We start from the raw sequence: 72,089 nt of genomic DNA, 5'->3' as shown, positions 1-72,089 counted from the left end.
TATAGACTATAGAGATGACTATAGAGATACTGTGTCTGGTGTAATGACTATAGACTATAGAGATGACTATAGAGATACTGTGTCTGGTGTAATGACTATAGACTATAGAGATGACTATAGAGATGACTGTAGAGATACTGTGTAACCGATTTGCGTGACGTTTGGACAAAATCTGTAGGAGTATTTTCAAAACATCTTTTTTGCAAAAAGCGGCCTCCTGGTGGCGCTATAACAGGCCCATGTGAAAAGTGTGGGGCAGAGGTTCTGCTGTGGCGTCCAGGGAGTGTGTTTGCAGTTTGGCTGTGATCAGGCCAACGGTGCCGGAGATTAGCTGTTCACTAGCCTTCCTGCTTTCGTGTCTAGAGGGGCGGGGTTTAAAATCAGCGCGGAGAGAATGCGCCTGATCCCATTGGTTCACCGATCTGTCCGTCAGCCTCCGCCCCGTCAACACAACATTACGAGCGACGCCCACTGCACTCTGGTTGGTTGGGGGAAATGAAACACTTCCTATACCGGGTACACTGACACGCTGGTCCAGGCTTTTATTTTTTAGCAAAACTAAACAATAAAAGCCTGGAGATGGAGGCTAGCTGTTCACAGACGGACGGACGGACGGACAGGGTGAAAACACACTCTCTCTCCACGACAAACCAACGTCTTCTCTGTCTCCCTCTGCAGTCTGAAGGCGGTCCTCTCGGCCCCTCCCCCCGGCGGCTCATTGGACCTGTCCGGTATCCCGCTGAGCGTCAGGGACATGGAGCGCCTGTGCGGTTACCTGTGCCGCTACGCCTCCTCTCTGCTCAGCCTGGAGCTGGGCTTCACCGAGCTGACGGACGACGCCTTCCTGCTGCTGCTGCCCACCCTGTCCGCCCTGCCCTGTCTGGAGACCCTCACTCTGAACGGGAACCGACTGACCAGGACCATCCTTAAAGAGCTGACCGACTCACTAAAGGTACTTTATACTGACCAGGACCTTTAAGGGTACTTTATACTGACCAGGACCTTTAAAGGTACTTTATACTGACCAGGACCTTTAAAGGTACTTTATACTGACCATTAAAGGTACTTTATACTGACCAGGACCTTTAAAGGTACTTTATACTGACCAGGACCTTTAAAGGTACTTTATACTGACCATTAAAGGTACTTTATACTGACCAGGACCTTTAAAGGTACTTTATACTGACCAGGACCATTAAAGGTACTTTATACTGACCAGGACCATTAAAGGTACTTTATACTGACCAGGACCTTTAAAGGTACTTTATACTGACCAGGACCTTTAAAGGTACTTTATACTGACCAGGACCATTAAAGGTACTTTATACTGACCAGGACCATCCTTAAAGAGCTGACCGACTCTTTAACACATTGACCGCCAGAGGTTAATCTCATAATGTACTCACCAGTGCCAACGTTTTATTGTTGTTTTTTGTTTTTTTCACGTCGCCACAGATCTTGTTAAAATCCTTAAGATTGAGCTGTGCACTGTTTGTAAACATCGCGGAGATCTCACTGCTTCTACCAGTGAAGACCACGTGTCAAACGGAGCCGCCATGTTTGAGTTCTGACCGTTTAAGTTAACATGGGAAATGCGAGGATGAAAAACTACATGTTTACAGGGGCTTTTACAGGGGTTATTGTGTACGACTTAGAATGGAGGCAGACGGGAAACAAAAAACGTGATCGCACTTCCGGTCGAGATCGGGTGGTGTTACACTGAAAATGGTCCCCCTAGAAAATTAAAAAAAAAAAAAATATCGAAAAAAAGGAAAAAGCACCACAGCCCGTAGGCTACGGGATTGGCGCTTAACCGTTGGATTTAACGGCCCGTAGAACTACGGGCCCGGCGGTAAATGTGTTAAAGGTACTTTATACTGACCAGGACCTTTAAAGGTACTTTATACTGACCAGGACCATTAAAGGTACTTTATACTGACCAGGACCTTTAAAGGTACTTTATACTGACCAGGACCATTAAAGGTACTTTATACTGACCAGGACCATTAAAGGTACTTTATACTGACCAGGACCATTACAGGTACTTTATACTGACCAGGACCATCCTTAAAGAGCTGACCGACGCTTTAAAGGTACTTTATACTGACCAGGACCTTTAAAGGTACTTTATACTGACCAGGACCTTTAAAGGTACTTTATACTGACCAGGACCTTTAAAGGTACTTTATACTGACCAGGACCATTAAAGGTACTTTATACTGACCAGGACCTTTAAAGGTACTTTATACTGACCAGGACCATTAAAGGTACTTTATACTGACCAGGACCATTAAAGGTACTTTATACTGACCAGGACCATTAAAGGTACTTTATACTGACCAGGACCATTAAAGGTACTTTATACTGACCAGGACCTTTAAAGGTACTTTATACTGACCAGGACCATTAGAGGTACTTTATACTGACCATTAAAGGTACTTTATACTGACCAGGACCATTAGAGGTACTTTATACTGACCATTAAAGGTACTTTATACTGACCAGGACCATTAAAGGTACTTTATACTGACCAGGACCTTTAAAGGTACTTTATACTGACCATTAAAGGTACTTTATACTGACCAGGACTATTAAAGGTACTTTATACTGACCAGGACCTTTAAAGGTACTTTATACTGACCAGGACCATTAAAGGTACTTTATACTGACCAGGACCATTAAAGGTACTTTATACTGACCAGGACCATTAAAGGTACTTTATACTGACCAGGACCATTAACTCTATAAACGCCATTGACTCGAAAACGCGTCAATTGCTACTTAACCCACGCTGATTGCGCTATGCTGCTTAATATTCAATGTTATTTTCGAGTTCCACTTACTTCACCCACATCTGCATCCGGTTTCATGACCTGGGTTCCGTTTCCGGTTTTTGATTATTTTTCCCCGGTCATTTTCGTCCAGAATAGGTAAACAAACGTTTTTTCACACAGTATAACAAACGAACGGACATGTTCTCTTCTATAATCTATGGTCTGGGTGACGATCAGTCATCGCCGTCGTGTATCACATCGTAATTTTGGCCGATCGGACAATATGAGCCCACGTCACATCCATTTTGATGCATTTCACTGTCTAATCTCTCAAGAAGGGTGCCAGTGACCCAAGGAGCTGATCAAGCTGTCATGTGCTGCTCTCTAGTGGCGGATTTGTGCTGCGTCTTTAAAAAACAGTCTGATAAATTATTTTCATGAAAATTTTCTAATTATAAAAATAAAAAAACACGAAAATTGCTGGCAATGGGGGAGTACTTTATGAAAGAGTCAAAGAGTTAAAGGTACTTTATACTGACCAGGACCATTAAAGGTACTTTATACTGACCAGGACCTTTAAAGGTACTTTATACTGACCAGGACCATTAAAGGTACTTTATACTGACCAGGACCATTAAAGGTACTTTATACTGACCAGGACCATTAAAGGTACTTTATACTGACCAGGACCATCCTTAAAGGTTCCATGACATTCATTTTCACTTTTTTTTTTTTTTAATGTTTATTTGGGTTTTTTTATGACCTCAATTACACCCAAAAAAACGGAACTTTGAACATTCAGTGGATTTTCTGTGGTCTGGGGTTTTCTGAATAATTAGGCTGAAAAGTAATCTGTGATTGGCCCTTGGGCAGTGAAGTCACAGGCCATTAATCCCGCCCACTCTCCTCCTCGCCCCTCCCCTTCCCTATCCTTTCCTTTGGGGGGGGGGGGGGGGGGGGGCGGAGCAGAGGCGATGATTGACAGGCAAAATCCCCTCAATAGCGACACCCGCAGGCAAAGATTTATTTTTTCATTGCAGTTGAAAAGGCTTTAGAAATGTGAGAGAAAAACACCTGCCATGGATCACTGGAGTGGAATTTTTTGTAAAAACTTTTTATACACGTTTGAAGGACCATGACAAAGACTTTTAATGTGTGCTAAAACTGAACCTCATGAAACCTTTAACCCTGCATTAAAGGTATGTTACTGATACTGAGCCGTTACTGATTCTGAGCCCAAACATCCTGAAAGCTGACCGAAGCATTATGTGTATATACTGATACTGAGCCCAAACATCCTGAAAGCTGACCGAAGCATTATGTGTATATACTGATACTGAGCCCAAACATCCTGAAAGCTGACCGAAGCATTATATGTATATACTGATTCTGAGCCCAAACATCCTGAAATAACTTATCTGGAACATCCTGAAAGAACTGACCGATGCCCTGAAGGTATGTTACTGAGCCCAAACATCCTGAAAGACCTGAAGGTTGTTGTAGGATCCAGACCTCTTCCCCAGTGTCACATAAACATGGGAACAATGTGGATATCTTCTCCTGACCTCAATTATATGTATACAGCATATAATAATATGATATACTAGATATATGTAATATGTTGTACACTGGCTCCCCGTAGCGGCTCGCATCCAGTTGAAAACCCTGGTGCTAGCCTATAGGGCAGTGAAAGGAACAGCTCCTTCTTACCTCCGGGCTATGGTCGATGCTTACACCCCTGACCAACCACTTCGGTCTGCCGCCTCGGGGCGACTGATCACCTCGTCTCTCAGTGGTCCTTCTGGCCGATCTACACGGTCACGGCTTTTTTTCTGTTCTGGCCCCACAGTGGTGGAATGAACTCCCCACTGATGTCAGGACAGCAGAGACACTGATGTCAGGACAGCAGAGACACTGATGTCAGGACAGCAGAGACACTGATGTCAGGACAGCAGAGTCACTGATGTCAGGACAGCAGAGTCACTGATGTCAGGACAGCAGAGACACTGATGTCAGGACAGCAGAGTCACTGATGTCAGGACAGCAGAGTCACTGATGTCAGGACAGCAGAGACACTGATGTCAGGACAGCAGAGACACTGATGTCAGGACAGCAGAGACACTGATGTCAGGACAGCAGAGACACTGATGTCAGGACAGCAGAGTCACTGATGTCAGGACAGCAGAGACACTGATGTCAGGACAGCAGAGTCACTGATGTCAGGACAGCAGAGTCACTGATGTCAGGACAGCAGAGTCACTGATGTCAGGACAGCAGAGTCACTGATGTCAGGACAGCAGAGTCACTGATGTCAGGACAGCAGAGACACTGATGTCAGGACAGCAGAGACACTGATGTCAGGACAGCAGAGTCACTGCCCATCTTTCACCGCAGACTGAAAACCCACCTCTTACCCTTCCTCTTCGCCTTACTTGTTGTCAATTAGTTGTACGAGCTCTTGTTTTATTGGATCTTGTTTAGTCGATACACGTATTGGTTTCAGCTCTTGCTCATTTGATTTTGTCTCATCTGTTTAAGACAGTAGGTAGCTGATACATTGCACTTTTACCTTAGCGCTAGGTATACTCTTAAGGTCCTTTCACACGGCAAGCGGCCAACGCGCCTATGTAATTCATTTTCAATGAGAGGCGGGCGATTATTTGGGAAGCGCGGAGAAGTTGAGGGGCGGTGAGGCGAGCGGGCACGGTCCCGTGAAACCTTCGCGAGGGACCGTGCCCGAGCGAGAGCTGGATTGTGGTGAGTTTTTGCTTTCCCCGGCCGCACCGCGTAGGAGGAAAAAAACAACAATGATCGCGTCGCGATCACCGCTGATCCGAGCGGTAACGCCCGCGTGAACCGTTTGCCGCGTGTTACGACCTTTAGTTGCTTGTTTTAGAAGAGAATGCACTTCAGACTTCTGGTGATTAGTTTCGTTCCCTACCTATGTTGATGCACTTATTATAAGTCTCTTTGGATAAAAGCTAAATGACTGTAATGTAATGTTTTAGGACCCAGGGCTGTTCCCCAGTGTGACATGGATAGATCTAGAGAACAGTATATATAATAATAACATGAATATAATGTGTTCTAGGACCCAGGGCTGTTCCCCAGCATCTAGAGAACAGTATATATATTAATAACATTAATATAATGTGTTCTAGGACCCAGGGCTCTTCCCCAGCGTCTAGAGAACAGTATATATATTAATAACATTGATATAATGTGTTCTAGGACCCAGGGCTGTTCCCCAGCATCTAGAGAACAGTATATATATTAATAACATTAATATAATGTGTTCTAGGACCCAGGGCTCTTCCCCAGCGTCTAGAGAACAGTATATATATTAATAACATTAATATAATGTGTTCTAGGACCCAGGGCTCTTCCCCAGCATCTAGAGAACAGTATATATATTAATAACATTAATATAATGTGTTCTAGGACCCAGGGCTGTTCCCCAGCGTGACGTGGATAGATCTAGGGAACAACGTGGACATCTTCTCGTTGCCTCAGCCCTTCCTGGTCTCCTTAAGGAAGCGTTGTCCCAAACAGGGCAACCTGCCCACCATCCTGGAGTTTGGAGAGAGCCAGGCCTCTGACCCCCCCGGAGCCCCGCCCCCACGCCCCCGCAGGGGGGAGGGGGAGGGGCGGGGCCAGGACGACACGGAGGAGGAGGAGACGGACGTGGAGGACAGCAACCTGACCGTCAGCATGGGGGAGCTACGCTCTGAGGAGGAGGTGGTGATTTATTCATTCTTTCTTTCTTTCTTTCTTTCTTTCTTTCCTTCCTTCCTTCCTTACTTCCTTCCTTCCTTCCTTCCTTCCTTCCTTCCTTTCTTTCTTATTGATGGATTGATTGACTGGTCTCTATATAGATATAGATATCGTTGTTGTCGGGCAGAAACCTCTTAACTCCATGTTCTAACTTTTTGTGTTTTTGTCATAAATTATCGCTCTACTTGATCTCACGAAAGCATCAAAAGTATCAGATCTACAAGCTCCAGACGTGTTGCTTTGCACCGTGCTTTGAGCTTGTAGATCTGCTACTTTTGAATCCTGAAAATCACGTGATCGGGGAGAAAAGAACATTCACTTCCATGTTAATGGATTTAGAAAAATAGCTTTTTCTCTGCTTTCTGTTGCTTTTTGGCGAAAACAACCTGCATTCAACAATAATCCATAACTATGGAACGGTATTCAATTCATAAACTCATTCTATGAGACTCAGATACGTCTTTTAAAGCAATGGGTGGATGGATCATACTGGAGATAAATGTTCTATGAAGGTTTAGTGAAAACACTCGGAAATCACTGGCAGTGGCTTTAAGCAAACAATGTTTTATTTCTGTCAGTCATAGACTGTATAAAAGAGATGGACAAAGTGACGCCCCAGACTCTACAGGCCGTAAATGAAGCCTATTTTTCAACTATTTCAAATCTGCCATCTTTAATATATACAAAAAAGCAACCAGAAATCAATCGCTAAACGGATGCTATTGGTTGGGTAGCTTGTCAATCAAGAGCGGGGGCGGGGAATGAATGCTATTGGTTGGGTAGCTTGTCAATCAAATCATCCCGCCCCTCCTACAGCATAACCCACTTTATCGTCAATTTTAACATAAATGGGACCTTAATTTACCTAAACTCATATCATGATGATTGAAAGAAGACTTTAGACTAGAGACTGGAAGCATTTAGTATTTATGACAATGTTTATTAAGGTAAGAAAATCAAGTCTAAAGTTCGTCAAAAACCCATCCGATTGCACTGAGAGAAATGCTTTCTGACACCAGCAGCCACCTACAGGCCATTCATATGAACTGTCACTTGAACTGACTTCCTGTAAGGACTCAATTTCAGACCAGGAAGCTGCACCCTGGAGTCAAATGCATGTTACAGTTTATTTTATGTACATTGTTCAGGAGGCTGCACCCTGGAGTCAAATGCATTTGACAGTTTATTTGATGTACATTGTTCAGGATGCTGCACCCTGGAGTCAAATGCATTTGACAGTTTATTTGATGTACATTGTTCAGGAGGCTGCACCCTGGAGTCAAATGCATGTTACAGTTTATTTTATGTACATTGTTCAGGAGGCTGCACCCTGGAGTCAAATGCATGTTACAGTTTATTTCATGTACATTGTTCAGGAGGCTGCACCCTGGAGTCAAATGCATTTTACAGTTTATTTTATGTACATTGTTCAGGAGGCTGCACCCTGGAGTCAAATGCATGTTACAGTTTATTTTATGTACATTGTTCAGGAGGCTGCACCCTGGAGTCAAATGCATGTTACAGTTTATTTCATGTACATTGTTCAGGAGGCTGCACCCTGGAGTCAAATGCATTTTACAGTTTATTTTATGTACATTGTTCAGGAGGCTGCACCCTGGAGTCAAATGCATTTTACAGTTTATTTCATGTACATTGTTCAGGAGGCTGCACCCTTTACAGTTTATTTTATGTCCATCTTGTAGGTGGAGATGGACGGAGAGATGGAGATCGAGGAGATGATGGAGGAACTCCTGGACTTCGACAGGGAGGTGCAGGGAGGCGTGGGGGAGGAGCTAGAGGACAGCATGTGGACCTCCATGGAGGAGGGGGGAGGAGCCAGGAGGAGGAGGAGGCGTGAGAAGGAGGAGCAGGACGAGGAGGTGAGGAGGAGAGGAGGAGGGGGGGGAGGAGGAGGAGGAGGACTCCTCCCACCTGTCCTGCTGCTCCAGCCAATCGCCGCGCTCCCTCACGGGAGCCGTAGAACCAATGAGGGTGGAGGAGGAGGAGGAGGAGGCGGCGGAGGGGGTCAGCGATCCAATGATGACGGAGCAGCTGACCTGACCACCGGATGAGCTGATTGGACGACGGTTTTCCTTCTGAGCTCCTATTGGCTCTCCTCTGACTGGAGCATGGCTCTCCTTCTGAGCTTCTATTGGCTCTCCTCAGAACTCCTCTTTTTAGGGTTCCGTCTAAAAGGAGACAAGAGGTGTCTGTCTGTCTGTCTGTCTGTCTGTCTGTCTGTCTGTCTGTCTGTCTGTCTGTCTGTCTGTCTGTCTGTCTGTCTGTCTGTCTGTCTGCACAGAGCCTGTCTGTCTGTCTGTCTGTCTGTCTGTCTGTCTGTCTGTCTGTCTGTCTGTCTGTCTGTCTGTCTGTCTGTCTGCCTGTCTGTCTGTCTGTCTGTCTGCACAGAGTCTGTCTGTCTGTCAGTCTGTCTGTCTGTCTGTCTGTCTGTCTGTCTGTCTGTCTGTCTGTCTGTCTGTCTGTCTGTCTGTCTGTCTGTCTGTCTGTCTGTCTGTCTGTCTGTCTGTCTGTCTGTCTGCACAGAGCCTGTCTGTCTGCACAGAGCCTGTCTGTCTGTCTGTCTGTCTGTCTGTCTGTCTGTCTGTCTGCACAGAGCCTGTCTGTCTGCACAGAGCTCCGGAACGCTCCACAGCTCTCAGAGAACCAATGAAACGACTTTCATTGAAACCAAACGAACCAATGAAATGTCTTTGTCCATAACGGAGGCGGAACCTAGACTGATCGTAATCCTTCTGAATATGAAGTTATGGAAATAACCACCTCATGAATAATTAATAGACCTCATGAATAAATAATTGACCTCTATGCAGCAGCAGCGGCCATATTGTAAAGAAACTGGTCCTCTTCCTTACTTTCCTTCACAAGGTGTTACCAATGACACCAATGAAGGCTCTGTTCCATTCTGGTTGTTACAATGATACTAATGAAGGCTCTGTTCCATTCTGGTTGTTACAATGATACTAATGAAGGCTCTGTTCCATTCTGGTTGTTACAATGATACTAAAGAAGGCTCTGTTCCATTCTGGTTGTTACAATGATACTAATGAAGGCTCTGTTCCATTCTGGTTGTTACAATGATACTAATGAAGGCTCTGTTCCATTCTGGTTGTTACAATGATACTAATGAAGGCTCTGTTCCATTCAGGTTGTTACAATGATACTAATGAAGGCTCTGTTCCATTCTGGTTGTTACAATGATACTAATGAAGGCTCTGTTCCATTCTGGTTGTTACAATGATACTAATGAAGGCTCTGTTCCATTCTGGTCAAACATAGCCTGGGATCAATACCATGTTTCGGGTTTCTGATCCGCTCACAAGGCGGAACCACGGGTGCCTGTGCATCACCCCAAAATAATTCCCCATGATCAAGGGCATTACCTGCCAAAAACGTTTATAAACGTTTTTGAGAATTTAGCTATTGCAAAAAAAAGTTTTACAAAAAAAAAAATCTAAAATTATTCTTTATTTTTTGGGTTTTTCCGTTTTTCCGTTTTTCTGTTCGTCACAAAGAACCAGGAGATAACATTTTCCAAAACGTTGTTGCTCCATTCACTTCAATGTTAGAAACTAAACGGACAAAAAAATAACATTTTTTCTAAGTACTAGCTTAGAAAAGTCTGGCAGTCTGTGAGGGTAAAAAAAAACAACTCTGGCAGTCTTAGAGTTAATTTTAGGGCCTACCCAATAAAACCCTTGATGCGGCGTATAGTTCAGCTTGTAGAAATAGTTTGTTTGGTACATCCATCCTTTATTCCAACTCGTAGCGGCTGGCGAGACTAAACTAGTTGTAGAGGCTATTTTGTCGGCCCCTTGTCTCCTGATATGCCCTAGAGGCGTGCCCTTGGTGCCCACAAATCTAATACCAATAAATCAATCAAACTAATAGAACTAAACATGCTAACAAAATAACAACTACATTAATGATAATAATAATAAACTAAAACAGTGAAATGGCTTCTACACTAGCAGTTATACTCCATTTAGCATTTAAATGCTAACAATGCTAACAAAGCGGCGCCAAAAAGCCAGAACCCCCACACCCGGAACCACAGGGTTCTTATCCCTTTTTTTCAGTAGGCGTGGCCTAGACCGGATCACACGGTTTACACCGTTTAATAACGAATACCAGGCTTTCCTCTGAGGTGGAACGTCTGGTGACGCGAGGACCTGAGGTCGGGTGTGTAATTTGTACTCTGAGTTACTCTTAGTTAAACTAAATGGAACAGAGCCTTCATTAGTATCATTGTAACAACCAGAATGGAACAGAGCCTTCATTAGTATCATTGTAACAACCAGAATGGAACAGAGCCTTCATTAGTATCATTGTAACAACCAGAATGGAACAGAGCCTTCATTAGTATCATTGTAACAACCAGAATGGAACAGAGCCTTCATTAGTGTCATTGTAACAACCAGAATGGAACAGAGCCTTCATTAGTATCATTGTAACGACCAGAATGGAACAGAGCCTTCATTAGTGTCATTGTAACAACCAGAATGGAACAGAGCCTTCATTAGTATCATTGTAACAACCAGAATGGAACAGAGCCTTCATTAGTATCATTGTAACAACCAGAATGGAACAGAGCCTTCATTAGTGTCATTGTAACAACCAGATTGGAACAGAGCCTTCATTAGTATCATTGTAACGACCAGAATGGAACAGAGTCTTCATTAGTGTCATTGTAACAACCAGAATGGAACAGAGCCTTCATTAGTATCATTGTAACGACCAGAATGGAACAGAGCCTTCATTAGTATCATTGTAACAACCAGAATGGAACAGAGCCTTCATTAGTATCATTGTAACAACCAGAATGGAACAGAGCCTTCATTAGTATCATTGTAACAACCAGAATGGAACAGAGCCTTCATTAGTATTATTGTAACGACCAGAATGGAACAGAGCCTTCATTAGTATCATTGTAACAACCAGAATGGAACAGAGCCTTCATTAATGTCATTGTAACAACCAGAATGGAACAGAGCCTTCATTAGTGTCATTGTAACAACCAGAATGGAACAGAGCCTTCATTAGTATCATTGTAACAACCAGAATGGAACAGAGCCTTCATTAATGTCATTGTAACAACCAGAATGGAACAGAGCCTTCATTAGTATCATTGTAACAACCAGAATGGAACAGAGCCTTCATTAATGTCATTGTAACAACCAGAATGGAACAGAGCCTTCATTAGTATCATTGTAACAACCAGAATGGAACAGAGCCTTCATTAATGTCATTGTAACAACCAGAATGGAACAGAGCCTTCATTAGTATCATTGTAACAACCAGAATGGAACAGAGCCTTCATTAGTATCATTGTAACAACCAGAATGGAACAGAGCCTTCATTAGTGTCATTGTAACAACCAGAATGGAACAGAGCCTTCATTAGTGTCATTGTAACAACCAGAATGGAACAGAGCCTTCATTAGTATCATTGTAACAACCAGAATGGAACAGAGCCTTCATTAGTATCATTGGTAACACCTGTGAAGGAAGTAAGGAAGAGGCCCAATCTCCTTCCAACATGGCCGCTGTGCATAGAGGCCTGTTCCTGAATGTTACATGAAGACACAAGACGACAATCCTGATTGGACGATTTGTCTGAGACGAAAACTTGTATTGTTCCTTTAAGTATGAAATAACCTTTAAATGATTATAGTGCATAGAATAGACTTGTAGATCTAGCAGCAGGCTTTTTACCAGATCTCTATGTAAATGATATAATATATATACGCAGTGTCGTTGGTTAACTCTGGCACGTATTTATTCAGGTCCCTGCTGATAATCCTGTCCTGCTATTGGATGAGTGCCTACATGTGCCTGTAACATGTCACCCTATTGGTGTAGAGTGTGTCACATGACACTTTGGGGTCATTTGAACGTTGCTTAAAGTTGCTTGATTCAATGTATATTTTACTAGAGGTCCGGGCGCCCTACGGGCGCCCGGACCTCTAGCCGCGCACGGGGCTCTAGTGAGGGCTGGCTTATTTTGGGGTTACAAAATCGTGGGATAAAAATGAAATAAATGAAAAGAAAAAAAAAAGGGGGAAAAACATACATGGGGGACCCCCTGGGAGTCTTGGGACCCCCGCGAAACATCGCGTACCCCTTCGGACCCCCGCGAAACATCGCAGACCCCTTCGGACCCCCGCGAAACATCGCAGACCCCTTCGGCTGGCTTTTTGTTTTTTCATGAATCTGGTTGCTTGTTTCTGGCGCACAATCTGGCAACACTGACCTGGTTGCTTGTCTGACTCCCAACCTGGCAATCCTGAGTGAGTGGCTACTCGCTAGTAGAGGCTGCGTTGAGACGGTGGCGTCGGTTTCAATGTTTTGTTTGGGATGTTGCGTGGCACGAAAATGACGGACATATTAGCGTGAGAGTGGTGGGATGGAGTGTGGTGGGATACAGACATTAGCAAAGCGAAAGTGAGAGCAACGGCGGGGGTTGAAGCGAAGTGGTCGCGCGTGTTGTTGTTTTGGAGCTGGAGAGATTTCAATGGCGGCCGGCTCGTTTACGCTCGGCTGTGGCCGTCACCGCTCGTCTCACGGTAAACGGTGCTAAAGTGTTTCCCCGTCCGCTGTGGTCGCTGATGTGGTGAGTTGAATTAATTATGCTCCGAGGAGGCAAATGTCTAGTGAGCAATGAAAAGTAGCCTACGCCACCCGTACATTCATGGCGCACGTTGTGGCTAGTGTTGTGGTGACATGTGATATGTTGTTGTTGTTTTTTATCCCGAAACAATGAAATCAGTGTGGCGTCAGTGTGGGCGCCGGAAGCTCAGGGATTTCCCAAATGTATAGATAGATTCCTTCTAAGGCCTCCTTTTCTAAGAAAAAAACACGCCCCCTAATTCATTAGAAGGACAATATCAGTCACTAGAAGCAGAGACGTGTGTTTTAACGAGTCTAACGTTCATTAGAAGGACAATATCAGTCACTAGAAGCAGAGACGTGTGTTTTAATGAGTCTAACATTCATTAGAAGGACAATATCAGTCACTAGAAGCAGAGACGTGTGTTTTAATGAGTCTAACATTCATTAGAAGGACAATATCAGTCACTAGAAGCAGAGACGTGTGTTTTAATGAGTCTAACGTTCATTAGAAGGACAATATCAGTCACTAGAAGCAGAGACGTGTGTTTTAATGAGTCTAACATTCATTAGAAGGACAATATCAGTCACTAGAAGCAGAGATGTGTGTTTTAATGAGTCTAACATTCATTAGAAGGACGATATCAGTCACTAGAAGCAGAGACGTGTGTTTTAACGAGTCTAACATTCATTAGAAGGACAATATCAGTCACCAGAAGCAGAGACGTGTGTTTTAATGAGTCTAACGTTCATTAGAAGGACAATATCAGTCACCAGAAGCAGAGACGTGTGTTTTAATGAGTCTAACGTTCATTAGAAGGACAATATCAGTCACTAGAAGCAGAGACGTGTGTTTTCAACGAGTCTAACATGGTTAAAATGGAGTTTGAAGTTGAATGGGCTTACAGCATACCGTATATGAGGTGGGCGTGTCTGATCAAATGAATATCAAATATCTAAATATTGAATCATGCAACTTAACCAAAGCCAGAGTAGACGTTCAAATGACGTTAAAATTGTGTGAAGTAACCCTTTAACGTGATTAAAACCAGGAAAATGCAAAGCTTATGCCATGTCACGATAATACGGTGATTGCCAGTCTAATATCACGATGGATATGGATGTAATATTTATTTATTGATATAGATTTATTGCCCTGCACTAAGACAGATGCCTCCCACACACACACTGATGTTATAGAATAGTGCCTCAACTGCTGATAGAAACCATATTTATTATAGGCTACTTTTTATCTTGTTTTCCTCTTTGGTAAATTAACGCCTAACGGAGATAGAGAACTGAAGTGTGACATTACTGCTGCTAGAGGGCGCTATTCCCCTGATCACAGAGTCATTTTTTCAATTGAAGAGCCAAATGGAGAAATCTTAGATCACGTCATAGAACTGAGTTCCAAAAATAAACACCGTCAGGACTTTGGTTCTCTATGTCAGAGGCTCTCAACCTTTTCAGGCAGAGACCCCCCCAAATAATCATATTTGAACTGGGGACCCCCCCCAAATAATCATATTTGAACTGGGGACCCCCCCAAATAATCATATTTGAACTGGGGACCCCCCCAAATAATCATATTTGAACTGGGGACCCTCCAAAATAATCATAACGTCAGTATCTTTACTAACGGTAGTATCTACACATTTATATCAAAATGTCTGTAGCATAGAATCCATACAGAATGGTAGGAAGTCTTTTTTTCTCCCACTATGTCCTGTTCCAAGTGTGTTTGTCTTGTTACGTAACGCTGCGCCGCTATTAATAATGATTATAATAATGTTTTGGTCGGTAGATCTGGTTGAGTTGGTCATTTTTAAAGTAGTTCTCCGAGTCAACAAAGTGTGGGAACCCCCGATATCTGATCTACAAGCTTCACAAGTCAAAGTGGTTGAAGGAGTAGTTCAATAATGACTTATTTTCGGTCAATTACACCCCATGAAGCCTTGAGTTCATGGAGATTCTTATGTTTTTGTCGCATTTCTGTAAGCCTGTCCCCGACTAAGTATTTGTATCCAATCTGATTGGCCACTAATTGTCAATAGTCGTCTGGCAGTCGACTAATGCAACACCCAAAATAAATAAATAATACGTTTTTTTTTTTTTTTTTTCATGATTAGACTGAGATTGTCAGTGGAATCAGGCTCTGATTCCACTGACAATCTCTCAGTCAAATCATGCAAAAAATATGTATGTGTCTGATTTAACATATACTATTGGTTTCTCCCAATAAATCATGATGTATATCCTATTTTTGGCAAACTATTAGTTAATTAATATAACAAACTATTATTTAATTAATATAACAAACTAGGCCAATCTCTCAGTCGAATAATACAAAATATAAAAAAAAATATATATATATATATATATATAATTAGACTAAGAGATTGGCAGTCGACTCAGACACCCCTCGACTAATTAGTCAACTATTCAACTACTAGAGGTCAGGGAGACAATAATTTGATACAGCGGTCAAAGAGACTCAAAGAGACTCAAAGACACTCAAAGAGACTCAAAGAGACTCAAAGACACTCAAAGAGACTCAAAGAGACTCAAAGACACTCAAAGAGACTCAAAGAGACTCAAAGACACTCAAAGACACTCAAAGAGACTCAAAGACACTCAAAGACACTCAAAGAGACTCAAAGAGACTCAAAGACACTCAAAGAGACTCAAAGAGACTCAAAGACACTCAAAGAGACTCAAAGAGACTCAAAGACACTCAAAGACACTCAAAGACACTCAAAGAGACTCAAAGAGACTCAAAGACACTCAAAGAGACTCAAAGACACTCAAAGAGACTCAAAGACACTCAAAGACACTCAAAGACACTCAAAGACACTCAAAGAGTCTCCTACTGAGTGATGACCTGGTCATCAGTCAGTATTGACTGATGACCTGGTCATCAAATTATTGTCTCAGGAATGAGACAAAAACTAAAACATCTCCATGAATTCAAGGCTTCATGGGGTGTGATTGATAGAAAATAAGTCATTTTATGGGTGAACTATTCCTTTAAATGTGTCTGTTAAACCAATGAAAAGCTTGTGACTAAATAATAATTACATTGGAAACTTTTTTTCTTCTTTTTTTTAATTTCCTGAAAAAAGTATGAGTTTTAGACAAAGAGGTGAAATGAATATTATATATATATATATATATATATATATATATATATATATATATATATACCTGTAAAACACTGATACTCTATGTTGGTTTGTTTATTGTTGAGTGAGAGAACTATGTTGCACATTATTACGCTAATCATCCGGGGACCCCCCAGAATCATCTGTGGACCCCCCTGGGACCCCCCAGAATCATCTGTGGACCCCCCTGAATCATCTGTGGACCCCCCTGGGACCCCCCAGAATCATCTGTGGACCCCCCTGAATCATCTGTGGACCCCCCTGAATCATCTGTGGACCCCCCTGGGACCCCCCAGAATCATCTGTGGACCCCCCTGGGACTCTGCTGCGTCATGGACTGAACGTCGCGCACGTCAGTGTGCACTACAGCATGCACGTCAGCGTGCACGTAGGGCTGTCACGGTTATGAAAAGAATGGCTGAAATAACAGCGATGAAGGATTTTATTGTGTCTGTCGCTGAACCTTATGGTTAATATTATGAATAAAAAGTACATTTCTGTTTGTCTTTCAGGCTTCATAAGGGCAGATATTATGACTAATAACTTACATCCTTTCATAACTTTATCAAACATGAATAGCGGAAGATCTACAAGCTCAATATATTTGAAAATTCTTCAACATGGAAATGATTATGACCATTATGCAAAAAATATTATCTCAAATAATTGTGAGTAGGTGATTATTTAGTACAGAATAGTTTTAGTATATATATATACATATGTATATATATATATATATATATATATATATATATATAGATATAGATATAGATATAGATATAGAGCTGCTTGCGCCCATACCCTAGGTGGGGTTGGCGAAAGGGCCTACTCTGTGTGGAGTTTGCATGTTCTCCCCGTGTCTCCTAGGGTAGTTAATACCCTCACAAAAACATGTAGTAATCCTGGTCACTATACCGCCTCCCCCATGACAGCCGGGGCGCCTGATGGAGGGGAAGGGAACTGGTTGGAATAACGTGTTCCTTCCACGCGCTACGTCCAACCAGGGAAACTCCCCCCTGTCAGGTGACAAGAAGGTCAGTTGGCTCTCATGCCTGAAGGAAGCATGAGCTCGGCCCTGGCCTCCCTACTGTGGGGTGACAGGTGTAATACTGGTGTAGGGCTGGTGTAGTGCCCAGGATCACTTAGGAAATTGGCACCGGGTGAAAAAAAATGGGTTACAAAAATCGCGGGATAAAAATAAAAATAAAATAAAAAGATATAGAGCTGCTTGTGGTGACGATAGAGGGTTGTATATATAGATATATAGATATAGATATAGTATATATGTCACACACAGGGAAATTGGAGAACCAGGGAAATTGAAAACGGAGCGCTCGTTTTTAGGCACGGGGCTTCGGGGCGAGGCGGGGCATTTCGAGACAGGGTTTATTACGAGAGGCTCGCGAGGAGGAGGAGAAGGAGGACGCGGCGCCGCGAGGCGGGGCTTTGATGCGAGGTGGCGTGATGAGGAGGAGGAGGAGGAGGAGGAGGAGGAGGAGACGGCGCCGCGGGGCGGGGCTTTGATGCGACGTGGACCTGGCTTTTGTTGTTCCCCCCCCACATAGCAACCAGGAAGCTACGCTAGGGGAACGCTGAACACGCGTTCACACGCACACGTGATAATAGTTATTGTCCATGACGGAGGCGCGCCGACTCAGCAGAGCTTGAGGCCGAGGAGGCGCGCCCGAGCGCCTTCAGGCGCGAGTGCCCGCACCGACCGGCCGATGCTCTGCTAGTCGAATCAGCGCCGTCCGAGTTGTAAACCGATAGGGAGAGAATAGATCTTTTCATGGATCACTATCCGTGTGTGTGTGTGTCAGGGATAAACTAAAACAAATGTTAAAAGCCAGAACACAATAAAAGTATCTTAACAGTCATGCTTTCAATAAACCAAATTGAAAGCATGAGCGCATGAGCGCATGAGCGCATGAGCGCATGCGCATGCGCGTGTATGTGTGGTCGGGCCATATATGTTAGTGCACTGTGGTTGGGAAGCCTCGTGGCTTGCATTCGTGGCTCCCTCTAGTGTTGGTTCTACAGAATTGCCTGGGTGGGTGGTAAAAACGAGCGCGCCTTTTCTAATTTCCCTGGTTCTCCAATTTCCCTGTAATATATATATATATATATATATATATATATATATATATATATATATATGTATATATATATATATATATATATATATATATGTATATGTATATATATGTATATATATGTATATATATATATATATATATATATATATATATATATATATACACACATATATATATATATAAAGTATTCCCCCCTTCACTTTTCCACATTTTGTTATGTTACAGCCTTATTCAAAAATTTATTAAATTCATTTTTTTACTCGACATTCTCCACACTATACCCCATAATGACAAAATAAAAAAGATTGTAAAGATTGTTTTGCTAATGTATAAAGAAATGTAAAAAGACCAAATCACATAAGTGCATAAATATTCACACCCTTTGCTATGACACTCAAAGTAGAGCTGAGGTGCATCCTGTCTCCACTGATCATCCTTCAGATGTTTCTATAAGTTGATTGGAGTCTGTCTATGGTAAATTAAATTGATGTGACATCATGTAGAAAGGCACACACACACGTCTCTATCAGGCCCCACAGTTAACGGTGCATGTCGGAGCACAAACCAAGCCATGAAGTCAAAGGAGTGTCTGTGGACCTTTGAGACAGGATTGTATGGAGGCACAGATCTGGGGAAGGTTAGCAAAAACCTTTTCCACAGCATTGAAGGTCCCAACAAACACAGTGTCTCCAGCATTGAAGGTCCCAACAAACACAGTGGGTCTCCAGCATCCGTAAATGCCAGAAGTTTGGAACCACCAGGACTCTTCCGAGAGCTGGTCACCTTGGGTTCTTTGTCAGGGAGGTGACCAAGAACCCTTGGTTACTGAAACATATTTATATGCCACCATGCTTCTCTGTAGGGATGGTGTTGGCCAGGTGATGAGCGCTGCCTGGTTCTGTCCAGACACACTCTGGGAACCCAAAGCCAAATAAAAAGGAAAAACAGCGCCCTCTGCTGTTTTTTACTCTTTCACTTGGCTCTGGGGGGAGCTGAACGGAGCACCCGTGCTCAAGGAAACCAGGGTGTTGGTCTGCCCTCAGCGCTCCACTTCCGGTGGTGCGACTATGTTTTCATTCCCACTAACAATATTTCTACACGGAACACTAACACCACTTCTCCCAGAGAACATGGATGGTTTTGGTTATAAGCAGCACTTGTTTCTATGATGAAAGAACAAGTTAAAATGTTACTAACTTTCCGTGGTTTTGTCTGCTCCAAGGATGCTATTGTTAAATGATTTTTGGTTTGTTTTCAGTGGGAAGGGAGCGCAGAGACAGTAAATCCCGCCCACTACATTTGATTGGGTAAAACGCGGCCTGCTTCCTGATCTGAAGGCACGCCCACTTGTAAGCTAACGCGCACACGTTCTGAGCGGGGCTCTGGACAGATTCAGTAGCGTAGCTCTGAATCTGTTCTTCAGAGATTAGTCCAGACGTTACACTTGACTTTCAGGCCAAAGACTTCAATCTTTGTTTCAACAGACCAGCAGATTTTTCAAAAGTGCCTTTTGTTAAACTCCAAATGGTCTTTCATGTGCCTTTTACTGAGGATTGGCTTCAGTCTGGTCACTCTACCATGAAGGCCTGATAAGGTGCTGCAGAGAGATGGTTGTCCTTCTGGAAGGTTCTCTCATCTCCACAGAGGAACACTGGAGCTCTGCCAGAGTGACCATTGGGTTTTTCTTTCTTTCTTTCTTTCTTTCTTTCTTTCTTTCTTTCTTTCTTTCTTTCTTTCTATCCACGGCTGCTTTCCTTCAGAGTGACACAGCAGTAATAAGTGAACTATGATGAAATGTAATGTCTTTATAATTCACTTTATGATGAAATGTAATGTCTTTATAATTCACTTTCCTCGCTGACAACAGGCCTGGTCTTTTCCTCACGCTGGACTCTCCTCTGAACCAGTTGAGCTGTTATTAAAAACTCAGTAAAATGCATGGATTTTCTCCTCTCTCATCCTTAAGCAAACTGTTAACAAATGGACCCTTACAGGTCTGTAACTCTGAGAGTGTACAAATAGAACCAAATGGACCCTTACAGGTCTGTAACTCTGAGAGTGTACAAATAGAACCAAATGGACCCTTACAGGTCTGTAACTCTGAGAGTGTACAAATAGAACCAAATGGACCCTTACAGGTCTGTAACTCTGAGAGTGTACACATGGAACCAAATGGACCCTTACAGGTCTTTAACTCTGAGAGTGTACAAATAGAACCAAATGGACCGTTACAGGTCTGTAACTCTGAGAGTGTACACATGGAACCAAATGGACCCGTTAGGATCCATTTGGTTCCATTTGTACACTCTCAGAGTTACAGATAACTGTAATGGTCCATGTAGAACGGGGGGAGTAACTTTAATGATGTAGAGGACCTCTATATATTTACACACTCACTACAGAGACACATTACATATACTGTCTGTTTAATGATGTAGAGGACCACTATATATTAACACACTCACTACAGAGGAACACATTACATATACTGTCTGTTTAATGATGTAGAGGACCTCTATATTAACACACTCACTACAGAGACACATATACTGTCTGTTTAATGATGTAGAGGACCACTATATTAACACACTCACTACAGAGACACATTATATATACTGTCTGTTTAATGATGTAGAGGACCTCTATATTAACACACTCACTACAGAGACACATTACATATACTGTCTGTTTAATGATGTAGAGGACCACTATATTAACACACTCACTACAGAGACACATTATATATACTGTCTGTTTAATGATGTAGAGGACCACTATATATTTACACACTCACTACAGAGACACATTACATATACTGTCTGTTTAATGATGTAGAGGACCTCTATATATTTACACACTCACTACAGAGACACATTACATATACTGTCTGTTTAATGATGTAGAGGACCACTATATATTAACACACTCACTACAGAGACACATATACTGTCTGTTTAATGATGTAGAGGACCACTATATTAACACACTCACTACAGAGACACATTATATATACTGTCTGTTTAATGATGTAGAGGACCTCTATATTTACACACTCACTACAGAGACACATTACATATACTGTCTGTTTAATGATGTAGAGGACCTCTATATTAACACACTCACTACAGAGACATATTACATATACTGTCTGTTTAATGATGTAGAGGACCACTATATATTTACACACTCACTACAGAGACACATTATATATACTGTCTGTTTAATGATGTAGAGGACCACTATATATTTACACACTCACTACAGAGACACATTACATATACTGTCTGTTTAATGATGTAGAGGACCTCTATATATTTACACACTCACTACAGAGACACATTACATATACTGTCTGTTTAATGATGTAGAGGACCACTATATATTAACACACTCACTACAGAGACACATATACTGTCTGTTTAATGATGTAGAGGACCACTATATTAACACACTCACTACAGAGACACATTATATATACTGTCTGTTTAATGATGTAGAGGACCTCTATATTTACACACTCACTACAGAGACACATTACATATACTGTCTGTTTAATGATGTAGAGGACCTCTATATATTTACACACTCACTACAGAGACACATTACATATACTGTCTGTTTAATGATGTAGAGGACCACTATATATTAACACACTCACTACAGAGACACATATACTGTCTGTTTAATGATGTAGAGGACCACTATATATTTACACACTCACTACAGAGACACATTACATATACTGTCTGTTTAATGATGTAGAGGACCTCTATATTTACACACTCACTACAGAGACACATTATATATACTGTCTGTTTAATGATGTAGAGGACCTCTATATATTTACACACTCACTACAGAGACGCATTACATATACTGTCTGTTTAATGATGTAGAGGACCACTATATATTTACACACTCACTACAGAGGAACACATTACATATACTGTCTGTTTAATGATGTAGAGGACCTCTATATTTACACACTCACTACAGAGACACATTATATATACTGTCTGTTTAATGATGTAGAGGACCTCTATATATTTACACACTCACTACAGAGACACATTACATATACTGTCTGTTTAATGATGTAGAGGACCACTATATATTTACACACTCACTACAGAGGAACACATTACATATACTGTCTGTTTAATGATGTAGAGGACCTCTATATATTAACACACTCACTACAGAGACACATTACATATACTGTCTGTTTAATGATGTAGAGGACCTCTATATATTTACACACTCACTACAGAGACACATTATATATACTGTCTGTTTAATGATGTAGAGGACCTCTATATTAACACACTCACTACAGAGACACATTACATATACTGTCTGTTTAATGATGTAGAGGGACACTATATTTACACACTCACTACAGAGACACATTACATATACTGTCTGTTTAATGATGTAGAGGACCTCTATATATTAACACACTCACTACAGAGACACATTACATATACTGTCTGTTTAATGATGTGAGGACCTCTATATATTAACACACTCACTACAGAGACACATTATATATACTGTCTGTTTAATGATGTAGAGGACCTCTATATATTTACACACTCACTAAAGAGACACATTATATATACTGTCTGTTTAATGATGTAGAGGACCACTATATATTAACACACTCACTACAGAGACACATTACATATACTGTCTGTTTAATGATGTAGAGGACCACTATATTAACACACTCACTACAGAGACACATTACATATACTGTCTGTTTAATGATGTAGAGGACCACTATATATTAACACACTCACTACAGAGACACATTACATATACTGTCTGTTTAATGATGTAGAGGACCACTATATATTTACACACTCACTACAGAGACACATTACATATACTGTCTGTTTAATGATGTAGAGGACCACTATATATTTACACACTCACTACAGAGACACATTATATATACTGTCTGTTTAATGATGTAGAGGACCACTATATATTTACACACTCACTACAGAGACACATTACATATACTGTCTGTTTAATGATGTAGAGGACCTCTATATTTACACACTCACTACAGAGACACATTACATATACTGTCTGTTTAATGATGTAGAGGACCTCTATATATTTACACACTCACTACAGAGACACATTACATATACTGTCTGTTTAATGATGTAGAGGACCACTATATATTTACACACTCACTACAGAGGAACACATTACATATACTGTCTGTTTAATGATGTAGAGGACCTCTATATTTACACACTCACTACAGCGACACATTACATATACTGTCTGTTTAATGATGTAGAGGGACACTATATTTACACACTCACTACAGAGGAACACATTACATATACTGTCTGTTTAATGATGTAGAGGACCTCTATATTAACACACTCACTACAGAGACACATTACATATACTGTCTGTTTAATGATGTAGAGGACCTCTATATTAACACACTCACTACAGAGACACATTACATATACTGTCTGTTTAATGATGTAGAGGACCTCTATATTAACACACTCACTACAGAGACACATTACATATACTGTCTGTTTAATGATGTAGAGGACCTCTATATATTAACAAACTCACTACAGAGACACATTATATATACTGTCTGTTTAATGATGTAGAGGACCTCTATATTAACACACTCACTACAGAGACACATTACATATACTGTCTGTTTAATGATGTAGAGGGACACTATATTTACACACTCACTACAGAGACACATTACATATACTGTCTGTTTAATGATGTAGAGGACCTCTATATATTAACACACTCACTACAGAGACACATTACATATACTGTCTGTTTAATGATGTGAGGACCTCTATATATTAACACACTCACTACAGAGACACATTACATATACTGTCTGTTTAATGATGTGAGGACCTCTATATATTTACACACTCACTACAGAGACACATTACATATACTGTCTGTTTAATGATGTAGAGGACCTCTATATATTAACACACTCACTACAGAGACACATTACATATACTGTCTGTTTAATGATGTAGAGGACCTCTATATATTAACACACTCACTACAGAGACACATTACATATACTGTCTGTTTAATGATGTGAGGACCTCTATATATTAACACACTCACTACAGAGACACATTATATATACTGTGTGTCTAATGATGTGAGGACCTCTATATATTTACACACTCACTACAGAGACACATTATATATACTGTCTGTCTAATGATGTGAGGACCTCTATATATTTACACACTCACTACAGAGACACATTACATATACTGTCTGTTTAATGATGTAGAGGACCTCTATATATTAACACACTCACTACAGAGACACATTATATATACTGTCTGTTTAATGATGTAGAGGACCTCTATATATTAACACACTCACTACAGAGACACATTACATATACTGTCTGTTTAATGATGTAGAGGACCTCTATATATTAACACACTCACTACAGAGACACATTACATATACTGTCTGTTTAATGATGTAGAGGACCTCTATATTAACACACTCACTACAGAGACACATTACATATACTGTCTGTTTAATGATGTAGAGCTATTTTTGCCATTTTTGAATTGGAATCATTTTATTTAGATTCAAATGCATTTAGCTATACTTACTTTATGAACTTAAATACAAATACATTGGACATAACAAAGACAATATAATGTTAATACTAGTCATTAAGCTACTAATATAGACTGAAGTCATTAAAGTGGGTCATGTTTGCATGTTTAGAATCATAACAGCTGAAATCAATAATATAATCACTATTCTGATATTAACCTGTGGGCTGCATTAAGTGAAGGTGGGGGCCGCATGTGGCCCTCGGGGCCCTCAGTTGCTCCATGTATGCTTTAGATCCCCTAAAGGAATCCTGAGATTCCCTGGAACCCCTTACATAACCCGCCTGCACCCTCACTTCTGACCACTAGAGGGCAGTGACATAGCTTTAGTATAGAAGTGGCCTCAGTGCATTTGACTTTAGAAGGAGATCAGGTGTTAGTTTTTTACTGATTTCACTTGTTAATGTTTTACCCCGAGTTAGTATTCATTCATTAATTCATTAATTAATTCATGAGGTTTTCCTTTGTGCTGTTTTCATCTGTTATTGCTTCTTTCTGTCTTTCTTTCTTTCTTTCTTTCTTTCTGTCTTTCTTTCTTTCTTTCTTTCTTTCTTTCTTTCTTTCTTTCTTTCTTTCTTTCTTTCTTTCTTTCTTTCTCCCAATTCTTCAGCCTTTTCTCACGGTCACATCCTCGTTAAAGAATCCTCTAGTTGAAGTAAATTGATGTGTTTTAATTTTATGTTTTATCCACTCAGCACAAGGTTTTGCTTTAAGTTACGTCATCATTTGTTACAAGTTGTGTTAATCATACCGTTATGAAAATCATGTTCATATTTTTATGATAACACTTATATTATTTTCAAGATGACGTTTTTATCTTCTGTAGCAGTAATGTGTTCAGAAAAAACAACAACATAGTAAATAAAGTCAGCTGACAAATGAGCTGTTTGAAGGTGTCTGTATATTTATTTATACGTAGACTTGTAGATCTATGTAAACAATACTATATTTTTTATTTTATATTTGTCCTATGATGTCTGTTGTCTTATTATTATTATAATAATTATTATTATTATTATGTTGAGATTTTCTGTTAATAAAATAAATATTATATATTAAATATTATAATATATATTATATAACACATAATATTAAATACATATTGTATTTATATTATGTTGAGTTAAAGTGTGTTTAATAACTATTATGAATTCGTGCATGGAGAGGGAGTGGCACGCTTCATTTGTGCTCCGTCGTACAACGGTGTCGCGCTTAGAAAGTAGCAGATCTACAAGCCCACGACGTGGCGCGGACGCGGTGCTTCGTGAGCTTGTAGATCTGCTACTTTCTAAGCGCGACACCGTCGTACGGCAGGACGGAAGTATAGACCAGGCTGGTGCGGTAGATCCCATAGACCATATTCACACGGCGGCCATGTTTCTATGAAGTCAATGAAAGTAGCCACCCCGGGTGGCGGCACTTTCAATGTTAAATTCCAATATGGCCGCCGTGTGAATATGGTCTATAGCCAGGAGGGACGGTCACGGCCTGTTGATTGGCTGACAGAGCGGTCACTATGGCAACCTCACGGAAAAGGGAAAATGACAGAGCAGTTTGATAATATTAATGTAATATATAAATAATATTATTTCTCTATGTACTCACATAATATTAATAATATATAAATAATATTATTTAGCTATAATATACTTACATAATATTTAATTTGTGATTATTGTGCTTCTATTTATTTAAATAAAAATCTATTCATGCTCCACCCCCTTTAACAATAAAGCAATTAACATTAAAATAATCTGTACATATTATGTGTATGAATGATCATTAATTACATAAAAACAATAAAACTAATATTAATAAATAATACTAATGAAACATAAAGAGCGGTTGCCTAGACAACCAGGTCCAGTCATTCCGACCTCCCGGGCGATGGGATGCAGTGTGTGACCCGGATGGAGGCGGCCGCCATCTTGGTTCAGTTCCTCAACAGACAGACATATATTATGACCACGCCCCCAGAACCGCGGTATAAAAATGAAGTTACCGTCGCCTGGTGGTCAGATCTGGGATAGCAGCTTTTCCGCCATTTGAAACGCTACTGCGCATGCTTCCATCGTCTGAAACGTCAGTGCGCATGCTCTATTGGCTCCAAAACTGGAGCCGATACAGGAAGTAAAGGTACGTCCGGGTGCTCCGTGCGCTTTGTGAGCGACTTCCGTTGAAATGAACGGGTGTGGGCGGGGCTTTAACTCTATGGGGCGTGGCCGTCCGTTCTCTAGATGTGTCATAACTCTGATCCACTCAGAGAGCTGCCGGACCGGCTGCATCCAACCAGCCATCCAATCCCCCATCCAACCACCACCGCCCCAGCCTCTCCTCCTCTCCCCGCCTCTCCGTCGCCCTAACGCCGCTAAGAGCTTCACCCACAGCCCGCTGAGCTGAGCCAGAGACCCAGAGATCCAGTAGATCCAGAGATCCGCCATGGGAGACCGGGAGGACTTGGTGTACCAGGCCAAACTGGCCGAGCAGGCGGAGCGATATGACGGTGAGAGGAGAGGAGAGGAGCCGGTGGTCTGGGTCTCTGTGGGTTAGCAGCATGTTAGCATGATGTTAGCACGGAGACCCACTGATTCACTGTCTGTGCCGTTAGCATGATGTTAGCATGATGTTAGCACGGAGACCCACTGATTCACTGTCTGTGCCGTTAGCATCGTGTTAGCACGGAGACCCACTGATTCACTGTCTATACCGTTAGCATCGTGTTAGCATGATGTTAGCACGGAGACCCACTGATTCACTGTCTATGCCGTTAGCATCGTGTTAGCATGATGTTAGCACGGAGACCCACTGATTCACTGTCTGTGCCGTTAGCATCGTGTTAGCATGGAGACCCACTGATTCACTGTCTGTGCCGTTAGCATCGTGTTAGCATGGAGACCCACTGATTCTCTGTCTGTGCCGTTAGCATCGTGTTAGCATGGAGACCCACTGATTCACTGTCTATGCCGTTAGCATCATGTTAGCATCTGGCTAGCATGGAGACCCACTGTTTCACTGTCCTAGCTAACATGATGCTAACTATGTAGACAGTGAAACACTGGTCTTCATGCTAGCCAGATGCTAACATGATGCTAACATTATGCTAACTATGTAGACAGTGAAACACTGGTCTTCATGCTAGCCAGATGCTAACATGATGCTAACTAACTAGACCAGTGTTTCACTGTCTACACCGTTAGCATCATGTTAGCATCTGGCTAGCTTGGAGACCCAGTGTTTCACTGTCTACTAGGCTAGCATCATATTAGCATGGAGGGCTAGCGCTAGCATCATGTTTAGCATGTAAGGCCCCCCCCCACTGTGTTCTCCAAGCGGTGGTCCGGGACCCCCAGAGAGGTCATTAAGGGGGGTCCCCCCCCCCGGCTATATTAAGTAACAGCGAGCAGAACGGGTTTAAACCGCTTTAAACCCGGTTCTATCATTATATCGGGGCTAAAGGCGTTCTATAATAAATAAATGGCTGGATGTGAGCTTGTAGATCTGCTATTTTTCGGGAGAGAGGAACGTAGCGTTAGCATGTTAAGCTAGCAGAACACTGTGTTGAACAGCAGGCTGTTATAACTGGTTTATAATGAGTTAATAACCAGTTATTATAACCGGTTATAACCGGTTATAAGCAGTTATTTTAACTGGTTAGAACACGTTATAACTGTCTTCTTCTTCTACGTGTTGTAAAGCAGAGGATTGACCAGGCTAGCTAGGAACAAAATGGCGGATGAATGGAGGCTTGAGTGAGCTGTCAACTGTCTGTTAGCCTAGCTTAGCTTAGCTTAGCTTAGCATGCTAACTGACCCTACACACACACACACACACACACACACAGCTTAGCTTAGCATGCTAACTGACCCTATACACACACAGGTGATAAAACAGTGATAATAATAATAAGTTATTAAGTGATGTGTGTCACTGTGTTAGCCTGGTGGGCTGTTGGAGGCTAACGTGTGTTAGCTGTGTGTGTGTGTCAGTGGTGTAAAGTAACTAAGTACATTTACTCAAATACTGTACTTAAGTACAATTTTGAGGTATTTGAGATGTAGTGGAGTAGAAGTAAAAGTATTGGAAATTGGAAATACTCAAGTAAAGTACAGAGGCAAATATTGTATTTTTACTCCACTACAATTATTTGAAAACTTTAGTTCCTTTTCAGATATACCTTTTTTTTATTATTAAACGTACATTAACCACTTTAGCCCTATTTTATACCTATAGGCTATTTGAAAATAGCAGATCTACAAGCTCACAACGCGTCGCATCGGGACGCGTTGTGAGCTTGTAGATCTGCTATTTTCAAATATTATAGTACTTTTACTTTTGGTACCTTAAGTGCATTTTGATGCCAATACTTGAGTACTTTTACTCAAGTCCATTTTTTATTCCGTACTTTTACTTGTAACGGAGCACTTCTACATTGCAGTTTTGGTACTTTTACTTAAGTAAAGCAATTGAGTACTTTTTCCACCATGTGTGTGTGTGTGTGTGTGTGTGTGTGTGTGTGTGTCAAAGTCTCATCTCAGTGACTGAACGTAAAGCTGCGCGTTTTTTACACTGATTTTAATGGAGCTGTGAGTCGGGTCCATTTGGTTCACTTTGTACACATGGCCACAGTGAAGAGTGCAGTCTGTCTGTCTGTCTGTCTGTCTGTCTGTCTGTCTGTGTCCCTGCCTGTCTGTCTGTCTGTCTGTCTGTCTGTCTGTCTGTCTGTCTGTCTGTCTGTCTGTCTGTCTGTCTGTCTGTCTCTCTGGTCACAGTGAGTGTGTTTATAGCCTTCAGGCTCATGGTCAGACAGACAGGGTTTCAGGGCTTGGGTTTTTAGCTGGGTGCCAGTGTTGCCAGGTTCTGTGAGAGAAATAAGCCAGGTCTATGTATGAAAGCAAGTAGAGGTTGTTCTGACACTGACATCAGTATCTATGTGCTGTCACACTGTCTGCCAGTCTGTCATTTTATAATAACTCATTCTTATAAAAGATGCAGATATAATACTCATAATGCTGCTGTTGGAGAGTCTGCCAGTCTGTGGCTTTCTGACACCTCATCCTTTATAACATAATGATGATAATCATTTATGGAACCAAATGGACCCTTATATTGATCACATAATGCTGTCATTTACAGTCATATTCTGAATGCTTCAGTTGACTTAATGCTGTTTCATATTTTTACTATTTACATTATTTTACTACTTTAACAATTATTAATGGTGTTTGTATTTATTCCTAAATCAGTGGGTCTCAAACCTTTTAAATTCAAGGACCCCCATAACTCTCACGGGTCCATTTGGTTCTATTTGTACACTCTCAGAGTTACAGACCTGTAAGGGTCCATTTGGTTCTATTTGTACACTCTCAGAGTTACAGACCCGTAAGGGTCCATTTGGTTCCATGTGTACACTCTCAGAGTTACAGACCCGTAAGGGTCCATTTGGTTCCATTTGTACACTCTAAGAGTTACAGACCTGTAAGGGTCCATTTGGTTCCATTTGTCTCAGAGCTGTGAGGCTCCTTGACTGATCCTAGGTATCCTGAAGCTGATTCTACAAATGTCTTCTAAATCCCATCAGTTTTCTGAAAAACGTATGTTTCTATATCAGTGGTTCTCTAACTGTTTCATGTCAAGGACCCCCAACATGTATTTGGCCTCCGACCCCCATCTCAAAACATGTTGTTCCAGGGACCCCCAGAAGCAAAGATTTGAGTAATAAAATGTTCGCTTTAAAACTATATATATTCAAAGATTTGCACACATTTTAACAATTTTTCAAAAATAGCAGATCTACAAGCTCGTAGCGCGGCTACGAGCTTGTAGATCTTCCATAAGGAAGGGACTGACTCTGCACACTCCAGAGAACAGACATGGACAACTTACTGCATATATAAGACCTGGAACACATCTGTGTCATTTGAACTAAAAAGCATTATTTTACACTTTAGCCGTTCAAAAATAGCAGATCTACAAGCTCATAGTGGTGCACTACGAGCTTGTAGATCTGCTATTTTTTGAAAAAATGTGTGCAAATTGACATGTTTATATTATTTAAAAGCGAACATTTCTAACAAATCTTTGCTTCTGGGACCCCCTGGAAAAACATATGTTGAGATGGGGTTCCGTGGTTAAATACATGTCATTCTGGAGGTCCTTGACATGATAAAGTGTGAGAACCACTGATATAGAAACAGGTTTTTTTCAGAAAACTGTTGTGATTTAGAATTTGTAGAATGGGCCTCAGGTCTTAATGGGTTAAGTAAGTATTTTATTAGCTCCACGTGTTTCACCGTGAGCTTCATCAGGTTCTTTATACAAGAGGATAAAATAAGAGGATAAAAAATATATATATATATATATAAAAATAAATAACAGGGCAACATCAACTGAAGCGTCACAATACAACATAGACCCTCCAGAATAATGTGATTATGCGATCGCACAATTTACCGCATAATCAGCAAAATGGCGCATAATTATGCGGGGGTAACGTTTTTTTCAAAAAGGCCGCATCGCATCACATAATATGCGCTTCGCATATATCCGCAACTTTTCACATATTCCACATATTTCACCACATAAAATAGCATATTTCATGGCGTGTATATATAGTATATTATAATATATCAGCAGCTTTTCACATGGAGGTAAAGGTTAAAGGTATCAGAGTAAACTCCAGTCGGGGCTTATATAGGTGAAGTTTACAGAGAAAAAAAAGGGCCCAAGTGGCTGACTATGAGCAGACGTGGCAACCCGCGGGCTCATAGACTATAGAGTTACAGCCTTCAGGAGGCGGGTTGCCAGGTAACCTGATGTGTGATTGTTGCTCTATGAGTCATTGCAGGGATTTTGGATCCTGGAGTATTTTTACTGACCGCTGATTTATGACCCTGTGGGGGGTCCTCCAACTGACCCAACCCCCCCCCTATTATTACATAATCACCTAACCGCTATTATTTCACATAATCACACTTATTGTGTGTAATCGTCATGTTTCCATGATGAAAAATGTCCAGAAATAGCTGATCTACAAGCTTATAATGATGTGAGCTTATAGGTCTGGTTAGGACCCCCCACATTAACCCTTATTTCTGGTTAGGACCCCCCATATTAAAGAGGTGGTGCCATGGTTTTTCATGTGTCTATGAGGTTGATAGAACTTCATTAAGCCCCCTGGTGGTGTTTTTATGGTGTTTTATGTCTTCTCTGACTATTGTGAGTTTCTACCTGGAGGCTGAAACCTTGAGGGTCAAACGTGCCAATAGAGAAACAGCCCTTTAGTGACATAGTAAAAATATACCCTCCCCCTCATTATCTTCCTCCTAGTATAACCATAATACCTGATGATCATGTTTTAGGGAGGGGGGGGGGGATCACTGACAATCACGGCACCCTGTCTTTAACCCTTAGGGGGCACAGTGTACATTTTGTAGGTACTTATTTACCATATTGTAAATAAATCGGGCCTCTTCCTTACTTCCCTTCACAGGCCATTTAGTGTAACACAGTGGTTCTCAAACCTTTTTTAATTCCATGGACCTTACACGACCCCATGGAGTTCATTACAGGGTCCATTTGGTTCCATGTGTACACTCAGAGTTACAGACTCGTAAGGGTCCATTTGGTTCCACACCCACAAGGGTCCATTGTAACAACCAGAATGGAACAGAGCCTTCATTAGTATCATTGTAACAACCAGAATGGAACAGAGCCTTCATTAGTGTCATTGTAACAACCAGAATGGAACAGAGCCTTCATTAGTATCATTGTAACAACCAGAATGGAACAGAGCCTTCATTAGTGTCATTGTAACAACCAGAATGGAACAGAGCCTTCATTAGTGTCATTGTAACAACCAGAATGGAACAGAGCCTTCATTAGTGTCATTGTAACAACCAGAATGGAACAGAGCCTTCATTAGTGTCATTGTAACAACCAGAATGGAACAGAGCCTTCATTAGTATCATTGTAACAACCAGAATGGAACAGAGCCTTCATTAGTGTCATTGTAACAACCAGAATGGAACAGAGCCTTCATTAGTATCATTGTAACAACCAGAATGGAACAGAGCCTTCATTAGTGTCATTGTAACAACCAGAATGGAACAGAGCCTTCATTAGTGTCATTGTAACAACCAGAATGGAACAGAGCCTTCATTAGTGTCATTGTAACAACCAGAATGGAACAGAGCCTTCATTAGTATCATTGTAACAACCAGAATGGAACAGAGCCTTCATTAGTGTCATTGTAACAACCAGAATGGAACAGAGCCTTCATTAGTGTCATTGTAACAACCAGAATGGAACAGAGCCTTCATTAGTGTCATTGTAACAACCAGAATGGAACAGAGCCTTCATTAGTGTCATTGTAACAACCAGAATGGAACAGAGCCTTCATTAGTGTCATTGTAACAACCAGAATGGAACAGAGCCTTCATTAGTGTCATTGTAACAACCAGAATGGAACAGAGCCTTCACTAGTATCATTGTAACAACCAGAATGGAACAGAGCCTTCATTAGTATCATTGTAACAACCAGAATGGAACGGAGCCTTCATTAGTGTCATTGTAACAACCAGAATGGAACAGAGCCTTCATTAGTGTCATTGGAAGTAAGGAAGAGGCCCAATTTCTTTCCAATAGGCTGCTCTGCATAGAGCCTGTTGGGGAGGAAAGTGTGATTTTCAGTGTAGTTTGGAATATGAGTTTCATCCGTGTCTATCTACTGTATTCTGACAGATGTTTTTGTTACGTTGGGTTTGTTCCATAGATCAGTGGTTTTCAACCTTTTTCATGCCAAGGACCCCTAAATTGATACACATTTGGCCGCGGACCCCCATCTGAAAATAGTTTTGTGCCAGGGACCCCCAGAAGCAAAGATTTGAGTTGAAAAATGTTTGCTAAAATATATATATATTCAAACATATGCACACATTTTAAAGATGTTTTCAAAAATAGCAGATCTACAAGTTCATAGCGCGGCTGCCACGCTATGAACTTGTAGATCTGCTATTTTTGAATAGCCAAAGCTAAGTGGTTAAAAGGATTGATCCCCGGACCGCTGGTTGAGAACCACTGCCATAGACTTCCATTATTATAACCACATTTCTTTGACCCGCCCCTTTAAATGAACGGGAAACATATTATTTTCTGCATTTTCCCGCTGCTCTGACTGCTGTCAATCACTAAATTGCCCCATTTTAGCCCCTCCCCTATGAATGCAAAGAAGGATAATATATCAGTCACAACATGGATACAATGTAGTTTAACTTACAATGGGTTTGTATAGGAAGGGGGCGTGTCTGATAAAATGAATAATCAAATATCTAAATACTGAATCAAGCAACTTAAAAACTGTCTTGAGGTGAAACACCAAAGCCTGAGTACATGTTAAAGGTAGGGTACGTGATTTTCTTTGGTTAAAATAAGTGTTAAATGGCTCTGTAGTGTTTGTTCAGTAACAGGGAAATGCATTTTCAGTTCAGGATACCGATTTTATCCAATCAGGATAGAGAACTCAGTCATGATACAGATTAAACAAGTGATGACACAAAGAAATGAGCAGGCACACATATGGAACTGGAACACTGTACAATTTAAGGTGATAATGGGTCCTGAATCCTGATTGGCTGAAAGTTTGCCAAACACTATAGCAACGATTACTATCAGAATATAGTGTTAGTGCTTTAACCTTTTTAACCAAAAATGATCTCGTACCCTGATATTTATATCAGGATACAAATATGATACGAATATGATACCAGAAGGAATGGATGAGAGAATAGAATGTGTGGGAAATAGGGGTTTGGGAATCTTTAGGATCTTGATTATTCCGGTTCTGTAACTCTGAGAGTGTACACATGGAACCAAATGGACCCTTACAGGTCTGTAACTCTGAGAGTGTACACTACACATGGAACCAAATGGACCCTTACAGGTCTGTAACTCTGAGAGTGTACACATGGAACCAAATGGACCCTTACAGGTCTGTAACTCTGAGAGTGTACACATGGAACCAAATGGTTCAGACACTGTAGGTAGGGGTGTGCCGATACACTAATTTCACTAAACGATACGATATTGGGCTCACAACTTCGATACGATTTCGATACGCACTTTTTTATTATGAAAATATATATAAAGCAAATAATATATATAAAAAAGCAAATGCAAACAAATAATTCAGTTTTTGCATTATTATTATTGTAATTGTAAATATTATTGTAATAATCGATACATATCGTCACAAACGTATCGCGATATATCGCGGGACGATATATCGGCACACCCCTAACTGTAGGTTCACTAGGATGCGACCCAGACACAATACATACATTCATTTTAATTCACATTCACTCATTCATGGAGACGCTGATGATTGACATTAGATCATTCTCTGTCTCTCTCTCTCTCTGAAACAAACAAGTCAACCAGCTTAAGTGCACGATGCAATTCAGAAGCAGTGTTGCCATTGTTGCTTATATAAGCGACTTTGGGCTTGTTTTTATGTAGAGTTGTTTCTAAATATTGGTGATTGTAGGTTGTGGTTTTTGATCCTTGTTTCTTTTGAATTTAATTGTTTGAATTGAAGTTTATTTGGAACAGGGCCATTTTAAACACATAACAAATGAAAGCAAAAAAATCAGATTAACAGTAAAATTAAAAGTACTAGTTGCTTATTTGGGCTCATTTCCTAATGTTTAAACCAGCGGTTCTCAAACAACTTATGAACATATGTTGTGCCTTGAGTAGACAGACCCCCATGCAAGATTTGGGTGGATTTGAAAAATATTCCAACATTTTAAAAATTTTTTCAAGATTTTTATTTTCCAATCCAATTTGTTTATAGGTTCAAAGTGCTCGTGTGGCCTAGTTGCTTCTTTTGGGCTCGTTTTCATAGACCTGGCTGCTTATTTCTCTCGCAAAATCTGTCAACGCTGTTCAGAAGCATTGCCTCTTGTCGTTCACGCCACGGTGATAATAAAAAGTATTTTGCTCTCATTGGCTGGAGCAGGGATCTCCTCGCTGAGTGAGCGCAAACTCCACTCATACTGTATGATATTGTATGATGTCCAGTCAGCGACGGAGCCAAATATCAAACCTGTTAGATATCTAGAAACACTCTGGAAGGCATCGGCAGATCCTCTCACAGAGCCTTTCTCACACAGCGAGCAAAACCTCGGCGATCAAAGCACGATCTGCGTCAGATCGGGGGTTTTGTCGGCGAGCGCCAAAAAAGGTCCCCGACAGTATAATAATCAAAGCAAATATCCTACAGTGTGTAACTAGCCTACTAGCCCTAAGTAATCAAATGGCAGGTGTGGGGAATTTGACAGGTGTGTGACTGTGAAATGTGTCTTATGTTTACAGAGATGGTTTCATGTTATATTACTGTATGTTTACAGAGATGGTGGAGTCGATGAAGAAGGTTTAAATGTCATTATATCTCTGTTCACAGAGATGGTGGAGTCGATGAAGAAGGTTTAAATGTCATTATATCTCTGTTCACAGAGATGGTGGAGTCGATGAAGAAGGTTTAAATGTCATTATATCTATGTTTACAGAGATGTTGGAGTCGATGAAGAAGGTTTAAATGTCATTATATCTATGTTTACAGAGATGGTGGAGTCGATGAAGAAGGTTTAAATGTCATTATATCTATGTTTACAGAGATGGTGGAGTCGATGAAGAAGGTTTAAATGTCATTATATCTATGTTTACAGAGATGTTGGAGTCGATGAAGAAGGTTTAAATGTCATATCTATGTTCACAGAGATGTTGGAGTCGATGAAGAAGGTTTAAATGTCATATCTATGTTCACAGAGATGTTGGAGTCGATGAAGAAGGTTTAAATGTCATTATATCTATGTTCACAGAGATGGTGGAGTCGATGAAGAAGGTTTAAATGTCATATCTATGTTCACAGAGATGTTGGAGTCGATGAAGAAGGTTTAAATGTCATTATATCTATGTTCACAGAGATGTTGGAGTCGATGAAGAAGGTTTAAATGTCATTATATCTCTGTTCACAGAGATGGTGGAGTCGATGAAGAAGGTTTAAATGTCATTATATCTATGTTTACAGAGATGTTGGAGTCGATGAAGAAGGTTTAAATGTCATTATATCTATGTTTACAGAGATGGTGGAGTCGATGAAGAAGGTTTAAATGTCATTATATCTATGTTTACAGAGATGTTGGAGTCGATGAAGAAGGTTTAAATGTCATATCTATGTTCACAGAGATGTTGGAGTCGATGAAGAAGGTTTAAATGTCATTATATCTATGTTCACAGAGATGGTGGAGTCGATGAAGAAGGTTTAAATGTCATATCTATGTTCACAGAGATGTTGGAGTCGATGAAGAAGGTTTAAATGTCATTATATCTCTGTTCACAGAGATGGTGGAGTCGATGAAGAAGGTTTAAATGTCATTATATCTATGTTTACAGAGATGTTGGAGTCGATGAAGAAGGTTTAAATGTCATTATATCTCTGTTCACAGAGATGGTGGAGTCGATGAAGAAGGTTTAAATGTCATTATATCTATGTTTACAGAGATGTTGGAGTCGATGAAGAAGGTTTAAATGTCATATCTATGTTCACAGAGATGTTGGAGTCGATGAAGAAGGTTTAAATGTCATATCTATGTTCACAGAGATGTTGGAGTCGATGAAGAAGGTTTAAATGTCATTATATCTATGTTCACAGAGATGGTGGAGTCGATGAAGAAGGTTTAAATGTCATATCTATGTTCACAGAGATGTTGGAGTCGATGAAGAAGGTTTAAATGTCATTATATCTATGTTCACAGAGATGGTGGAGTCGATGAAGAAGGTTTAAATGTCATTATATCTCTGTTCACAGAGATGGTGGAGTCGATGAAGAAGGTTTAAATGTCATTATATCTATGTTTACAGAGATGTTGGAGTCGATGAAGAAGGTTTAAATGTCATATCTATGTTCACAGAGATGTTGGAGTCGATGAAGAAGGTTTAAATGTCATATCTATGTTCACAGAGATGTTGGAGTCGATGAAGAAGGTTTAAATGTCATTATATCTATGTTCACAGAGATGGTGGAGTCGATGAAGAAGGTTTAAATGTCATATCTATGTTCACAGAGATGGTGGAGTCGATGAAGAAGGTTTAAATGTCATTATATCTCTGTTCACAGAGATGGTGGAGTCGATGAAGAAGGTAGCGGGCATGGACATGGAGCTGACGGTAGAGGAGAGGAACCTGCTCTCGGTCGCCTATAAGAACGTGATCGGCGCCAGGAGAGCGTCATGGAGGATCATCAGCAGCATCGAGCAGAGAGAAGAGAACAAGGGAGGAGAAGACAAACTGAAGATGATCAGAGAATACAGACAAACGGTAAAATAATCACAGAACACACATAGTTAGTTCACTCACTAGTTTGTTCCAATACCAGTATGTGGGAAAAGACGCCCATATACTGGTATCTTGTCGGCGACCATGTCTAGCGGTTTTGATTGATTGATAATGATTGAATAGTTTATTAGAAGTTTGCATAAAAAAGCATGTGTGAAAGTACAGTTCAATACAAGGTCAGCTAATAGAGAGTAGTATGTAATGCACATGGGACACTTCTCCACTGGGACACGCCCCCTCAGCTAGACTGAGAGGTAAACATTGAGCATCATGGAGCGTTGGAGTGTGGAAGCGCTCGTTGTAGATCACTCAACGGTCCTGTGTACCACCTGTTTATACATGTCACATGATGCAGGAGGCAGCAGGACGTTGTGGTGTTGAAAGCAAACGAGCGCTTCCAAACTGTGACACTTAAAAAATGAAAATACATAAAGACATAAAGTATCTCATAACATGTCTCTATGGTGGATGTTTATGAAACACAAACTTTGGTGCCACGGTGGCGCAGTCGCCTCACAGCTAGAAGGTCCTGGGTTTGATTCCCGCCAGGGACGCTGTGGGCACTGCGGGCGTGTTCTCTCCTCCGCGTCATCAGCGCCCATACCCTAGGTGGGGTTGGTGAAAGGGTCTTTCTGTGTGGAGTTTGCATGTTCTCCCCGTGTCTCCTAGGGTAGTTAATACCCTCACAAAAAACATGTAGTAATCCTGGTCTCTATACTGCCTCCCCCTGGTCAGCCGGGGCGCCTGATGGAGGGGAAAGGAACTGGTTGGAATAACTTGTTCCTTCCACGCTCTACGTCCAACCAGGGAAACTCTCCTGTCAGGTGATAAGAAGGTCAGACGGCTCTCATGCATTGAAGGAGGCATGAGCTCGGCCCTGGCCTCCCTAGGTTGGCAGAGGGAGTGTAGTGCCCAGGATTACATAGACAATTGGCACTGGGTGTAAAAAATAGGGGTTACAAAAATCGTGGGATAAAAATGTAAAGTAAAAAAAAAAAAAGAAACACAAACTTTGCAGATAGAAAGAGGATAATTCAAGCTTTCTGTACAGCTGTCATGTTGGTGAGTTTAACGTTGTTTAATCCAATCAGAAAGGACTTTTCTGTGTGGATGTATGGGCTGTCAAGACCAGAAAGTAGTTTTTTTGTCACTCAGTAGGCGTTCCCGTGTAACTACCGGGTAGGATGATGTCACGCTCATAGCCTCTGTACTATTGAACAAAGTACTTCATCAAAGGGGCGTGGCATGGAGGTGATCAGCCTGTGGTTCCATGTTGAGGGGTCAACCAGTGGTCCCCGGACCACTGGTTGACCCCCCTGGTGGACCACCAGGGGGGTACCAGGGGGTCCCCAGCAAAATTAGTGAACATAGCCTCAGAATCATTTTAACCACTTTAAAAAATAGCAGATCTGCTGTTTTTGAAAGATCTTGAAAATGTGCATATCTTTTGAATATAATTATTTTTTAAAGAACATTTTTAACTCAAATCTTTGCTTCTGGGGGGTCCCTGGCACAAAACATTTTCAGATGGAGGTCCGTGGCCAAATGTATATTAATTTAGGGGTCCTTGTCATGACAAAGGTTGAAAACCACTGCTCTAGACCAGGGGCCACACTTTTTTGACTTTAGAGCTACCTTTAACACATTCCATGCCAGAGTTTAATCTCATAATGTACTCACCAGTGCCAGCGTTTTATTGTTGTTTTTTAGTTTTTTTCATGTCGCCACAGACCTCGCTAAATAAGTTAAAAGTGCGCGTTCATTTGGTTCTAAACACACAGCGGATCCGTGAGAAACGGGCAGCGAAAACAGTTTCCAAATCCATGCCGCCATCTTGAAGCTACAGTCGATCAACGGTAAACAGTGATCAGCGAGGAGAAAAACAACAACCAGAGAAAATCGAGTTTTAAACAGGATCCCAGACAGGAAGCGGATACGATCGAAAAAACCGGAACCCGAATAATTCCGTTTCCGACCGGAAACCGGAAACGGAAATGGATCAAAAAAATTCGGAAAGTGCACCTGGGGCACTTAACATGGGAATCGGCGGTTCGCGTAGATCTACGCGACTGGCACGCTGCGGCTTTAAATAGGTTCGCGTAGATCTACGCGACTGGCATGCAATGTGTTAACATGACCAGCTCAGCAAAACATTGATTTTATCCCATTACTGAAAATACTTCAAAAATGTACCCGAGGGTTGTTGTGACAAATGTCTTTCTTTGTAATAGCGATGCTGGCGTTACATATAATTAAACACACTTGGAATATGGACATAGTGGGAAAAAATGTCTTCCTCCCATTCCGTATGATTTTACTGATGTTTGCACGCAACACTCCTGAAAATAAAGCATTGCATTGTGGGTCTGCCTACTATAGAAGCCACAAAGGGAGCTTACAGGCCATTTTTCATGCAAATCAATCAAGTCGCCTTAATTCAAGTAGCAGATGCCAAAAGGAAGGTGCAGTTCTGTGCTTTTGTCTCCGCCAGGCCGATGGCATGGTGGAGAGTATGTTTTCACTTTGTCCGTCCGTGTGTCCGTCCGTCTGTGAACACCTACCATTGGTCAAGCTTCACGTGACATCACAATATGTCATATAAATAGGTAAGACAGAGTTAATCAGGAACAGTACTTTCTTTTACCACCTCGCCTGGCGGAGACCTGCGCTCCGAGGAGCACATTTTCTCGTTTTATTATTATTTTAGGGGCATGTCATGTGATCTACCTGTGCAGATCGTGATCTACCTTTTGGGCCCCCCTGACCCCTGACCCCTGACCCTGCTCTAGACAATACAACACAGATTCTATGTGGGGTTCAGGTCACTTGTCTTGGTCAGTTAATCCAGTAAGACCAGGAAAGCATCTGTGTGTCATTTTAGATTTATTTGGCTATTCAAAAGTATCAGATCTACAAGCTCATAGCGCGGTGCTGAGCTACGAGCTTGTAGATCTGCTATTTTAAAAAAAAATCATGAACATGTGTGCTGTGCAAATCTTTGAATACATATTTATATATACATATACAACATTTGAACTCAAACTCTTTGCTTCTGGTGGTCCCTGGAACAACATATTTTCAGATGGGGATCCGCGGCCAAATACATATAATTTTGGGTGGTCTTTGACATGAAAAAGGTTTGAGAACCACTGATATATAGCAACATACGTTTAAAAAAAACTGTAAAAATATTTGCTTTAAATATATATATATTCAAAGATTTTTCATATCCTGATCTACAAGCTCACAACGCCTCACAGCGTTGTGAGCTTGTAGATCTGCTTTGTTCGGCTAATGTTGAATACGGACGCTAGGGTTCAAGTGATTGATGTAAAAATACATAATAATTCCAATCACACTCTGAGGACCCCCTGTAGTCACTCTGAGGACCCCCTGTAGTCACTCTGAGGACCCCCTGTAGTAACTGTGAGGACCCCCTGTAGAAGACCTGTGGTCTATAGGGTCCAGTAGTAAAAAACGATTCTAATCGTGATTCTAATGTTGGACGATTCTGAATCGATTCTGAATCGATTCAGAATCGATTCTCATTTTCCAAAAATCTTTTTATTTTTTTAAATTTTGTTTGTATTTTTGTATAATAAAATGGTGAAGTTCTGGGCGATTTTGAAAAGGAAGAAATAGTTTTTGAATTGAGAATCGTTTGTTTTGAGAAAAATCAGAAAAAATCTGAATTGTGACGCTAAGAATGTGAATGGATCCTTAATGTCCAGTCAGTGTTTAGTGAGGACACTGATCCTCTTAGTCATACTGCAGTGTCTCTCTCTCTCTCTCTCTCTCGTTGTTAGGAGGAATGTGAGCTGTCTCTCCTCGTGGGAGGGGCTCCTCGTGGGAGGGGCTCCTCGTGGGAGGGGCTCCTCGTGGGAGGGGCTCCTTGTGGGAGGGGCTCATGTCACAATCCTATATCCAGCTGTCCTGTAGGGGGCAGTGTGGACCACGGTCACTAACGTAACATACAGACCTGCGAGGCACCGTTGCTCAGATCCTAAACTAAACACTAAACACACTAAACACACCAAACACACCAAACACACCAAACACACCAAACACACCAAACACACTAAACACACCAACACTGGTCAGGGCTCTGCCGTCACTATAGACTCACAGATGAAGAGAGAGAGAGAGACAGGACAGTCATAGATGGAGAGAGAGAGACGGATGAAGAGAGAGAGACAGGACAGTCATAGATGGAGGGAGAGGGAGAGTCAGAGGTGCCAGATTGTGAGAGAAATAAGCAGCCAGGTCTATGAAAACAAGCCCACATGAGCTCTTCAAACCTGTACGTCTGCTATTTTCAAAAAAGATCCTGAGGAGAAAAGTGGAAAACGTTTTAAACATTTTAACAACACATCTGGTATGGGGGTCCCTGGCAGATAGTATAATTTCAGATGGGGGGGGGGTCCCTGACAGAATAAATACACATTCATTTGGGGGTCCTTACATGAATATGTTTGAGAACCACTAGTTTACTCTAAACAATAATCAACACATTTGGAAATGAGCCCCAAATGAGCAAAACTACACTTTAGAAAGCAGACCAACCCCCCCCCCCCCCAATAACCACCAATATGTATAAGAACCTTTACAGAATGAGTCACAGATACATCACAGTGTTCAATCTAAACTAAAACTACTGACCTAACCTGTTGTTGGACCCTTTTTCACTGACACACTGAGTGAAAACCACAGGTCTGTTTATCATCATGTATAAAAGCTGTTCATCCTCAGAGCTGGTCAAGGACCACAGTTCACCATTGGTAACCAATGGAGCTGATCTGTTCTGTACTGTGTTGTAATAACCGGTTCATTCATGTTTTATCAGGTTGTAATAACCGGTTCATTCATGTTTTATCAGGTTGTAATAACTGGTTCATTCATGTTTTATCAGGTTGTAATAACCGGTTCATTCATGTTTTATCAGGTTGTAATAACTGGTTCATTCATGTTTATCAGGTTGTAATAACTGGTTCATTCATGTCTTATCAGGTTGTAATAACTGGTTCATTCATGTTTTATCAGGTTGTAATAACTGGTTCATTCATGTTTTATCAGGTTGTAAGAACTGGTTCATTCATGTCTTATCAGGTTGTAATAACCGGTTCATTCATGTTTTATCAGGTTGTAATAACCGGTTCATTCATGTTTTATCAGGTTGTAATAACTGGTTCATTCATGTTTTATCAGGTTGTAATAACTGGTTCATTCATGTTTTATCAGGTTGTAATAACTGGTTCATTCATGTTTTATCAGGTTGTAATAACCGGTTCATTCATGTTTTATCAGGTTGTAATAACTGGTTCATTCATGTTTTATCAGGTTGTAATAACCGGTTCATTCATGTTTTATCAGGTTGTAATAACTGGTTCATTCATGTTTTATCAGGTTGTAATAACCGGTTCATTCATGTTTTATCAGGTTGTAATAACCGGTTCATTCATGTTTTATCAGGTTGTAATAACCGGTTCATTCATGTTTTATCAGGTTGTAATAACCGGTTCATTCATGTTTTATCAGGTTGTAATAACCGGTTCATTCATGTTTTATCAGGTTGTAAGAACTGGTTCATTCATGTTTTATCAGGTTGTAATAACTGGTTGATTCATGTTTTATCAGGTTGTAATAACTGGTTGATTCATGTTTTATCAGGTTGTAAGAACTGGTTCATTCATGTTTTATCAGGTTGTAATAACTGGTTGATTCATGTTTTATCAGGTTGTAATAACCGAATCATTCATGTTTTATCAGGTTGTAATAACTGGTTCATTCATGTTTTATCAGGTTGTAATAACTGGTTGATTCATGTTTTATCAGGTTGTAATAACTGGTTCATTCATGTTTTATCAGGTTGTAATAACTGGTTCATTCATGTTTTATCAGGTTGAAAATGAGCTGAAGTCGATCTGCTGTGACATCCTGGATGTTCTGGACAAACATCTCATCCCTGCTGCTGACACGGGAGAGTCTAAAGTCTTCTACTACAAAATGTAAGTCTGGCCTTCAACCCCCTAAACCCCTTACCCTAAACCTAACCCCTTACCCCTAACCCTAACCCCTTTAGCCTGGTAAACCCCCCTCCCTAAACCCTAACCCCTTTAGCCTGGTAAACCCCCCTCCCCTAACCCTAACCCCTTTAGCCTGGTAAACCCCCCTCCCTCCGGAATCTCCTTTCCATTTGATCTCAGGAATGAGTCTGGCCTACAGGCCCGTCTGGACGTTTCTCCACAGTTCATAACATGAACTGTCCTATCAGTGTCATCGCTCATTGTTCTGTGATTGACAGCGAAGGTTGGCCAATCAGGTGGCGAGTTCGAGTGGAACCGAGTGCAGCCTGAGTGCAGCCGACCAAAAACAAGCGGCAGCCATCTTTTCTCTCCGCAGTGTTTTCGACTCTTTTAAAACTTCAAAACGCTCTCAAACTTCTTTTTTTTTTAGGCACGGAATTTACTTATAAGATATCGTTCGGATAGAATGTAGTTGTTTAACTTCATATATGTGGTCAATTAATCATGACAGAGCCTATTTAAAAATACTAATTCAGAGAACCGGCAGGGGCGGGCAGTGACACGCATTGTATCCGAATAAAGCAACCTATTTTGGGCATGGCCCTTTCAGAAGTCCCCCTGCCCTGGTTCTGGGGAGAATGAACTGCTGATTGGCTGAAGGGGAACGAACTGCTGAAGGCAGGGGTTGTCAGTCAACGGTACTAATCCTGTAGGCCAGACTCCTTCCTGGAAAAAAATGTAAATGATTTTTCCGGAGGGAGGGGTTTACCCAGGCTATAACCCCTTACCCTTCAAACCTAACCCTAACCCTTCAAACCTATCCCTAACCCCTAACCATAACCCTTCAAACCTATCCCTAACCCCTAACCATAACCCTTCAAACCTATCCCTAACCCCTAACCATAACCCTTCAAACCTATCCCTAACCCCTAACCCTAACCCTTCAAACCTATCCCTAACCCCTAACCATAACCCTTCAAACCTATCCCTAACCCCTAACCATAACCCTTCAAACCTATCCCTAACCCCTAACCCTAACCCTTCAAACCTATCCCTAACCCCTTACCATAACCTCAGTAAAACTCTGCCTAAACCTAGCCATAACCCCATCCCTAACCTTAAAGGAGATTTCCGGACCATGTTTTCCTACCTTCATATGATGTTCTAGGAGGAGGAGGATACAGTAGAAATAATCCATAGTGAGTCACTGCAGCTAATAACCTGAGCGGACGCTCCATGCTCTAGAGCACATATTTTAATAGCTTTTTATGTATTTATTCTTTGGTGAGATGTGACGTTCATATTGACAGAAGGTGTTGGTCTTGAATGTGCCGGAAGTGTCTAGAGACGAGATCTCACCCTGTGACGTCATCCAAGTCAGAATGTAAACCATACGGAGGGACGCGTTCAAGACCAACACCTTGGAGAGTTAATGGACAGAAATCCTCCTTTAATCCCATCCCTGTAACCCTAACCCTGACCCTTGAACCCTAACCCTAACCCCTACTGGACACAACAGAGTCCAGGGTCTTAGACTGTAAGATCTAAACATAGTCCCCAGTCTCCACTTTTCACATGGGCCTTTTATAGCGCCACCAGGAGGCCGATTTGTGCAAAACACATTTTTGGACAGTACTCCTACAGATTTTGGCCAAAAATCCCGCAAATCGGTACACAGTATCTCTATAGTCATTAAAAGAAACGGCTCATTTCTGATTTTTCACATTCCATCCTGATTGGCAAAGAATTGGCTTTCAAAGTTTGCAAGAGTGCTCAGTTTTGAACAAAATGCCTCAAATCATGAACACAGCATGCAGTTTCGGTGAAATTTTGCACACATATTCCCATTAGGCAGAGAAAGAAATGCCACTTGAAAATGTTCAAATCAGCCTCATGGTGGCGCTGTAACAGGCCGATTCGTGTTTTTACCTATAACTGCACCGATCTGTGTAAAACTTTGTTTGTGCACTCCCTAGAGGTCAAGGAAAAACCTTTGCCCTGCATTTTTCACATCTGCCTTTTATAGCGCCACCAGGAGGCAGACTTATGTAAAACAAATGTTTTGATATTAAGCCTTCAGATTTGATCCAAATTTCACGCAAGTCGGTACACATGATCTCTATAGTCATGTGATCAAGATGGATCCGTTTCATTTTTCATATTCCATCCTGATTGACATGTCATGTTTGCAGGAGCGGTCCCGTTTTGAACAAAATGCCGCAAATCATGAACGCAGCGTCTGATTGCGGTGAAAGGCCTAAGAAGAAATGCCACCCTTTTCACATTGGCCTGTTATAGCGCCACCAGGAGGCCACAATAACATACGAAACGTATATTATAATGGATTAAATGTGTTATATTTGTCTGTGTTAAAGGAGAATTTTGGACTAAAGTTTTCTTACCTTTTCTATGACGTTATGATATCTTAGGATGAATGGTACAGTAGAAATTTTTCTTAACTCCACCCCTGAGCCGCCACAGCTTAAAAGGTGCGCGGATAGGCCTTAGGTTAGATCACATATTTAATAGCTTCTTTTTTTTTGCTGAGATCTGACGTTCATAGTGACAGAACAAAAAAAACAAAGAAAACAGAAGTCTCGCTAGACGAGATTGAAATCTCGAGATTTCAATCTCGTCTAGCGAGACTTGTTTTTTTGCATAGCGTTCTGTCACTATGAACGTCAGATCTCTCACAAAAAAAAGCTATTAAAATGTGATCTAACCTAAGGCCTATCCGCGCACCTTTTAACACATTGACTGCCAATCACGTAGATCTACGCGAACCGCTTTAAAGCCGTCACGTGCCAATCGCGTAGATCTACGTGAAGTTTTTTTTTGTCCAATTTCACCCAAAGACCAAGGAGATATGATTAGTTGAAGATCTAGACTCCTATCCACTTCAATTTTAACTTAAAACTTAAAAATGCTGTATTTCGGCTCCTGAGTACTTTTTTTTTTCCAATGAAAAACTCTGGCACTGGCTAAAAAAATATGAAAATAATTCTGGCAGTTAATGTGTTAACCCATATCTCCTTGGTCTTTGGGTGAAATTGGAAAAAAAAAATATTTAAAAATATTTTTCACTTCACGTAGATCTACGCGATTGGCACGTGGCGGCTTTAAATCGGTTCGCGTAGATCTACGTGATTGGCAGTCAAATGGTTAAGCTGTGGCGGCTCAGGGGTGAAGTTATGAAATGTTTCTACTGTACCATTCATCCTAAGATATCATAACGTCATAGAAAAGGTGAGAAAACTTTAGTCCAAAATTCTCCTTTAACAGGAAGGGAGACGACCACAGGTACCTAGCAGAGTTTATAACGTATTAAACGTGTTATATATCATGTTAAATGTGTTATATTATATTGTGTTAACAGGAAGGGAGACTACCACAGGTACCTGGCAGAGTTTATAACGTATTAAACGTGTTATATATCATGTTAAATGTGTTATATTATGTTAACAGGAAGGGAGACTACCACAGGTACCTGGCAGAGTTTATAACGTATTAAACGTGTTATATATCATGTTAAATGTGTTATATTATATTATGTTAACAGGAAGGGAGACTACCACAGGTACCTAGCAGAGTTTGCTACGGGTAACGACAGGAAGGAAGCAGCAGAGAACAGTCTGGTGGCGTATAAAGCAGCCAGTGACATCGCCATGATCGAGCTCCCCCCCACCCACCCCATCCGCCTGGGCCTCGCCCTCAACTTCTCTGTGTTCTACTACGAAATACTCAACTCACCAGACAGGGCATGCAGGTATGTACTCATACTCTTTAGAGTACTTATACTCTGTATTCTTAAGTACTTATACTCTGTGTTTTGCTACGAAAACCTCAACTCTCCCGACAGCCAGGTCGGGGTTAATTTCGTCGACTAAAAGTGCTGATAAAAAGTGTTCACGTAGTTTGCAGGTCTGGTATTTTCACCTTCTGTTGTACAGACTGTATGATTGATTGATAGATAGATCTCAGGGGTTGACACTAAGAGAGGTACTTGCCCGTCTGGTCAAGTACAGCTCATGTTCTACTTGCCAAGTTAATCACGCCCACTTGTAGAGCCATATGAAATCCATGTTAACGGAATCGCGGACGGAATCGCGGAAATGACCAATAAAAATGGAATTGGAATAAAACACGGAATATTGCAGAATTTGGAATATAAAAAATATTTGCGATAAAAAAATAAAATCCACGTAAAAATCGTCTTAGAAAGACGATAGAAATGATAATACATGGGCGACGCCATTTTGCGCATGCTCAGACCGAATTCCTTTGGGTAACATTTTTGCGTATAACACAACAAGGGCTGTTAGCGTCCGCGCAGTTGAAACGTGACGTGAGCAGACCTGATTGTATTGGTAACACATTTAACACACGTGAATTAAAAATAAACTCTGATTAATGTTGTTAGTGGTGTAAAATGCCACCAAAAAAGATACTGAAGCCTGCTGCAGGGCAACAGAAAATAGCAAGCCTATTTTGCTATTTTATATAGCACATTTTTACATGTATATAAAACAATAAAAATATACTATTTATATAGCCGTTTTTATATTTATATTTTGCTATATTAAAATAGCAAGCCTTTATTGGTGCTATTTAATTTACTTATATACTGTTCTATGTTTGCTTATACTTTGCACTGTTCTATGTTTGCATACAATATTAAAGTTATCAGATTTGGAATTGTGTAGATTTCTTTTAGAGACATGTATGGACTGTTATATCTTATTAAATTGTGGACATTTATTCATTTCCACTTACCAGACACTTTTTTTAATGGTAATGAGCATAAAAAGCAAAATACAGAATTCAGAAATATTAAAATGGAAAAAACTGAATTTGGGAAAAAATAAAACGGAATTGGGAAAAAAATAAAACGGATTTCATATGGCTCTACCCACTTGCCCGTAAGGTAAATCTTCCATTATAAAGGGTTAGGTACAATGTGCGCTCGTTGAACAAATTATTGTTAAATCCAATCAATAACAGAGTGTTGACAGTCTCTTGGAAAAAAATGAGTGCAACTGCTAGTTGTTAAAAAGGTAGCGCGGTGGCGCAGTCTGTAGCGCTGTCGCTTCACAGCTAGAAGGTCGTGGGGATGCTGTGGGCGCTGGGGGGCGTGTTCTCTCCTCCTCTCGTCATCAGCGCCCATACCCTAGGTGGGGTTGGTGAAAGGGCCTACTCTGTGTGGAGTTTAGTCCAGTAATATTGGCATTTGACCTCCCACTAATTGCAACAAAAACAAACTCAACTGATTTTGTGTCCTAAATATGTTCTGAATGAGAGGAAAAAAGTTGCAAGGAATTGCATGTAGGGAAATTTCAAAATGGCCGCCATCCACACTGTTATTACACATACAATTATATATCTTGAAAACCGAACACTGTATGAAGTCGACATTTGGCAGGTGTGTTGCTGAGGACCCAGAGAAATGCAGTATCAAGTTTGAACTTGTTTGGATGAGCGGTTCTTAAGAAAGCTGCAATTAAGTGGCCCATTCTAAACAGGCATATTAAGTATAGGCATTCTATGGATAATAACCTAGGACAAATTGCAACAGAAACTCTTTCAACTTTTTTTGTTTCATAAATATGTTAGTTATAACATATCAAAAGTCCTAAGAAATCCCAGAGGTGGAACCTATTGAAAAATGCTTAAATAGGTGACGTGCTGATGTCACAATTTCCCATTGACGCCCATGTTAAAAAAGATTTAAGCATGTTTCCTTGTCTAATTTCCACACAAAAGGTTCAATACTGTCCACTATCAACCAGAAACTGTGTTGGATGCATTACAGTGCTTGTTAAAAAAAAAGAAGAAGAAACTAATCTTAACCCTTCAAGCGCCATTTCTGTATGTTATGCATTATGCATTTGTATGCACTCTGTTTTCATGTTCATTTCATATACATTCTTATGTGAAGCACTGTGCATGTGATTTTGTTGATGTAAAGCACTGCATTTTGTTGTGAAGATACCATCTTCTCTGTTGCGAAGATGGTATGCCGCCGACACTGTCTTGCCAATGCTGAGCTACAAACGCCACCTGCGGAGGTAGGCTACCATGGTGCCCATGTCTTGGTTGAGACCGTCTTCCATCACCTTCAATTATAATTAGACCTATTTGATCCCATGGGAGAAATTAAGTTTCAGAAGTGTTCAGTGTATTGTCATCGGGACACATCAACAACTTGGCAGGGCCGGGAATCAAACTTGAGACCTTCTGCTTCTGAGGCTGGCTCTCTACCCATTCAGCTATGGCCATCCTGTTGGTCTTTGCTTCCATGTTAGTCATCTCAGCATGATGGCTAGGTCGTCCACATAACCATATTTTTTTCATGTTGTAAATGGTGCATTTGTATAGCGCTTTTATCCAAAGCGCTTTACATAGATTGTGCATTACATTCACCCATTCACACACACATTCATACACCGATGGCGGAGGAAACCATGCAAGGCACCAACCTGCTCATCGGGAGCAATTAGGGGTTCAGCGTCTTGCTCAAGGACACTTCGACACTAACTCTGGGGGAGCCCCCCAGCCCGGGATCGAACTGGTAACCTTGCGGTTTCCAGTTCACTCTACCCTGGCAACTCTACCCCTGAGCCACTGCCGCCCCATGTTGTATCTGGTAGGTCATAGATGTAGATGTTACAGCATTGAGGAGAGAACACACCCTGAGGAATACCATTCCTCAGTCATCTGAGCCAGCTGTTTTGGCCATTACTGGTCTGTAGAGTGAAGCTGCGGTTTGACAGCATCTCCATGATGAAGTTCACCATATTTCGATCAGGGATTGTCCTCCGAAACCTCAGGTGGAATTCACAGTGCCAGACAGTGCCAGACTATTTTCGGATTTAGTAATAAAAAAAAAAAATCAAAGTTCTGATTTCTAAAACATTTTAAATTCACCTCATAATAATAATATTAATAACAATAATAATAATAACTTTATTTCACTTTCATACAGAAAATGCAGCTTAAAGTGCTTCACATAAAAATGTATATGAAATGAACATTAGTTCATAACAATGCATAAAATGCAGCAATAGCACTCGAAGGGTTAAGGCTTTTTTTCTTTTTCTTTTTACAAGCGCTGTACTACATCCAACAGTTTCTGGTTGATAGTGGGCAGTATTGAACCTTTTTTGTAGAAATTAGACAAGAAAACATGCTCAAATCCTTTTTTAACACATTGAATGCCAAAAACGGTCCGGACCGTTTTTGAGGATCCAAACGAGAAGTGCCGAAAACGGTCCGGACCGTTTTTGACCCAATTCTATTTTTATACATGTGGGCCACGTGGGGCGCTAAAACGAAACTTTGACATCACCCAAGGAGTTTCTGAGAAGAAGAGGCTGGATCTGGCTCCATGTCAAAAATCCTTCCGGTCGGCGTTTTCAATGTTATCTCCTTGACTAAAAGCTTAATATCTCCATTTCTTTTTAACATGGTGAAAACGAGCCGTTTTCGATCGGCGATCACTCTGCAATGGAGGATCGCGTTAGAAATATTATTGTTCCAGGCGTTAGTCGGGACCCTCCGCCGTCTCGCACGCACGCTTTGTTTACATGCACTTCCGCGTCGGGGCTTCTACAGCACGAAACGTATAACGCAAGTGGATGGAAGAAATGCAGGCACTCAACGTATAATATTTTAATAAACCTCTGGCACCCAATGTGTTAACATGGGCGTCAATGGGAAATTGTGACATCACCTATTTAAGCATTTTGACATTTTGTAGTGTGATATTGTATGCGCATAATTTAATTGAGTTGTTTGACCAGTACTTGATCAGTTGTGTGATTATGTGATCATAATAAATTCTTGTCACTGAATTCTGTATCCTTGTTTTGCTACAAGGAACAAATATAGCATAGTCAAATCTAGCAGAAAGGGACAAAAAGCGTTATACTTACAGGTAATTTTCAAAACTTTCCCTTCATACGATTCCTTGCAACTTTTTTTCTGTGATTCAGGACATATTGAGGATACAAAATCAGCTGAGTTTGGTTTTGTTGCAATTAGTGGGAGGTTGACCCCTTTTTTGGCCTTAAATGCCTGGACTAGTTTGCATGTTCTCCCCGTGTCTCCTAGGGTAGTTAATACCCTCACAAAAACATGTAGTAATCCTGGTCTCTATACTGCCTCCCCCTGGTCAGCCGGGGCGCCTGATGGAGGGGAAAGGAACTGGTTGGAATAACGTGTTCCTTCCACGCGCTACGTCCTACCAGGAAAATCCTGGAGGGTGGCAGAGGGAGTGTAGCGCCCAGGATTACATAGACTGGGTGTAAAAAATGGGAGCCAATAATATGTAATGAAGACGGAATGCACTTCCCTGTCAGCCAACCTGAAAGCAAACTCCATTTGCCCCAACGTTTTATTTACTTGCCACGGGCAGTGGGGCAAACGTTAGCGCCAACCGCTGATGATTGATGGACAGATGAATGGATGTTCAGACTACGTTCACCACTGATCACCTAGATGTAGATCTGCTATAAGTCATGTGTCTGTCTGTCTGTCCTGACCTCTGCTGTGTTTTAACACATTAAGACACATTAACCCATTTACTGCCAATCACGTAGATCTACGCGAACCGCTTTAAAGCCGCCACGTGCCAATCCAATTTCACCCAAAGACCAAGGAGATATGATTAGTTGAAGATCTAGACTCCTATCCACTTCCTTGTTAACTTAAAACTTAAAAATGCTGTATTTCGGCTCCTGAGTACTTTTTTTTTTCCAATGAAAAACTCTGGCACTGGCTAAAAAAATATGAAAATAATTCTGGCAGTTAATGGGTTAAGGGAAGGGAACGCATCTCTGTGTCATTTTAAGATGTCTTTGGCTATTCAAAAAATAGCAGATCTACAAGCTCATAGCCGCACTATGAGCTTGTAGATCTGCTATTTCTTCTGAAAAATCTTTTGTGCAAATCATTGAATATATATATTTTTACTGATTTTGATTTTAACTCAAATCTTTGCTTCTGGGAGGTCCCTGATTACAACATATTTTGAGATGGGGGTCCGTGACCAAATACATATCATTGTGGGGGTCCTTGATATGAAAAGGTTTGAGAAATTACAGCAACAAGGTTAGGATTTAGAAGACATTTGTAGACAAATGAAAATCACCAGAAAAACCCCAGAAGCAAAGATTTGAGTTACAAGTGTTCGCTTTAAAGAATATATGTATTCATAAGATTTGCACACATTTTCACCATTTAAAAAAAAATAGCAGATCTACAAGCTCATAGTGCGGCACTCGGTGCCGCACTATGAGCTTGTAGATCTGCTATTTTTTGAATAGCCCAAAGAAATAAAAAAAATTACACAGATGCGTTCCCGATCTTAAAGGGTTAATTGGAGGCGTGTTTTAATTTGTCTGTCTGCTGTGTTTTGATTGGCTCCTCTGCTGTGTGTGTTGTCATGTGACCAGGTTGGCGAAGGCAGCGTTCGATGACGCCATAGCAGAGCTGGACACGCTAAGTGAAGAAAGCTACAAGGACTCTACGCTCATCATGCAGTTGTTACGCGATAACCTGACATTATGGACTTCAGACATGCAGGGAGACGGTAAGACCACTTCCTGTTTCATTAAGACCACTTCCTGCTTCACTAAGACCACTTCCTGCTTCATTAAGACCACTTCCTGCTTCATTTAGACCACTTCCTGCTTCATTAACACATTGAATGCCAATCGCGTAGATCTACGCGAACCTATTTAAAGCCGCAGCGTGCCAGTCGCGTAGATCTACGCGAACCGCCGATTCCCATTGATTTTGCCCCAGGTGCACTTTCCGAATTTTTTTGATCCATTTCCGTTTCCGGTTTCCGGTCGGAAACGGAATTATTCGGGTTCCGTTTTTTTCGATCGTATCCGCTTCCTGTCTGGGATCCTGTTTAAAACTCGATTTTCTCGGTTGTTGTTTTTCTCCTCGCTGATCACTGTTTACCGTTGATCGGCTGTATCTTCAAGATGGCGGCACGGATTTGGAAACTATTTTCGCTGGCCGTTTCTCACGGATCCGCCGTGTGTTTAGAACCAAATGAACGCGCACTTTTAACTTATTTAGCGAGGTCTGTGGCGACATGAAAAAAACAAAAAAACAACAATAAAACGCTGGCACTGGTGAGTACATTATGAGATTAAACTATGGAATGTGTTAAGACCACTTCCTGCTTCATTAAGACCACTTCCTTCCTGCTTCATTAAGACCACTTCCTGCTTCATTAAGACCACTTCCTGCTTCATTAAGACCACTTCCTGCTTCATTAAGACCACTTCCTGCTCCATTTCAAGGTATATAGAAAAGAAGGTAGAGTCAGCCTAGGGGCCGGGCAGACGCCATTGACGCTCAAAACTGTAACCGTAAGTTTGGTGAAATATATTGAAGTCTATGGCAGCCGGCTGGACCAGCTTATGAACAAACACTGAATGATTGAGTCCTTTGTCAGATAATGGGTTCAGGATGGAGGTCTTCACGGGTCAAATATAAATAAATACGTGACATTCTTACCCGGAACCGAATGGACCCGGGCCATTGTTAGAAATCTGAGTTCCGGACCCGAACAGTACCGAGTAGGGGTGGGACGATATGGGTATACGATACGATATGGCCACGATACGATATATATCACGATATTAGGCCCACGATAACAATATATATCACGATATTCGACGATGTTCGATATATTGCGATATCACGATATTCGATATATATTGCAAGAAATTTCACCAACGATATATCACGATATCTGAAAATATCGATATATTGCGATATCACGATATATTGCATGAAAATTCACCCACGATATATCACGATAGTCCTTGTATTCAATTCATAAACACATAAAATAGCACCAAACGGTTCAAAATCATCATGGGATCAGTAGGAAAAATAACGTATCACAAACTTAAAAAAAAAACGATATTTTCCGGCAGGATATCGATTATTTATCGCGGGAGAAAGTATCGCGATATATCGATATATCGTCCCACCCCTAGTACCGAGAGTTGTCGGACCCCGACCCGTATAGAACCGTGACATACAAGAACCGAACCCGTACATAACCCGAGGCCCCGAAATACCCGAACGCAAAATTGTTTGCCAACGTCGTTACTAGTTGTAGTTGTCCAGCGTTAAATAAGACTTGTTTCAAACTTTCTTACCTAAAGGTATAGCCTCCATGCTTGTGATGTATGTTCAGGGCCAGGGTGCTCATAACTTTTTTGGTCTAGTACTCAGAAGAGCACCTGGAGATGTTACTTGGTGCTTCTATAGTCCGTATTCACACGGGTGGCCATTTTGGAATTTAACATTGCGTTGCTGTGGCAACTGGGGTGGCAACTGGGGTGGCATTTCATTGACTTAATGGCAAGATGGCCGCTGTGGGAGTATGGTCTATTGTGCTTTGCAGAGTATACCGGTAACAACATGCTATGATATCAACTCGATTATTTTACCATTTTGAACCATTAACCAAAGCGTTACGTTAATCGACAATATTTGATATAACTGGCGTATATAAATGAGTGGGTCACATGTCCAAGGATCCGTCGGTGATGTCACATCACCGACGAATCCTTGCTATCTCTAAACCAGCTTTAAAGGATCTACACCATGAATTTAAAAAAAATATTTGATATTTAATATCATATGGTGTATGTCCCTCAAACCTTTTTCAAAAGGTTTGAGCCTAAATCATCACTCAGATATACTCATCCCAAGTCAATTGTCTCTGGCTTATACAGCACTTTCAGCTGCAATACCAAAACGTCCTCTTGGGCAGGGGGGTCTACTGAGCAATTCTGTCTGTTAATAAAAAATAAAAAAAATAAAAAAATAGAAAAATTCTGCATAAAAAGAAGCATCTAAGAAAAATACAAAATCGGAAAAAAAAACACTTTGAACATTTTTGAACAATTCCACCAAGTGTTTGAGGTGCCTGTTTCACCCACTTCCGGGGGGCGGAGCCAAAATCCGAGCCCGAAGTATTTGTTCGTAGACCCCCACTTAGGGGGGGTAGAAAAGGTTTCGGAGCGATTCGGGCACTTTTCATTTAACATTGGGTTTGCCATCATTAATGTTCATGACATCATAAACATTTCCATTCTGAGATCGCCTGTTCAGACACGCCCATTCTGGAAATCCATGAAATGAGAAGGAATGACTGAATTAAAAAAAAAACATTTTTTTGGGTACAAGAGACACTGGGGACCCCAAAAAATACAAAAAAACAAGAAAAAAGTGATTTTCATGGTGTAGACCCTTTAAAGCAGTGATAATAAGCAACCTTTTCAAGCCTTTTTATGTCTTCTCTCTCCATCCTGAATGAAGGGCCTGTTAAACTGACAGGTTGTTGGTTCTGTTCTATTCTGTTAAACTGACAGGTTGTTGGTTCTGTTCTATTCCCTGCAGGTGAAGAACAACCGAACAAAGAAGCTCTGCAAGATGTGGAGGACGAGAACCAGTGAGACTCAATGCCACGCCCACAACCACACACCCCTCCTCCTCCTCGTCCTGACACTCCTCCCACCTCCCCATGACTCCTCCCACCCACCTCCCTGTGACTCCTCCCACCTCCCCATCCCCTCTCTCCCCTCCCTCCTCCCCTCTTTAATAGTCTCTGGTCAGCAGACTTCTAGACCCATCAGGTTCTACGGAGTTTTATCAAGTTTATCTTTTTTTTTTCTCTTTTATTTAGTTTTTATTTTATTTTTTTATTATCCCTTTAATTCATTTCAAAATAAATAAAAAATACCACTTAATTGAGTCCTTGAATTACGTAGTTAGGAAAGGAAAGGATGCAAGGAGACGGTCCCTAGGGGGTTTGATTTCATGTCCCTGGGTTTTGATCTGGGTTTGATTTAATGTCCTGGTACAAACGAGGAGCTTCTCCAAAACCTTTTTCTTTTCTGTATCGGGTTTTGTTTTTTGTTTTGTTTTGTTTTTTTGTTTTTGTTTTTCCTCAATATTTTTATCAGTTGCTGGATGTATTTTGAGAATTTTTTCTTAATGTAATTACAGAAATTAACTTTTATTACTGATATGTCGGACTATTAGTTTATGGGAGCTATTTTATCTCTTTGTGTTTAGTTGAAATGTCGGAATGCGAATCATTTTACTTTTTTTGGGGGGGGAGGAGGGTGGGGCGAGAGGGGATGGGTGGGGGGGGGGGGCTAAATCAAAAAAAGAAAAGAAAAAAAAGTGCCCTTTTTTTTGTTAACTTTAGTTTATGGGAGGAAAGTTGGCAAAGTGTTGGTGATGATATCCACGTAGTGTTGGTGATCCAGCGTGTTGGTGATATCCACGTAGTGTTGGTGACTGATATCCACGTAGTGTTGGTGACTGATATCCACGTAGTGTTGGTGACTGATATCCACGTAGTGTTGGTGACTGATATCCACGTAGTGTTGGTGACTGATATCCACGTAGTGTTGGTGACTGATATCCACGTAGTGTTGGTGACTGATATCCACGTAGTGTTGGTGACTGATATCCACGTAGTGTTGGTGACTGATATCCACGTAGCGGCAAAGACGTTTTGCTTCAACTTTTATTTTCACCATGTTTTTTTTGTTGTTTTTTGTTATTTGTCTCTGGACTGTAAAACCTTTGTGCTGAAATACTGTAAGACTCTGTGTGCAACACGACAACATGCTGAAGGTTGTGTGGTGTAGTTTTATAAAACCACTGAAAAAAATACAAAACCCCTTAAATTCTAACGTGCGACACAGACTTCCACCTTCTGTTCTCAGTGACTACGGACCTGAGTTTACAGCCACCCGTACTTGGTCAGCTCTTTCTTTTTTTAGGGTTAGGGGTTCCTTAAACAGACACCCGCCACGATCTCTTTCGCCCTGAAATAGCCGATTTAGTCCAGATAAAAGTGAAAACGGTCACTTTTGTAAAAGACACATAAAATAAATTGGCCTAAAAAACAAACCAAACATCTCTTGACAAAGAGATGATAAATATATATTTAAATATATCTGGTTTCTTAGTTGCTTGCATGAGTTGACAAATATATTTCTGCTGCTTTTCCCGTCTTTAACTAAAACATCTCTGTATCACTTTTGTTGCTTTGTTTTGTTTTTTTTCTCCGTTTCTTTTCGTTTCATTTTGTGTAAGTACTGGATATCTGAGTGATGCCACAGACAGACAGACAGACAGGGGGATCTGTAATGTTCTTACTGAAAAACACAGCATGGAATTAACATTAAAAACAATCTAAATTAAACATTAAAACAAAACGTCTCGCTTTTGCTTCTCTTCATTGTAGCTCACAGCCTTTAAAAGGAGTAGTTCACCCTAGATGTTTTTTTTTCTATCAATTACCAACCTCATCAAGCCTTGAATTCATGGAGATTTGTTTGTTTTTGTCGCATTTCTGAGACAATAATGTGATGTCTCCTAATGTCTCCAGTAGGAGACTCCACCGGTCATCACGTTGTCTTGGGAATGCGACAAAAACATGAATGAATTCAAGGCTTTCATGGGGTGTTTAATTGATTGAAAATAAGTCACTTTTTTTGTGAACTACTCCTTTAAAGAGGTTTGTGTAGTGATGTACAGTAACTGCTATGATGTACAGTAACTGCTAGGATGTACAGTAACTGCTAGGATGTACAGTAACTGCTAGGATGTACAGTAACTGCTATGATGTACAGTAACTCTGGAATCATTCATCTCCATTGAGAAACTGATCGTTCAAAATATGCTGGTCATTGAGGACAAACCACTCAAAATCTCTCTTTTATCTCATAAGCAAACAAAGATAATTCTGACAACATAGAACATCAGCCCAGTTAAGCATTGTGTTTTATTTGATACAATTCTCATCTATTAATGTATTTGCAGATCCGGATGTGTGGGTCTGTCATAGGGGTGTGCCGATACACTAATTTCACCAAACGATACGATACCATATTTGGCTCACAACTTCGATACGATTTCGATACGATACGCACTTTTTTATTATGAAAATATATGGGGGAGAAAAAAAGCAAATGCAAACAAATAATTCAGTTTTTGCATTATTCAGACGCAAACTTGTAGCTACAAAGCTACAAAGCTTCAGCTACAAAGCCGTTTTGAATCCAAATAGGGCAATAGTGTGACACCTGACCCGAAAAAAAAACATGTCACCCTTTTCACCTCGTTTTTTTTTTTTTACGATATTTTTTTCCCCAAAACGACACACATCGTCACGAAAACGTATCGCGATATATCGCGGGACGATATATCGGCACACCGGGGTCTGGGTCAGTCTGGCTTTTCCTCCTAATGAAAATGGCTAAATCAACAGGAAGTTTTTTAATTAAAAAAATAATGTATTTAATTAGCATTTGTTTACTGGCTGAAGGAGTGACTTTGAGAGTCGTTTCATCGTACAATGTGAGTCAATAAGCATATTCTGAATTCTAATCAAAGGAGCAACTATTTCTGCCATCTCTGGAGTTCCATCATGGCCAAGGTAACGACACAGATGTTCTGTTGATTTAATATTAGGGCTGTGAATCGTCTGCTATCTCACGAATCGATTCGATTCCGATTCTTGGGGTCACGATTCCGATTTTTATTGATTTTTTTCAAAACAAACAATTCTCGATTCAAAATCGATTTTTTTTCCGATTCAAACGATTTTCGATTCAAAACGATTCTTGATTCAAAACATAGGATTTCAGGATCTACTCCAATCTGCTGGCATGAGAACAGAGTACATGTATGTAGCTTTTATAATTGTAAAGGTTTTATCAACTGATAATAATGTAAACACACAAAGGTAAATCCAAGATCCAATTTTTTTTTTTTTTTTTTGAAAATTGATTTTTTTTAAATGAGAATCTATTCTGAATCGTCCAACAGTAGAATCGCGATTCGTATTCGAATCGATTTTTTCCGACACCCCTATTTAATATGGTGTTAAATTATATATCTGGTTCATTGTAATGATGTGAATTAATTATAATTCATAATGCAAAACTGTTGGTTCAAACAAGGTTCTGATGGAGCTGAAATGACGGTGTTAAGATCTGCTTATCAGAGACTGTGTTTTCGCCCCTGTCCGTCAGTGTGTCCGTCCGTCCGTCCGTGTGTGAGCAGCTTATCTTTGCCACCGTTGGACCGACCTGTGTGAATCTGATTGGCTAAGATTTGCTTCCAAAGTTTGCAGGAGCGGCCTCGTTTTGAACAAAACGCCTCAAATCATGAAACGCAGCGTCCGATTGTCGTGAAACTCTCTCCACGCACATTCCCACTAGTAGGCCGAGGAAGAAATGCCTCCCTGCGTTTCTCAACTCTGCTTCATGGTGGCGCTGAAACAGGCAGATTCTACTTGAACCGAAGGTCATACATACGTCATCTTAACAGTTTATGACGCTTACGGGGAAATATAAGACTATTGGAGCAGCTGTGGTTCTTCTACACTTTATGATGCAGAGGGATCCATGTAAGTCGGGGGTGATGCAACTTTGATGATGTAGAGAGTCACTATATAATTACACACTCACTCCAGAGGAACACATTATAGCTATACTGTCGGGCAGACTCCTCTTATCTACGTATTTTAACTTTTTTTTCGTAAATTAATGCACTACTTCACCATTCTATGTCACACAAAAATAGCCGATCTACAAGCTCAAAACGCGTCGCAGTGCGACGCGTTTTGAGCTTGTAGATCGGCTATTTTTGCTATTTTTGAATTGGAATCCTGATTTTTTGGTTGCTATTTTGAATTGGAATTCAAGTAACATTTTTATTTAGTTTCAAATGCATGTAGTTATACTTATGTTAACTTGAACTTGAATACAAATACATTGGACATAAAAAAGACAATAGAATGTTAATACCAGTCATGAAGCTACTAATATAGACTGAAGTAATTAAAGCGGGTCATGTTTACATGTTTAGAATCAGCTGAAATCAATAATATAATCACTATTCTGAGTGACATCAGTGACCTGTATTTACTGTCATTACATCAGGTATATTTTAATTATGTCAGCTCCTTATGATTAATAATCTGTCAGATTATCTATATAGTTTATTTTACTGCATGTGTCTTTCAGAGGGCTGGACTCAGACGTACATTAAAGGCCTCTTCTGATGTCATTAAAAAGAGGCTAACCTAACGTTGCCATGTCTGGGATGAGACAAATATTGTAGTTTTACTCCACTAAAGTTATGTGAAAACTTTAGTTACAAGTTACTTTGTCGATATAAATGATTACATTATAAAACATACATTAAACACTTTAGCCCTATCTTATACCTAGGCTATTTGAAAATAGCCGATCAACAAGCTCACGACGCGTTGTGAACTTGTAGATCTGCTATTTTCAAACATTTTAGTACTTTTACTTTTGGTTTAAGTACATTTTGATACCAATACTTTTGTACTTTTACCCAAGTACATTTTGAATTCCGGAATTTAATTTGTAACAGAGTACTTCTACATTGCAGTATTGATACTTTTATACTTAAGTAACTAAGACAGTTGAGTACTTTTTCCACCACTGAACAGAGTATTATTTAAACTCAACTTGTTTTTAAATTGTTTTTAATTCAACGCTGAAACCATGAGAGACAATGAGCAGCAGAATAGAGGCTCTGCTGCCCCCTGTTGGTGAAAACATTTAACAATGTCTGTTAAATTAACACTGACAACCATGAGAGTCACTTCCGTTTGATTTTCAAAATAAAACCATGAGAGTCACTTCCGTTTGCTTTTCAAAATAAAACCATGAGAGTCACTTCCGTTTGATTTTCAAAATTAAACCAAACATTCTGTCAAAAGTCGAACAGAATCACGAGAGCACTTCCGGCTTACTGTTGTTAGCAGTTAGCATCAATGCTACTCGTGTCAACAACACATTAAATGATGTTTTCTTGTAAAATAACAGAAGTATGAATCCTACTGGCGTTTCTAATGAGAGCCAATAACAACAATACATTATAATAAAACACCTAACACGTGACAATAGCCGTGATGATAATTAAATATAGTTCACAATATTTCAAACTGAACGAGAATTAACTTTAGTTGCTGCGCATGCTCAGTTCACACGAACGTCAATTTATACTTAGTCGTATGACGGTGGCGCGCGCCAAAAATAGCCGGATCGGCTGGTTTAAGAAAAGCTTTTATTTTGACAGGAAAGCAGAAGCACTTAATGGCGTTGCTAACGTTTGACCTTATGTCACGGAAGTTGATATAAATTTAGGTCACCGATTTCAATGTAACATAGCGGAGGTCTCAACCAGAATCGGGTCACTTCCCGAATAGTCTCGCGCGACGACACTACCGAGTCTTTAGATTTTATTTTGAAAGGACAGCGGAAGCGCTAGCGTAGCTTTTAACGTGTGACTTGATGTGTCGATTTTCAGCCGGAAGTGGATAGAAGAGCTTACGTCACGTGACTTGACTGACTGTGTTTACATTATGTAGCCTGTTAGCTTAGCTTAGCTTAGCTTAGCTCGCTAGCCTGTTAGTGAAATGTTAAAAGTCAAAGTAAAAAGTCCCGCATTTGTTGTAAAACTGTTCTTTATAAACAAATCCAACCATTAGGTGTTCTTTTACGATAATGTTCTGTCCTTTACGACAACGTTCTTTATGACAACGACCTCTCCTTTACGACAACGATCCAACACGTAACCCGTAACAACAGTTATTAAGCTATACCTGTCTGAACCACAAGAGGGCGCCATCGTATTGCATTTTACGTTGAAACCCCAGATGTGTCAGTGATCAGTAAAGTAACCTTAAGTACATTTACTCAAGTACTGTACTTAAGTACAATTTTGAAGTATCTTTTACTTTACTGGAGTATTTCCAATTTTAAATACTTTTTACTTTTACTCTCCACCACAATTATTTGAAAACTTTAGTTACTAGTTACTTTGTATATTTTTGTATTGTTACAAAACATATATTAAAGGAGGAGTTCACCCAAAAAATGACATATTTTCTATCAATTGCACACCCCATGAAGCCTTGAATTCATGGATTTATTTTTGTTTTTGTGGCATTCCTAAGCCAATAATTTGATGACCGGGTGTGTATCCGGTAGGAGACACAAATAATCTACTTTGTGTCTCCTACCGGATACATTAGCCGGTAGGAGACGGGAATCAAATTATTGGCTTAGGAATGCCACAAAAACAAAAATAAATCCATGGATTCAAGGCTTCATGGGGTGTGCAATTGATAGAAAATAAGTCATTTTTTGGGTGAACTACTCCTTTAACCTCTTCAGTTCACTTTATTTTATAAATAGGCTATTTGAAATAGCAGATCTACAAGCTCACAATGCGTCGCGATGCCCTAAATTAACAATCTTTGGTGATGCGACACATTGCATGTGAGCTTGTAGATCTGCTATTTTCAAAAAGATGTTTATACATTTGAAACTTGTGAAATGGGACATTCTGCATAATGATTACTTTTGGTACTTAAAGTACATTTTGATACCAATACTTTTGTACTTTTACTCAAGTAAATTTTGAATTCCGGACTATTACTTGTAACAGAGTATTTCTACATTATCTCCTTTACTATTATTATTATTATTATTATTATTATTATTATTAATAATAATAATATTATTACATTATTTTATGTTTTATGTTTTATGAACATTAATATTTGATACAGCTGTTATACAGCTGTTATCAGGTTGGATGCACTTCTAATTGTGTCCAGCAGGTGGAGCTCCAGTGAATGAAGTGGTTGTTTTATCAAACATCTGTTGAACTATTAGACAAATATCACACTGTTCTATATATATCAGCTCTGTTGAAACCTTTCCAAAAAAGGCAGATCTATAAGCTCACATTTTCAACGTGTCAGGGTCACGATTTGATGCGTTGTGAGCTTGTAGATCTGTGTTTATAAATGTGTTTAAATGTTGTAAAGTCTTTATTCTGTTGACAGAAAGGCTGGGGACTGGTTTAGTTGTGATACACTCTCCGTCAGTGAAATGCAGCCGTGTAGAAAATGTGCTCCTCAAAGTGGTTCCGGGTACCAGTCTTTCACTCGTTGTAAATATTTTTTCATTTTAATACAAAGTGTTTTATGTATTTATATTTATTTTAATACAAAGTGCTTTATGTGTTTATTATAAAGTGTTGCAGAACGTTTCTACACATTTAATAAGCATAAAAATCCACATTATTTTTATTTGACCGTATTTCCTCTAATAGTAGCCCTGGTCCAGAGCATTAGTGACTTCTTTCTGGACCAGGGCAGGGCTACTCTAATAGTGTATAGCGGGTAGGACCAGGGCAGGGCTACTCTAATAGTGTATAGCGGGGAGGACCATGGAAGGGCTACTCTAATAGTGCATAGCGGGTAGGACCAGGGCTACTCTAATAGTGTATAGCGGGTAGGACCAGGGCTACTCTAATAGTGTATAGCGGGTAGGACCAGGGCAGGGCTACTCTAATAGTGTATAGCAGATACCATGCCAGGTTTTTTATGGAAGGAGGCATATAGAAGATATCTCTCTCTCTCTCTCTCTCTCTCTATCTCTCTCTCTCTCTCTCTCTCTCTCTCTCTCTCTCTCTCTCTCTCTCTCGCACACACACAAATGTCTGTGCTGCTCTGTTTTCTGTGCTGTGTGCTGTGTGCTGTGCTGCTCTGTGCTGCTCTGTGCTGCTCTGTGATGTGCTGTGATGTGATGTTTGCTGTGCTGTGATGTGTGCTGTGCTGTGCTGCTCTGTGCTGTGCTGCTCTGTGCTGTGCTGTGTGCTCTGTGCTGCTCTGTGCTGCGCTGTGCTGCTCTGTGATGTGCTGTGATGTGATGTTTGCTGTGCTGTGATGTGTGCTGTGCTGTGCTGTGTGCTCTGTGCTGCTCTGTGCTGTGCTGTTTGCTGTGCTGTGCTGCTCTGTGTGCTCTGTGCTGTGATGTGTGCTGTGCTGTGCTGTGCTGCTCTGTGCTGTGCTGCTCTGTGCTGTGCTGTGCTGTGCTGTGTGCTCTGTGCTGTGATGTGTGCTGTGCTGTGCTGCTCTGTGCTGTGCTGCTCTCTGCTGTGCTGCTCTGTGCTGTGCTGTGCTGCTCTGTGCTGTGCTGTGCTGTGCTGTGCTGTGCTGTGCTGTGCTGTGCTGCTCTGTGCTGTGCTGTGCTGTGTGCTCTGTGCTGTGATGTGTGCTGTGCTGTGCTGCTCTGTGCTGTGCTGCTCTGTGCTGTGCTGTGCTGTGCTGTGCTGTGCTGTGCTGTGCTGTGCTGTGCTGCTCTGTAATGTGCTGTGCTGCTCTGTGCTGTGCTGTGCTGCTCTGTGCTGTGCTGCTCTGTGCTGTGCTGTGCTGCTCTGTGCTGTGCTGCTCTGTGCTGTGCTGTGCTGCTCTGTGCTGTGCTGCTCTGTGCTGTGCTGTGCTGTGCTGCTCTGTGCTGTGCTGTGCTGCTCTGTGCTGTGCTGCTCTGTGCTGTGCTGTGCTGCTCTGTGCTGTGCTGTGCTGCTCTGTGCTGTGCTGCTCTGTGCTGTGCTGTGCTGTGCTGTGCTGTGCTGTGCTGTGCTGTGCTGCTCTGTGCTGCTCTGTGCTGTGCTGCTCTGTGCTGTGCTGCTCTGTGCTGCTCTGTGCTGTGCTGCTCTGTGCTGTGCTGTGCTGTGCTGCTCTGTGCTGTGCTGCTCTGTGCTGTGCTGCTCTGTGCTGTGCTGTGCTGCTCTGTGCTGTGCTGTGCTGCTCTGTGCTGTGCTGCTCTGTGCTGCTCTGTGCTGTGCTGCTCTGTGCTGTGCTGTGCTGTGCTGCTCTGTGCTGTGTTGCTCTGTGCTGCGCTGCTCTGTGCTGCTCTGTGCTGTGCTGCTCTGTGCTGTGCTGTGCTGTGCTGTGCTGTGCTGTGCTGCGCTGCTCTGTGCTGCTCTGTGCTGTGCTGTGCTGTGCTGTGCTGCTCTGTGCTGTGCTGTGCTGTGCTGTGCTGTGCTGCGCTGCGCTGCTCTGTGCTGTGCTGTGCTGTGCTGCTCTGTGCTGTGCTGCTCTGTGCTGCGCTGCTCTGTGCTGCTCTGTGCTGTGCTGTGCTGTGCTGTGCTGTGCTGTGCTGTGCTGTGCTGTGCTGCTCTGTGCTGCGCTGCTCTTTGCTGCGCTGCTCTGTGCTGTGCTGTGCTGTGCTGTGCTGTGCTGTGCTGTGCTGTGCTGTGCTGTGCTGTGCTGCTCTGTGCTGTGCTGTGCTGTGCTGCTCTGTGCTGTGCTGTGCTGCTCTGTGCTGTGCTGCTCTGTGCTGCTCTGTGCTGCTCTGTGCTGTGCTGCTCTGTGCTGTGCTGCTCTGTGCTGCTCTGTGCTGTGCTGTGCTGTGCTGTGCTGTGCTGTGCTGTGCTGTGCTGTGCTGCTCTGTGCTGCTCTGTGCTGCTCTGTGCTGTGCTGCTCTGTGCTGCTCTGTGCTGTGCTGCTCTGTGCTGTGCTGTGCTGCTCTGTGCTGCTCTGTGCTGCTCTGTGCTGTGCTGTGCTGTGCTGTGCTGTGCTGTGCTGTGCTGTGCTGTGCTGTGCTGTGCTGCTCTGTGCTGTGCTGTGCTGTGCTGTGCTGTGCTGCTCTGTGCTGCTCTGTGCTGTGCTGCTCTGTGCTGTGCTGTGCTGCTCTGTGCTGCTCTGTGCTGTGCTGTGCTGTGCTGCTCTGTGCTGCTCTGTGCTGTGCTGCTCTGTGCTGTGCTGTGCTGCTCTGTGCTGCTCTGTGCTGTGCTGCTCTGTGCTGTGCTGTGCTGTGCTGCACTGTGCTGCTCTGTGCTGTGCTGCTCTGTGCTGTGCTGTGCTGTGCTGTGCTGTGCTGTGCTGCTCTGTGCTGTGCTGCTCTGTGCTGTGCTGTGCTGTGCTGTGCTGTGCTGTGCTGTGCTGCTCTGTGCTGCTCTGTGCTGTGCTGCTCTGTGCTGTGCTGTGCTGCTCTGTGCTGTGCTGTGCTGCTCTGTGCTGTGCTGTGCTGTGCTGCTCTGTGCTGCTCTGTGCTGCTCTGTGCTGTGCTGTGCTGTGCTGCGCTGTGCTGCTCTGTGCTGCTCTGTGCTGTGCTGTGCTGCTCTGTGCTGTGCTGTGCTGTGCTGTGCTGTGCTGTGCTGTGCTGTGCTGTGCTGTGCTGCTCTGTGCTGCTCTGTGCTGTGCTGCTCTGTGCTGTGCTGTGCTGTGCTGTGCTGTGCTATGCTGCTCTGTGCTGTGCTGCTCTGTGCTGTGCTGTGCTGTGCTGTGCTGTGCTGTGCTTTGCTGCTCTGTGCTGTGCTGCTCTGTGCTGTGCTGTGCTGTGCTGCTCTGTGCTGTGCTGTGCTGTGCTGTGCTGTGCTGTGCTGTGCTGTGCTGCTCTGTGCTGTGCTGCTCTGTGCTGTGCTGTGCTGTGCTGCTCTGTGCTGTGCTGTGCTGCTCTGTGCTGTGCTGTGCTGTGCTGCTCTGTGCTGTGCTGTGCTGTGCTGTGCTGTGCTGTGCTGTGCAGCTCTGTGCTGCTCTGTGCTGTGCTGTGCTGCTCTGTGCTGTGCTGTGCTGTGCTGTGCTGTGCTGCTCTGTGCTGTGCTGTGCTGCTCTGTGCTGTGCTGTGCTGTGCTGTGCTGCTCTGTGCTGTGCTGTGCTGTGCTGTGCTGTGCTGTGCTGTGCTGTGCTGCTCTGTGCTGCTCTGTGCTGTGCTCTGCTGCTCTGTGCTGTGCTGTGCTGCTCTGTGCTGTGCTGTGCTGCTCTGCTCTGTGCTGTGCTGTGCTGTGCTGTGCTGTGCTGTGCTGTGCTGTGCTGTGCTGTGCTGTGCTGTGCTGCTCTGTGCTGTGCTGTGCTGTGCTGCTCTGTGCTGCTCTGTGCTGCTCTGTGCTGCTCTGTGCTGTGCTGTGCTGCTCTGTGCTGTGCTGTGCTGCTCTGTGCTGTGCTGTGCTGTGCTGTGCTGTGCTGTGCTGTGCTGTGCTGTGCTGCTCTGTGCTGTGCTGTGCTGTGCTGTGCTGTGCTGTGCTGTGCTGTGCTGCTCTGTGCTGCTCTGTGCTGTGCTGTGCTGCTCTGTGCTGTGCTGTGCTGTGCTGCTCTGTGCTGTGCTGCTCTGTGCTGTGCTGTGCTGTGCTGCTCTGTGCTGCTCTGTGCTGCTCTGTGCTGTGCTGTGCTGCTCTGTGCTGTGCTGTGCTGTGCTGCTCTGTGCTGTGCTGTGCTGCTCTGTGCTGTGCTGCTCTGTGCTGTGCTGCTCTGTGCTGTGCTGTGCTGCTCTGTGCTGTGCTGTGCTGCTCTGTGCTGTGCTGTGCTGTGCTGTGCTGTGCTGTGCTGTGCTGTGCTGTGCTGCTCTGTGCTGTGCTGCTCTGTGCTGTGCTGCTCTGTGCTGTGCTGTGCTGTGCTGCTCTGTGCTGTGCTGTGCTGTGCTGTGCTGTGCTGTGCTGCTCTGTGCTGTGCTGTGCTGTGCTGTGCTGTGCTGTGCTGCTCTGTGCTGTGCTGTGCTGTGCTGCTCTGTGCTGTGCTGTGCTGTGCTGTGCTGTGCTGTGCTGTGCTGTGCTGCTCTGTGCTGTGCTGCTCTGTGCTGTGCTGCTCTGTGCTGTGCTGTGCTGCTCTGTGCTGTGCTGTGCTGCTCTGTGCTGTGCTGTGCTGCTCTGTGCTGTGCTGTGCTGCTCTGTGCTGTGCTGCTCTGTGCTGTGCTGCGCTGCGCTGCGCTGTGCTGTGCTGTGCTGTGCTGTGCTGTGCTGTGCTGTGCTGTGCTGTGCTGTGCTGCTCTGTGCTGTGCTGTGCTGTGCTGTGCTTTGCTGCTCTGTGCTGTGCTGTGCTGTGCTGTGCAAAGCATAGCATTGGGGGTTTGTCTACTAAAGAATCTGTGAAGGCATTTCTTCTTGATGTCAAGCAATCAAGTGACCTTAATACATAGCAGATGGCAGAAAAAAGGAGGAGTTTTGTGATTTGTATTTATCTTTTTTTTTAATTTATTTTAATTTGGGCGTGTCATGTGGTCTACATGCAAAACCTTTGTGATCTACTGGTAGATTGAGATCTACCTTTTGGGCCCCCCTGGTATAGACTGTGTTGGACATGGACCCCCTGGTATAGATTGTGTTGGACATGGACCACTCTCTCATTTCATCCTCCATATTAAAGTCATTTACTCTGTTTTGAAGCATGGACTCATTCACAATGAAGACAAGTATTCATCTGAACAGTATAATGAGTAGTTCTACTCAGTTACTTCAGTAATGATATCTATGGGTTATTGTGGAACATCTTCCCTCCATTAGCGTAAGACATGTGATGGACTACATTTCTGGTGTGAAATTGCTATAAAATAACTGTAAAAGCCCCCAAACTACAGCCCAATGTTGTTGTTTTTTACATTTCTCTGAAATCAGGCCCCTGGCTGGTTTATGCCAGACAGCGACGTTATTATATTCATCAGTGTGTTTTTATGACATTATAAATAGAATAATAGATGTAGATAATGATAATAATAATAATAAGAGTTATTTTAGTCCACAGTACACTGACATGTCATTCAGGTTTCAACCAGCAGAGGGCATCAGATAACAGTGTGAATGTGACTCTGATCACTAAACACACTGAGGATGATGATGGTGATAAACAGCAGGATGAAGGTTATTTATAACAGACACACATTCACACTAATGGACGGTTTGGTTTGGTTTAGTTTAGTTTAGTTTAGTTTGGTTTAGTATTTTAGTATTTTATTTTAGTTAATTACTAACAGTGAGGAAGTTGAAAAGCTCCATAATGTTATTGTAACGAAGGGGAAACATAGATAACGCACATCCTCCGTTCCTTGGCGCTGAGCTTTAAACTGTAAAAACAGTAATAATAAAACAAAGGTATGGCTCGCAACTCACTTTGATGCTCCAGGTTTTATTTCACAACAAACAGTTGATACGACGTTTCGACCCTTTCGGTCTTTTTCAAGTATATAAGTATATATATATAATAACTAACACTAACTAACACTAACTAACACTAACTAACACTAACTAACACTAACTAACACTAACTAACTGACTAACTGACTGTTAGTTATTAGTGATGCTCCATCATGTGGATGTTGTCCAGAGACTGAACTAACTAACACTAACTAACACTAACTAACACTAACTAACACTAACTAACTGACTAACTGACTGTTAGTTATTAGTGATGCTCCATCATGTGGATGTTGTCTAGAGACTGAACTAACTAACACTAACTAACTGACTAACTGACTGTTAGTTATTAGTGATACTTCATCATGTAGATGTTGTCTAGAGACTGAACTAACTAACACTAACTAACTGACTAACTGACTGTTAGTTATTAGTGATGTTTCATCATGTGGATGTTGTCTAGAGACTGAACTAACTAACACTAACTAACACTAACTAACTGACTAACTGACTGTTAGTTATTAGTGATGTTTCATCATGTGGATGTTGTCCAGAGACTGAAGACCAAGAGTTCCTTTGTTCTGCTTTTAACCCTTGTGTTGATTATCCATTCCACACAAGTGTATGTTAATAATACAAAAAAGTGTTCACTCTCATATAGAGTTGCAGGAGAAAAAGGCTGTGTCTGACTTATGTAAGGATACTAGTGTTGTGATAGAAAATGCTGACAAGGGAGATGTAGTGGTTGTACAGAACAAATAAATAGTAAAGCAGAGTTTTACACTCCTTTGAATCCACAGTGAATGGATCTTTATTTGACCAGAGACTTTATCTCTCAAGATGAGTTTAACTTTATGTTCACTAACATGTGTCTGCATGGTATTATCTGTCTTATCCTGGTCAATCACTAGCATTTACAACGTATTACACCTGAACACAGTCTGTGTGTCTCTAGAATAATCTTCAATAGTAATGAAACATCAGTAGAATATTGATCCAGAGTTAATTAATAACAAAGTAAGTGTCATTGTGTATGAGAGTCTCTTTACATCCTGTTCACTGGTAGAGATTAAAGTCAAATAAATGTTGTTTGTTCATAAAGTCTTAATCTATGATCAGTGAAACATTATGAAATATCTGTTTACTAAACAATGAACACAATAATATGTAGAATTATGAGGTTTAGGTTTTCTCATTAACTGTTCTATATACAGCCATTTAGTTGAATAAATCACTTCAGTTAGACTGAGAACTTGGTCCATTGTATGTTGTTAGACTGCCATCTAGTGACCAAACACAGTAATGACCTAAGTACTTTATGCACATTGAACTAGACATGTAGAGAATGTAGACATAATATAATATACACTTTAATGATATAAAAGTGTATATTATATAGAGATGAGACATTTAAATTGTGTTCATATTGAGATGAAGTATTGTAATTGTGACAGAGCTGTCATTCAGGGTAACCAGACAGTCATTCAGTTTAATACCAATATTAATATATTTCCTCTATCTCCTCATCTCATGCAGGACGTTCCAGACCAGAGCCCTCTGGACCTTCAGGCCCCGTTACGTTGAAACAGTCCAGATCCTGTCCTCCACTGTCCTCCACTGTCTCCAGCACCGTCCTGTGGCAACGGCTTTGTCCTCTGTACATCTGAACCTATAGGATAGCAGGTAAACAATGAACCTATAGCATCTGTCTCCTAGGATAGCAGGTAAACAATGAACCTAGCATCTGTCTCCTAGGATACCAGGTAAACAATGAACATAGC

General features: G+C 41.5%; 2 protein-coding genes across 2 annotated transcripts in view; both read left to right on the top strand.

Moving 5' to 3' along the window:
* Positions 1-8,609, top strand: part of lrrc75a (leucine rich repeat containing 75A) — a gene marked incomplete at both ends in the record, with an annotated part of 23,117 nt that extends 14,508 nt beyond the window's left edge. Inside the window, 4 exon segments of the mRNA XM_080429337.1 lie at positions 679-952; positions 6,216-6,512; positions 8,252-8,448; positions 8,450-8,609. Of these exon segments, the coding sequence (XP_080285463.1) occupies positions 679-952; positions 6,216-6,512; positions 8,252-8,448; positions 8,450-8,609 (928 nt within the window).
* Positions 8,610-27,366: 18,757 nt separating this feature from the next.
* ywhae1 (tyrosine 3-monooxygenase/tryptophan 5-monooxygenase activation protein, epsilon polypeptide 1) lies at positions 27,367-57,112 on the top strand. The gene is made up of 6 exons (XM_080427812.1): positions 27,367-27,599; positions 38,271-38,470; positions 44,387-44,493; positions 48,071-48,277; positions 53,964-54,100; positions 56,947-57,112. Exons 1-6 carry the CDS (start codon positions 27,536-27,538, stop codon positions 57,000-57,002), a joined length of 771 nt encoding a protein of 256 aa, XP_080283938.1. The 5' UTR covers positions 27,367-27,535; the 3' UTR covers positions 57,003-57,112.
* Positions 57,113-72,089: the final 14,977 nt, after the last annotated feature.

This window comes from Gymnoscopelus braueri (assembly GCF_963280865.1).
Source record: "Gymnoscopelus braueri genome assembly, chromosome: 5".
NCBI lineage: Eukaryota > Metazoa > Chordata > Actinopteri > Myctophiformes > Myctophidae > Gymnoscopelus > Gymnoscopelus braueri.
The sequence above is the reverse complement of the archived record's forward strand: the minus strand, read 5'-3'. Positions and strand labels throughout refer to the sequence as shown.

Coding starts and splice junctions, on each gene's coding strand:
- ywhae1 (XM_080427812.1), top strand. CDS start 27,536: ATGGGAGACCGGGAGGACTTGGTGTACCAGGCCAAACTGGCCGAGCAG. Junction 38,471..44,386: donor TCAGAGAATACAGACAAACG/GTAAAATAATCA, acceptor ATGTTTTATCAG/GTTGAAAATGAGCTGAAGTC. Junction 48,278..53,963: donor TCACCAGACAGGGCATGCAG/GTATGTACTCAT, acceptor TCATGTGACCAG/GTTGGCGAAGGCAGCGTTCG.